The sequence below is a fragment of the Oryzias latipes genome, chromosome 12 (genome assembly GCF_053564925.1).
Source record: "Oryzias latipes strain Hd-rR chromosome 12, Olatipes_Hd-rR_3.1".
Classification (NCBI taxonomy): domain Eukaryota; kingdom Metazoa; phylum Chordata; class Actinopteri; order Beloniformes; family Adrianichthyidae; genus Oryzias; species Oryzias latipes.
In genome coordinates, this window is record NC_136248.1 from 4258390 (window position 1) to 4317942 (window position 59553).

The following is a 59553-nucleotide window of genomic DNA, read 5'->3' on the forward strand; positions in this document are numbered from 1 at the left end:
ATACATATTGCGGGTGCGGGCGGGAGTGTAACGCATACGTTGCGGGAGCGGGCGGGATTGGTCAGAAATTTGGCGGGTGCGGGCGGGAGCGGGATGAAGAAAATAGTCCCGCGCAGGGCTCTACTTGGAACCACCTGCCTCCCGTCTCTGCATTTTGGGTCCTTCATCTACCCCCCTTACCTGACAGGGAGGAAACCAGAGTTCCTGGAGAAAGCCCGTCCATCCATCTGTGGAACACAGACGACTCACATCGGAACCCCTCTGACTCCACTGAAAACCTCTCAGTCACTAAGACATGAACTCTAAAGCTTCAGAGTTGAAGAACGTAGACACCGTGAACACGTCCAGAAGTCTTTTAATGACACATCAAAGAGGGTTTTCAGGTGTAAAGACGTTTAAAAATGCAAACTAGAAGTCTGAAATTGTTGTGTCTTGTATCCAGTTCAACTTTAGGAGTTTGTTTTTGCACCTTTTGTTCTATGTCATACTAAACAGAGGCTGTGACTATAATCACAGGGAAATCCTAACCTGCATCATCAAACCACATCTGCAGTCGAATCTCATTTTCTCTTTAAAGGCTGACGATGAGGAGAAGCTCAGCCGCCTGAGAGCTTCTGTGCTGCAGATACCTGGCACGCCGTGCTGAAGAAGAGGACGTTGACCTTATTAGATGTTTGTCAGCATAGTTTAAAGTTGGCCTCTCTTCTAGTTGGCGGTGACAATGACCGCGTTGGGACCTCTTGTATTTTTGTTTAGTGTGATGAACTGAAAAGATCAGCAGCAGTCAGAGGAGCTCATTCATCCTTAACAGAATTAATAACACAAAGTATTCCAAGTGAAGTGATGAAACCTCAGCACATTGACAAGAGGAGTCAGTTCTACACACACGCTTTCATTGCGTGTTTCCTCAGAGTAAAACTGGATGTCCAGCCATATGTGGTCCACCACAGGGAAGGTTTGATGTTGCGGTCGGACAGTTGGCTCTTTTTTGCCTTCATGAGAAGGTCTAAGCGCCTTCAAGAGCGACTCAGCGGTAGAGATGTTCTTTTTGTACTGAGGACGTCTGCTTGAGGAGTCAAAACGGTAGAGAGCTTCTGCCTTTGAAGGCCTTCAGCCTTCAGCTGGAACGGGTCGTGGCTGGGCCAGACTGCAGCGCCAACAGCTGGAACGGTTGTGGCTGGGCCAGACTGCAGCGCCAACAGCGGGACGTGAGGAGAAGATGCTGTTCTACTGTGGAGGTGACCCTCTGTAAATGTGGGGGCTGACGGTGAAGAGCCGGCTCCGATAAAGGTGTGCCTGCCGCTGACACAGCCCCATGCGACTCAGCAGCATCAGGGTGTCCCTGTGGAACGCCTTGGTGAGGATGGCATAAAAAAACGGGTGCACGCAGGAGTTGAGGGGGTAGAAAAGCACTAAGAGCACCTGAGGGGGCAAACAGGAGGCGGTCTTAGCCTTAAAAGCTGACAGATTTGGTTGAAGGTATAGAGTCTGACAAACCTTAGAGTCTGTGAAGGTCATCAGCGGACGGTTAAAGGTGGCGGATAAGCCGTAGAAGCAGACGGGAGCCAGACACAGGAAGTTGGTGAAGATCAGAGCAGCCATGCGTTTGGCCATGCTGTTGTCTGACCTGCTGGAGGCGTGCTGCGAGTTGTGCACCATGCAGTAGATGTGAAGGTAACACAAGCACACCACCATGAAGGCAACCAGGTTGGCAGTCAGGACGGAGACCAGGTACGCGCGTGCAGCCGTGCTTTCCGTGTCCATGGGGAGGCAGATGCTCACTCTCTGGTAGGTGTTCACACCGACCAATGGCAGCACGGCGGCCGTGATGCAGAGCAGCCAGCCAATGAGCATCAGCGCTGCAGCGTGCCAGAGCCTCATCTTCCTGTGAGGCCTCATGGCGTTAAAGATGGCGTGCCAGCGTTGTACGCTGATTGTCGTCAGCGTGTACACGGATAACTCGCTGGCAAACACAGACAACACCCCAGCCAGGCTGCAGCCACTTCCTGTCTGCCAGGCAACAGCGTAGCGATGATAACGGGAGCGGGTGTAGAAGTCCACGGATGCGATGAGCAGCAGGTACGTCCCCATGCAGCCGTCAGCGAAGGCCAGGTGACCCATGAGGAACCGGGTGACAGACAGCTTCTGCTGGCAGCTCAGCAGGATCAGCAGCACCAACAAGTTGGCGGAAATGGCCACAAGACTGACCACCCAGACCAGAACTCTGAGGAAGGCTCGGCTCATCACGTCCTCACAGGGGTTCAGGGCATCCGGCGTTGGTGTGCACGACGGTCTGCTGTCTGTGTCCGTGCACACGGAGAGGTTAAAGTCCTCAATGAGACGCTCTGCAGATGAAAAGGCTCCTCTGCTCGGGCAGATCCGACTGTTGTTGTGTGGACCAAGCTCTGTACCGCCAGCAGCTGTCAGACCAGAAGCATCCCTGAGAGACCTCTGTGAGGGGCCTGCAGAGGAGTCCTGCTGCCTCCCTAAAGCCGCCCTGATCAGGCTGCAGACCACCTCCTGAGAGCGCCTTCAACACAGAGCACAAGGGACGAGGAAAGGCCATCAACAAGTCAACAATCCAGACTTCTGCCTCTTTTTATGAAGGTCAGAAAGCTCCGTCCACTCAAACCCAACAAGATCTCAACTCTCTCAGCTCACAGCAAAAGTCATCTTACTGTTTTACAGGAAAATCACAACCAGTTAAAAAAAACCATCGACTGGTTTGATCAGGTTATATTTTAAAAAGATATGTGAGCTGCTGGCATTTTTCACATAAATTTCTTTTTTGTTATTGTGCTGTTTTCACTTTATTTATGGTCAACTTTGATCATTTCTTTCTTTAATTTTTTTTGGTGCCAATTATGACCCTTTAAGTATCATTTTCATTCAGAAATATAACATTCAATCCGGCATTTTCTTCTGGAAAAGCAGCTTCTTAGGAGAATAAGCGTGTGTTCGTCAGTGCAGACTCTGACCCAATAAAACCCTGAAAAGATAAAGGAAGACAAATACACACAAAAACCCTCCAACAAATAAATTCAAAATAATAATAAGAAGAAACCAAATACAAAGCAAACGCCATTCTTGCTCTGATGAAACCTCACAAAGTACCACCAAAAAAAAAAAAAAAAAAAAAAGCTTTGGCAGAGAAACTGAAACATCTAAGTGGCTTCTTCTAGACACAGGAAAGGACATAATTAAGGACATTCTTTCAGGTTGTGGCCTTCAAGGAGCAAAGCTCCATCTGCAACGCTCCATCCTGGACAAAAAGCTCTGCGGGGCTCAGGAGCTGAAGCAGGCAGGTATTCAGAAAAGAACAGGCCCGGATTGTTGCTATTTCTGAAACGCTGGACAAAAATGTTCTCCAGAAATGGCAGAATGTTGATGCCTCTCAACCCAACTGAGGGTTCATTATGTTGCTGACGGTTACGGCGAGCTGCAGACAGAGGGCCAATGCAAGATGGGGAGGCAGTCAGCTCGGGCCTCCCAAATCTTACGATATTTTTCTTATTTTCATCGAGACAATAATAAAAAGATCCTCTAGTTTGATTCTTGCGTTTATTTTTCCACTCTCAAACGCATGTGGGACACAGACGTAGCTGCATAAAGTGGCTTTTGCAGGAGGAGTAAAGCTCACTACACCGGAAGAGACTCTAGATGATGTCATGAACCAGACATGGAGACGTGATTACCGATGCTTTCGTAGAACTTTTCAAAAATAGTAAAGATCTCTAAACACCAAGTGTCTTTCGTGCAGGAATTTGAGCGTACTGTACCTGCTGTAAATCCAAGTATTGCTCACATCCGTCTGAACGACCTTTCGCGTGAGGTGGTTTGTGTTTATTCACTTAATTATCATTTAATGGCCACTGTGTAATTGTGCTCTTTGGACATCTGTAGAATTTCGATTAAGTTTTGAGCACATGTGGATTGGAAAGGCAGCTAGTGAGTTCTCTGGACTCAAATGGCCTCCACAGTCACCAGATCTCATCCCAATAGAGAACCTTTGGGGTGGAGTGGAACGGGACATCGGCATCATGGATGTGCAGCCGACAAATTTGCAGCAACTGCGTGATGGTATCACGTCAATATGGACCAAACTCCCTGAGGAATGTTTCTAGTACCATGTTCAGTAGCGGTTTTAGGCACGGGCCATACGGGCGATCGCCCGGGGCGGAAACATGACGGAGGGGCGGCGCCAGCGGCTCAGCTCTTGTAAAATACTTTATGGACCACTATTGGTTTACTTATATCACAGAGTTTGTAACAGCCTGAAACCTGGCGGCGCCCCCGCCCCGCAGCTGCGCTCCCTCCTGTCTTTGAGAAGTAGACGCAAATGTGTGTGAGAAGGAGAAGGGAGGGGGCGCGGGGTGAAGAAGGAGAAGGGAGGGGGCGCGGGGTGAAGGGTGCAGGCTGAGAGGTGAGCACGGAGCACAAAACGCATGCGCAAACCTGGCTGGATCTTCTTCCAGGGGGGCAACGGTCGCGGGCCGCGGCTCAGTGCTTGATGAAAAAATAAAAATAAAAATTGCGCCGCCATGTAGAGAATTGGCGCCCCTGGGTGCAGCTGCACGCGCTCCTGCTGGAAATGTTTGACGAACGGGGGGCAGCGGGTATAAAAAAGGTATAAAAAAAATCATGCCTTTTTGGTTATTTTTGTGTGAAATGCCCAAATAAAAAATGGGAAAATAAAAAAAATTCTTCACTTAGATGACAGTTGGTTTAGTCGACAGACTTGATACCTATGTCAGGACATTTATGCGAAATGCAGAAACATCTGAAATATGGAGAAAAAAGGTCAAAGCTGGTGCCCAATTTAGAAAGAAAAGAGAAGAAGAGGGGAAAAGAGACAAAGAAAAGGGTATTATCGCATAGCTAGATGCACGTTTTCTAAATTCGAATGCTACCTGCCCTACAACAACAACAACGTTGCAGATGAAAAATCTCTTGTTTGGTCTATCATGACCAAAACTGAAGGAGGCCCAAATATTGCAAATAACGTCCTTTTTAAGATATTTATTCTTAAATGTTTGCTCTGCCTTAACTTGTAACATTAGTTATGATTCGTGTGTCTGTCTGCTCTGCTGTAACACAAAGTTTGTGTTGTGTTTTATTGTTGTATATTAGTTCATAATGTTAAATAAGCTGTGATGGTAGCATGCTGCTGCTGCAGCTGCTGCTGTTAGCTTTTCAAAACTCCAGTTGATCAAGTCATACCTGAGATCACCAATGTCTCAGGAGCAACTCACTAACCTGCTGTTGTTAGTATCAATCATTCAGTAGGGGAGCAGATTTCATATGATGACGTTATTGGCAAGCTTGCATCAGGAAGGCCACAAAGGTTAGGTTTTAGTTAGTGTTTTCTGTTCTTAGTGCTGCAGTTACATTTATTCTAGTGTATTATTAGTGTGATTTGTAGTTTATAATATTTATTTCAGATTATTTGTGTTTGATTAAATATTTCCTAACTGTATTTTCAGTTACAATAAATGGACAAAGTGACTCTATTGGGGGGGGGGGGGGGGGCGCCAGAGGAGGGTCTCGCCCGGGGAGTAATTCAGGGTAGAACCGCCACTGACCATGTTAAATCTATGTCACCAAGGATTAAGGCAGTTCTGAAGGCAACATGGTGAGTGTTCATGGATCTACTTGTCTGCAAGTGGATGCATCAGAATGGAGCGGAGCAGGGAGCTTGTGGCCCACCCAGCAAATTTTCTACATCACAAATGCGATCTTTTTCAAACTGCATACTTTCATCTGTTCCTGATTTGAATAAAGAAATACTAAAAATGCAAAAGTGAGCTCAAGTTTCTTAAGATATGGTCTCCATCTTCAGTAAAGTACCAGAAGAACACGTTGAAAGCACCCGAGTGGGTCCCCAATGATTGTTAAAGTGAGTAATGAGGACTGTATTGGCTGTTTTCAGCTCCTGCTTGTGTTCTGTTTGGGGTTCGGTTTGCGGGGCGCTCACCCGCTCCACCTCTGGAGCTTCTGCAGGCCGCAGCAGTGGCTTGGGAAGGTCAGCTCAGCTCTCTGCAGATGAGGAAAGGCGCTGAAGGGGGGCATCACCTCCAAAGCCCAGACGCTTTCAGCTCGGAGCTTCTCGAGTGCGTTCATGCCGAGGGGGGGCAGGGAGGTGACTCTGGTCTCTGAGACGTCTCTGCAGGAACAGCACAAACAGCCGTTTGGTCGGGAAGAGGAAAAATGCTTTTTCAGGGTGAGGAATGTGTTTGAACAGGGAAACTCTTATCTCCTCCAATTGTCTGCATAAACAATGTCACAAAAAACTCAGATAAGCAGGTAAATAAAACAAGTGAACAAAAGCTGAACAAAAGAAAAGAGCACAGATACGAAAAGAAAAGAAACACAGAGATCCCCCTGTCGTCTTTCCTTCTTTTTAAAGGATGAGGAGCAGGAGTCAAGCCGGTCCTCCTGAATCTGAACGTTTGCTTTTTGGACTCTGTTGTTCTGGACTTCTGCCTCACTCTGACCATCAGTGAATCCAGCTGGAAGAGGCAGCAGGTGGAGGGGATGAACGGGTTATGTTCTGCAACAACATCAAGCTACTCCCTCCTCTGATGGTCAGGTTCACCTCCAGCAATAAAGTAGAGTGAAAAAACTGGAACGTCCTCAAAAGGTCTGAAGAACGTAAGCCGGAGGCCAGCTTAATGCCCCTCTGCATGATGCAGTGACAATACTGGAGTCACTGGAGTACGGTGGCCCAGAAGGGCAAATCACTCAACGCAAAAAAGTTTAAAAAAAGCTAAACAAATATTGAAAAACCAGCTGTACATTTGAGAAAAATAAAAAAAATCTAGAAACCAAACTGCAAAAACCAAAACGACATTTCGGAAAACAAGAGTAAAGAAATGAAACACAAAGAGAAATCGGAAAGGGTAGGTTTTGTGGGATGATGGATGATGATATCCAGAATCGCCTTATGTCAAAATAAGGACCAAACGTCATCATCCAATCAGCGATGGTCAACAGTTCGTACATTATCTGATTTAAGCAAAAAGGACAAAACGTTTCGGAAAGCAAAAGGAAATCAAAATGGAATGTTAAAAAACAAAAAACAAAAGATGAAACCAAATTTTGTTTTCTTAAATGTACTGCTGTATGTTTAATGCTTCTTCTGCTTTTGTAATCATCAAAGCCAAACATCTGTTCTCGTCAGTCACTTACAGGTGAGTCGGACCTCCAATCACACCAGAAAATGCAAATTCATCCAGATGGTCCAAATCCCGGTTCCTGCTCAGGTCTCTGAAACAGAGAGAAAGAGAACCTGAACCAGTTTTTCGTCTGATTTCTGATCATTGATGTGTGGGAAGTTAAGCAAATCTGAGCGACGGAGCGACCATGCAGACTTGTTTAAAGGAAAACAGTAAAAATCAACAACAGGGTTTGGGGTGTTTTTTGGTTCATTTTGTGGTTTTTCTTTTTGGTTTTCATCCTTAAACTTGGACTTGACGGTTTTCATCCTTGTTGCAGCACAGTAACTTTAAGCATCGTACACTTCCTCCAGTCTGCTCCCATTGAAGGCCAAACTCTCAATCTTCTTCATGCCGTTACCGCTGAGGATGCTGGGAAAAAAAACACACATTAGGCATTTAAAGACTCAAACTATTGCATTCCCACATGCTGAAACGGCCATCGTTTCATAGAGAGATTTAAGTGTTTGGGACGGATAAAGTGACTTAATTTAAAAATTACACAAACTTTGAATAATTGAAACGACTCAAACAAATTTAAGGTGGAAAACAATGTGACTTGCGTAAATATGAGTTTCATTTTGTTTAAAACTGAATAAATACCTGCAGTAATACATTATGTAGTTTATTTAATGTCCCACTAATGAACTCAAATAAAGCATGAATATGTTTAAACATAAAGAATTATTGCAACTAATAATTATATTTGAAAACACATTAAAATGGTTTCAGGTTTTCCCTGTTTTCACTATTGACCTTATATGAGAACTGGAGCGAGCGACCATCCCATAATATCCCATAAAAGAGGTTTTCTTCTGGATGAAGTCAATTCAGTTGCCGTTTTATTTCGTGATATGGACGTTACCATGTGACATGCCTGGTGACGTCAGTGAGCAGTGACTGGTCTGGGTTGGTTGAGTCAACGTTTCTATGGCAACCACTCTTGTTGTTAGACCACACCCCTACCGTTTGAAAGCGGGCTACGTGAAATCTGTCAATCAAGCGTTTCAAATGCTCACTGCAAGACCACATGCATTTATTGAGGCATCTGATTGGTCAGTTTAACAGTTGAATAATTTACAATGTCAAAACATAAGGATTAGCAAGAACGTGTTAAAGAAGGTAAAAGAGCAAGAATGGTTATTCTGACTAAAAGAATGACTGAGTCATTCAATTACCTGTAATTAAATATGTCAAACAATTAATTATATGTTTATTGAAAATTGTGTCAAATTCAAATCTCATGTAACTATTTCATTACATTTAAATATAATTTAGTCGGTTTCCACTTTGATTTAATTAATGCCCTTATCGTGTTTATTTATAGACAGTTGGCTTCTTTCTATAGAGACAATCAGACTGAGAGCTTTTGGCCTCTACGTCTGATAGAAAATCCTTCTTCCCTGAGGTTTGTGCCTCAGTGGGAGTGAGACTCACGCAGTCAGAGCGCGCTCACTGATGCCACTGAAGGAGTTAGCAGGAATGACTTGAATGAAGGCGTTCTCCACGATTTCCCTGTTAAATGGAGGACAGAAGTTTGGATCCACTTTTCTGCAACTTCACAGCAGTCCTGTCTGCTCAGACCACACGCACAGCAAGAAATCCTCTTGACCCGATCGGATCTGCTGCAGACCTGGAAACCATCTGAGACCCGTGTTGCTGATCCCGCTGAAATGAAACGATGACCTTTTTTTTAGCCAATAAAGTTAACAGTATTACTTCAAGAACTAGCAGGTAAAGAGAGTCATATTTACAGGTATTTTAGGTTTGGAAGGTCCTTAAACGCCTCTTGGTGGATGTGAGACAGAGCTTTGATGCTGGTCAGCTGTCTGACTCAAACACAAAAATCCTTCATTCATCTTGAATTAAAAGTCATTCTCATGTTTTGAAGTTTAACGTCCCACTGCGATCATCTTTTCCTCTTTTTTCAAAGTGTTCCCAGTGGGCTTTTATTCATGATTAAGCAGGTTGTAATCAAAATCAGAAAAACTGTCGTTTTATAGGACAAAGTTTCTGCAGAGCGGCAAATTCACCTCTGAGTTGTGGGTCTGACTTGGGACAGTTCCACCCCCCTTCCCGTCACCCATAACTGAGCTATGTGTTTACACTCTCAGCGGCTGGCTTACAGCCCCTCACACAACCCCAACCCAACATTACCACAACGGGTGCAAGAAGAACAGACAACAAAAGGGGATGCATGAGAGTGGAACGGGGCAGGGAGCATGTGGCCCCACAACAAATACAATCTTTATTGTTATTATTATTATTATTATTAATCTGCTCCTGAATCAGCACAATCTGAATGAAGAAATACACAGAAAGGCAATTCTAAGCTTAATTTTCTTGTCCTTCATCATGAAAAAAATGCTACAAAACATATTAAAAACACTATATTCATCAGAGTGGATCTTTAAACATATTAGAATCCAAGTGGAGATGAACAGGATGAAAATAAAGAACAACAAAAAAAAAACATTAACACAGGAGACACGATACATTTACACAACTGAACTGCCTCCCCGGTTGTGACACAGTTATTCTAGAAAACAGTTTTAGTGGCTTTAAAGCTTTTTTTCAGCAAAATACTGAACCAACACAAGTATCATTGGATACTTTCAAGGTGTTGTGTGTGTCACAGCAGTTTTGTGCTTTTTGTACGTACATGTGCAGGATCCTGGACAGGTTGAAGAAGGAATGTCTCCGCAGAGATGTCAGAGTGGTGTCATCAGATATGTGTCTGGAAAACACACAACCTTTTCCTGACACAATGTTTCGGCATCATTTTACAATCAAACACAACATTTCTTTCACGGTCTATAAACAGAAGGTTGTCTTTCAGCTGATCTGTGAGGAATAAGTATAATATAAATCTGTGACATGCAGATGAAAAGGAAACACTGGGGATTTCAATATGAAGGAAAAACACGACAAGAAAACAGAAAAAATCCAGAAACCCACAAGGCTTAAAGCATGAGGAGACAAAAAACAGTATTCCAAGAAACTCTGCTTCAGAAAAGTCGCTGACCCACCAGAAATAATCTGCACAGTCAAACTATCTCTATTGACTAACAAGCCGCCTAACGTTTACCTGCTGAACTAACCAGGATCCAGTTAAATCGAATTTCAAACAACAATGATCTTCATCTAGTGAGGGTCCTTGGGCAAGACCCTTCACACTACAGCCTAACTATGTGTGGGTTTCCCTGTGCCGGTCCCCAGCCCTGAAAAAATACAGGGTTGTGTCAGGAAGGGCATCCAGCGTAAAAATCTCTGCCAAATCACCTGTGTGGGTCGTTGAAAGCTGTGGCGCCCCCTTAAGGGAGAAGCCGAAAGGTGAACAAAAACTATTGCCTTTTGGTTGATTTCAATGTAGATGAACTCCTGTTGATGTCTGACTCCCTCCCCTTTAGACAAATATACACTTATCCGAAGATAAATAACCTCATTTTGTCATAGTAAAATCTGTCCAACACAAAAGGCCTTCAGCTCTCATCTGTTCGCTCAGTTGTTGGACAGAACAAGTAAAACAAATAAACACATTGCTGCGAATATGGCTCAGTAGTGGATTGCAGACACAGAAACTATGCATCCACATCCACGTCAACGGACAATTCCTCTTAATGAACTGACTGTCTACCACAGTTCCTGCAGGCCTAAGTTATGGATTTTACGAGTGTTTCTTCAGCCTCAACAGATTCATTGAAGAAAAAAAAAACAGGAAAAAGTAACTTTAAGTGTTTTGTGTGAGAAATAGAGGTGTGGAGCACGTGCAATCAATCAAATGTGAGACTCACGGCCAATGCGTGAGAGTTGGCAGCCCTGCAAGATGATGGCCAAAACGCTTCTCTTTACGCTGCCTGTCCTGATGAATTATGACTCTTTTCGCTTGCCATAAGAGACACGCATGACAGCTGCCACAGACTGGATCAAACAACTCAGAAAATCCTTTAGTTACTCACCACAGTTACAAGGGATGCCACAATTCTCGGTTAAAAAACCAAACTGTATGTTAACACCAAATAAACAAAGAACAGATCAAGGGGAAAGTGAATCGTTGCACCTCCAATAGTTTTATTCTGCTGCAGTCAAACAGCAAAATTAACACGTAGTCCCTCATTTAGTTACTTATCTCCTCCATCACAATTGCTGTAACACAATTTATTTTCAATAATCAGTCACAGTTAATCCCAGTCTCTCATTTATTTACACAACTACTTAGTTAATGTTAATTAGTACTGTTACTCAGCTTAAGAAACTTTTAAAGTTAGTTACTCAGTTACTGCTGCTTCGTTGTTCTTTTTTTAGGGACTGTTGGTCACTCAGTTACTGTTACTTAGTTATAGATACTTAGGTTACAGTACCTCAGTCATTGTTGTTATGGTTACTCAGTTACTTTATCTAGTTATTGTTACTCAGTTTAAGGACCTGTTTTAGGTTACTCAGTTACTGTGATAAGTAACTTAGTCATAAGTACTTAGTTTAGGTTCCAGTTACTCAGTGTGAGGCAAAAGCCATAAAAGGTTCGGGGGAAATTCTCACACTCACATGCGGGAAACGTTGGGCAGACTGGCGAAGGCGTCCTGAGGAATGAAGAGCAGCTTTGAGGCCACCATCCACCTGAAGCACAAACAACCCTTCAGCCACGGTCAGCGCCTCTCAGCGGCTCCTCAACAGTGAAGCTCTTACACCTCCTGAGTGCAGGAACAGAACTGTGGCAGGACGTCCACTCCAGCACAGGTCACACTGTTGGTGTTCCAGTCGCACCGGCATAGAGCAGGACAGACCTGCAGAAGAAGAGACTGCTGCACAGAGAGGAGCGTGCAGATGAAGGGTAGAACCAGGTGGAGCTTCATTGTAGCAGCAGCTCCTCGGTCTGTGAACGCAGATACAAGTGCAGGGACAAACTGGGCTGACCCCCTACTTGACAAACAGAACAGGAACTTCAATCCAACTCCTTCAAAGTAAAACTCCATCCTTGCTCCTGAGTTATGCAGATTTAAAAAGTCAACTATAAGCATTTCCCAGAATTCAGTTCACGAGACAAAAGTTTTAATTTGAGTTTGGTTACTGAAAAAAAAACCTTCAGTTGAACATTTGACAAAATACTGTGATATAAAAAGAGCTAAACAACTTTTTTAACCAAAAAAAATGTTTTACTTTGAAAAGAATGTCTCAAAGAAAGATCCAAAGGGATGAAAACTGATTTTTGGACAGAACGAGAAGAATTTGACGGATAATATTTAATATGGGGATGTTAAGCTCAGGCTGGTTTGTTTGACACCGTGCCGATCTTTCGAAGCAGAAAATGTTAAGAAGCTTTGCTTCAGTCACTGCCTCAACATGCTGAATGTCATGTGACCACTTCACAGGAAGTGTCTGTACATCACGCAGCCTGTGGGTGGAGCTCTGGATGTATTTGTCTAGGCCTCTTAATGGGGTTAATTCAACACCTAAAACAGCTTTGGTGTTTTTGACAGAATGGGATGGATGTCAACAGCCTGCACCTTCACTTAAAAAAGCATTGAAGAGGATGAAGTGTGGAAGGGCAGTTGGTCCTGACAGCTTCCCTGTGGGGGTATGGAAGAGTTTAGGAGAGGTGGCAGTAGAGTTTCTGACTGGACCGTTTACCAGGAGGACGTCTGAGGAATGGTGGAGAAGTGGTCTGGTTTCATTTTTAAAAAGAAAGGAGACAAGGAAAGAAACCAGAGAGGATTAAAGCAGATTCAATAATGTTGTGGGAAAGAGTAGTGGAAGCTAGACTGAGATTAGAAGATTTGTGAACTACAGTTTGGTTTCATGCAGAGAAACAGAACCATAGAAGCAACATTTGCTGTGAGGATGTATCTTGAGAAGAACAGAGGTCAAAGTATCTGCATTGAGTCTTTGTAGGTCTAGAGCAGTGTTTTTCAACCAGTGTGCCGCGGCACACTAGTGTGCCGTGGGAGATGGTCAAGTGTGCCGTGGAGAAATTGCCCTCATTAATCATTCACTGATCTAAAAACATTTCCCATCTCCAGGATATCAGCTCTTTGTTCATCCAAACAGGCCCTGATAAAACACTGAGTAGTTAGGAATATAAAAGATCTTAAAATTACTTTTTCTTTGTGTTTATTTATTAAAGAAATTTTGATAAGAATGACACTACCGCGATTTCCCTGCAGCTATGACAGTTTGCGGAAAAGTCCCGTCCCTTTAACTGTCTCCACCAATCATTCTTGAAGGCTTAATCACATGTCATCAGTCTGACCAATCAGAAGTGCTTAAAGTCTTCACTTCCTTGTTCTTAATTCTGCTGATAAAGTCGCTCAGTTCTAACAAAAATGCCAGCTAAAGCTCTTCTTTAGCGGTGTAGCTTTCCACAGAGTCCGGTGTCAGACCGTGAAACAAGTGGACAATACAATGAAGCTCAGAGACGCGAGTCTTTCTGCAAGTTTTCGGCAGTTTTGACACTACATCTCCCATGATGCATTGGCTTAAAGGTGTCCCAGCGCACAATGAGTTGTCCTTGCGAAACGCCTTGAAACCACAACAAACAAACAGTTTCTAAATTTTCTAATTTAACTTGCATTTCATCTCTTAGAAAAAACAGCCGCAACTTCCTGCTTTTCCGGCCACAATTATCACAAAAATGCACGTGAGATTGCGGGGGGGGGGGGGGGGGCTGTCAATCAATACAGACCATGAATCTCTTTTTTTTTTTTTTTTTTTTGGATGCTGGTGTGCCGCGGGATTTTTGTCAAGGTTAAAGTGTGCCGTGGCTCAAAAAAGGTTGAAAAACACTGGTCTAGAGAACGTCCATGACAGGAGAGAGGGGAGCTGTGGTTTAGATGAGAAGGTCTGGAGTGACGGAGAAGAACGTTGGAGATGTTCAGGACATGGATGAGTGCTGGAAGACCGTGGTGAGAAGTTCTGTAGGTAAGACAGAGGAATGTGGAGGTGGGACCGCACCAAGGATCAGCTTTGACCTCCTCCTTGTTTCCATGGTGATGGACAGATTGACAGATGAGGTTAAATAGGAACCACCTTGGATCAAAATGTTTGCAGATGACAATGTGATGTGTAATGAGAACAGGGGAGCAGGTGGAAGATGATCCAGAGAGGTGGATGTTTGCTCTGGAAAGGAGAGGAATAAAGATCATCAGTGTGTTTAAGAGAGAAACTGAAGTGAAATGGGGAGGTTACAGGGAGCAGAGGTGGAGGACTTTAAGTTCTTAGGGTCAACAGTTAAGAGCAACAGATAGTATAAGGAGTTAAAGAAGTGTGTACAAGCAGGTTGGAACGGTGGGAGGAAAGTTTCAAGTGTGATATGAGACTAAAGTGTGTTGACCGCGACTCCTGCTGCTTCATCAGCGCGGTGATCAAAAATCCCACATCGTCACAGCTCTAGTTTATATCTTGCGAGACACATTTGCATATAGCCAAAGAAATAGTACCCATATATACCGTGGAGAAGACGGGGTTTCTTAATTTAATTAAAACCTTAGACCCCAGATATGAGCTGTATTCTTATCCTTTAGAAAATGGTGCTACTCTTAAGGTGAATGTTTGTGTCCTTTTAGTCTAGACTACAACGTGTGACTTAAAATACAGCTGGGACTTTGATTCCAAGAGTGTGTTCATTTATTTATCATTCATCCCAGAAATAGGGGTTACATTTGTCTTGCGTTTGATTAAATCAAAGCTTTAAGTTGTCTGCCGTTTGTACTTATTGCTTTCCTTAAGTAAGGGGGGAAAAAATCGTAAATTGAATAAAAAAGAAATTGCAGATTTTATTTTTAGGCCATATGGCCCAGCCCTACTGTGAAATACTGTCATCCCCTGCCTCTGGTTCCTGCAGCTCTGGAGCAGCTCTGCACAGCCCGCTTCGGACACGTTGGAGGAACCTGTTGCGTACGTAGAGCAGGTGTCGCAGTGGCAGATTGAACGAATTGATAGAACGTGACGATGGATTCCTGAGTGTGCATTTACTTTACTTTACTACTCAGAATATTACAATTCATCCGAGACTTTTGCTGTGAAGTACACACAAATTCAGATGGATTGTGGTCTAGTTGTGATGTTGCATTTTGCTGTCAGTCTAAATTGACTCTGGTGACTAAAGTTACACAAAAGCCGGCGTTTCCTCAAAATTTAGTTCTGGAGTTTTGAACGGTATTTTATCTAAGTCGGCTCCTACTATGTACTACAACTAATTCCTAATAAACCCTGCAACTGTTAATTATAACTTGTGACTAAAGACAAACAAGTGGAAGCTGTAAAGAGGATCTTCCCCACCCCCTAAAAACATTGTTTCCTGTTAGGACCACTTATGGTTGACGTGATGCTTTTGCAAAATGAGGTGTCAGATGTCAACCAATTGTGTGACATGAAAGTAGTGGTTTTAGTCTGAGCTACAGTCTCAATTAAAAACAATTTTGCACATGAAAGATTAAAGATCCTGTTCCTCCACATGAAGAGAAGCCTCCTGAAGTATCTTTGGAAGTATTTCAAGCATGTCTCAGCTGCTAAACAATGGAAGATTGGTGGATGGTTAATAAAAGGGCAGCTAATCTGCTGATTGTAACAAAGTGACAAGTCAAAGTACAGGCAGCCTAAGAGACGATGTTTTATTTTAAAATAAAATTAGAGTTTCTCTTTGCACCATCATATTGGCAGTTGATGCAGGATCTGCGCTGCATGTCAAACATCTCAAGTCCATGAGGTTTGTAATGTACATATTTGTATTTCAGAGTTGTGGTAGAGACAATATACTATTGATGAATTTGAAATAGCAAACCATTTAAATAGCAATAAATAAATAAGTCTATTTCTCTACACGTGTATCTTTGTGTGCCTTAGCTGGAACTTTTTGGTTTGGTGACTAAAATGCAGAAAGCTTCTGTGGTTCTTTGCATTTTGTGACAATGAGGAAAGGTTTACGTTGCAGCAGGTAACCTAAATTAATTTCTTTTAAAAGGAAATAGCTAGCGAACCACTCCAAGGCGTTGTTTATGAGCGGTTGTGTGTGTGAGACACATGTGCACCTGTGGTTTTGGCGACCTACCTGATCCAAGCATATAAGACCCCTGAACTACAGACCAGCTCTCACTCGCTACCTAAAGATCTTTAACTTTGAAGAAACCGCTTCAAGACTGTGGTAAGCTGAACTTTCTCTTATTCCCCATTCCATTATTATTTTAATCTAATAGAACAATTAAAAAGTTTGCTGCATGTCTTCAAGCATTATGCTGATTTTCTTTCTGTGTTTAAAATCCAAAGGTTTTTTTCAGAGCTGCAAAGATGAATCTGTTGGCTTTTGCTCAGCTGTCTTTACTATTTAGTTGGACTTTTGTTCATTCAAAGATGGTGAGTTTTGTTTTGTAATCTTTTGACATTTACATTCTTAATTTACTATTTCATTTAACCCTTGCCTCTTGTGATGGACATGTTTTGCTTTTATGATCGGGGTTGGTTGTTACTCTTCAAGTGTGTTAGTATATGCTGCTTTGACAGGGCGGGGGGCCATGGGAAGAGTCTCACATGTAACTTACATTACATGTGTTGATACTTAGAACCCTTGGTGTGTGTGTGTGTGTGTGTGGGGGGGGGTGCTTGAACATCACTGGCAGCAATCAGGCGTTGTCCTCTCGCTGCCCTACCCACCAATTTTAACTGCACCCTTCATTACACACACCACTTACGTCTCCACAATAAACCTGGTCAGGCTGTGTTTAATACGCTCTCCAGGAACCCCTAACTCTTTTGGGTGGAGGTGGGCAGCTCCTATCTGTGTGTTTAGCGTTGAACAGCACAAGTAAAAAGTAACAACACAAAACATGTTGATGCTCAAACACACATCCACACAGCTGTTTAAGCATACAAAATCAACCGGTATACAAATTCACAGTGCCTATAGTGTTTGTCCTCATTTTTATTAGGTAGTATTAGCTACCATTTGGATTACGAATTTTTACTAAAGTTTGTTGTTCCCCCCGTCTAGATCCGCCTCATGACTGGGGCAAAAGAGACCTTCCCCTTAGACATGGCTGATGATTCTGTGGATGACATGTACTTTGGCTGCAGCAAAATGATGGAAACAAAGATCAACAACACATTCTTTAAGAAAGAACTCAAAAGAGAATTCTCTGATATTTGGAGAAAAGCACAAACTTGTGCAAATAGACCCACAAACAACAAGTTGTTGACCACGAATCACAGACAGGCAATTTGTGTTTACACGTCCGACTACAAGAAGTTTTACCAAACCTTTAATAAAGCTGTCAGGACCCAGAGAAATGCCTATGGCACCTCTTTCCCCTATCATTCCTTACTTTTCTGGCTCACAGATGCCTTAAAAATCCTCAACAAAGAAAAGGAGTGTTTGACAACTTACCGAAGAACCGATCTAGCATTTACTGGCGATGTAGGTCAACTGATTCGATTAGGGAGTTTTGCATCTACCTCTAAACTACCGAACAAGACCCGTTTTGGTCAAAAGACTTGCTTTCAGATCAGGACATGTCTGGGTGCGTATTTGGAAAAATTGCCGTCACTTAAAGACCAGGAACAAGAGGTGCTCGTACCTCCATATGAGTTGTTTAAAATAACTGAAAAAGACACCACTGGAAAAAAAATCTATGATTGTGAAACTGTTTATAATTTGCAGTATGCAGGAGTCCACAGCAATCTTAATTGCTACGCTGCCAAGAGCAACATCCTTGATAAATGATACATGACCAAAATTACTTTTGAGATACTATTGATTGCTCAATTTAAAAAAATGTTTCTGCAATGTTGTAAAAAGCCTTTGAGGGTAATTTGTAATTGCTTTGCATATTCAGTTTAAATTTTATTTAATGAGTCAGAGTTGTACAAGATTGCACAGCTTTTGCACCGTGTCTCTTCTATTCAAGACTGGGTTACCAATAACTGCCTTCAATTAAACCAACAGAAAACTAAAACTCTAATTATTGCCCCTGAACAGGAAATGCCCTCCTTTAAACAACACCTTGGTTTTTCTCAACCTCAACTCAGAAACCTTGATGTTCTTTTTGACCAGTCTGTCCCTGGACACCCATTCAAGACACTTGGTTAACAAATAGTTTTCCTTTCATTTACGATCCATCTCCAAACTGATGTCTATTCTTTTAAAATCTGACCTGTAGGTGGTCATCCATGCTTTCTTTTGATCTGCCTTAACAGTTCTGCTGTTTCTCGTCTCCAGCTTGTCCAGAACGCTGCAGCGAAGCCTTTAGAAGGAACCAACAGAAGGGCACACATAACGTCTGTTTTATGCTCGTCACATTAGCTACCGCTCCAAATAAGAATTGATTTAAAACATCGTAGCTTTAACTATTATTGCCTTTAAAGGTCAAGCTCCTAACTATATTTCTGATCTGTTGAGTCCCTACACCTCCAATCGATCTGTGCAGTCCTCGGATCAAAACCTCCTAAAAGTCCTTAGAATCAAATTTAAAACTCATGGAGACCCGTCCTTACAAGCTGTAGCCCCTAGACTCTGGAACGCCCTCCCGTTAACCCTTCGCACGGCTGAATCTGTTAGTTCGTTTAAAAAACGTCTTAAGACGTTTTTATTCTGACAGGCTTTTAGCTCAAATTTGCTCGTGACTGCCCTTTACTCGCCCTTTTACCTGTAATGTTTTATTTTATGATTTTATTAACTTTTGTGTTGATTTTTTTTTCATGTCTTGTAAAGCCCTTCTGGGTTTTTTTTACCTGTGAAAAATGCTGTACAAAAACATTTCTTCTACTTCTTCTTCTTCTTTGTTTGTATTATTAACAGCAAACTCTTTGCCTGAGTATCAATAAACATTTTTGGTCAGTGTTTGTTTTACTGTTTTTCTTAACATTGAATCTGAGGAATTATCATTGACCGAAGAGGAGAAGTGAAGCAAGTGATAAAAACATGATAAAAAGTTCCTCCCTCTGTCATTTTACCTTCAACAGCTTGTCGAATTGGACCGGTGTGTTTGTATTTGTCAGGTAAGTGGTGCTGCAGCGCAGAAATGTTCTGTGTGTGTTCTGTTCGAGGTTCTTTTTGAGTGATTAGTGACAGGATAAAAATGGCCAAACTCATTCCGTTTGAAAGAAACTTCAATCAACAGATGTCGGTTGATGATTCTGGAAAAACTCTTTAGTAAGCGACTAGGAACATATATAGATAAATATCTTATAATTGATGAAGGTCAGTACTGTATGGCTAAAAGAACCGCCTCATTGACCATAGTTGATGCAATAATGGAAATTGCCCGTGCACTGGATGATAAACATCATGAATTCGGTACCATAAATCATTCAATCCTGCTCAAAAACTGGAGCGATACGGAATCAGAGGGGTGGCTTTAGACTGCAAGTTATCAAACTGCCAGAGTTCAACATGTCAACAATTGGTCAGGTCACATCCAGAACTATAGGCTTGTGGTGTTTGCTGGTGGTCAATGTTGGAACCAAACTTGTTCCTGTTGTACATGAATGACATATTTACCGTTTCTCAATCATTAAAAGTTGTGTCATTTGCAGTTGATGCTAAAATTTAGTTGTAGTGATGACTATCACAACCTGATTTAGAATGTTGATGAAGAGCTAAATATCATTTAAAAAATGGATGGATACTATTAGGTTATCAATAAACCTAAAAAAAGGCTAAAGCAATAATATTTGGTAATCATATAACACATCCAGAACTGTCAATAAACATAGATGGTATGTAAATTAAAAACGTAGAAGAAAACAAATTCACAATAGACAGTAAAGTGTAATGGAAACCCCACATCAAACACAGAAAAATCAAAAAATGGCCAAAAGTCTCTCAATAATTGTTAGCCAGCAGGAGAGAGTGTAAACATAGGAACGATAAGCTGACAGTTTAGGTTTTCAGCTTATCCGCTTGTGGTTTTTTCTGCATTTGAATTCTACAAAATGTTTTTTTTTTTTTACTGAGCAGATTTCCAAAGAAGGAAGGTTTCTCTGGAAGACATTTGTGTTCAGACACAGTCGTATGAGTCTTTTCTGCCAGGAGTTATATGAGCTGAAATGTGGCAAGACAAAGATGAGCAAGTGAGAACCAAACATCCGGATTTCAAATCTGTCTTCACATGCGGTTCAGGCCTTTGTGGAATTGAGTGAAACCTTTATTTTTTTAAGGCTATCCCATCATTCTTGCAAGGACTGATCTTTATTGCATAACTGTGGTGAATGACTTACGCCTCAGCAGCCTCTCAGGGACTTCATCAGAAAAATCCATGTGGGTGAATCAGAAGGTGGGGTTGCTGGGCTGGAAACAGCTGGGATTCGGTCCAAAAATGTAAACGTGTTTGTGAATTCAAAAAATTAAAATGAAAAATGTTCTTTGTAAACGTCAGCCATTTTTTCTGTCTTGCAAAAAACATGAATTTTATTTTGTAACACCTGCAACCAAATTTGTTTTTCAACAAATTTCAAATTCAGAGTCGCTGAACGCTCTAAAAGCCATGGACCCCAAGAATTCTGCTGGTCCAGATGACCTAGACCCCTGCCTCGTGAGACTTGCTGCTGAGCCATTGCCCATATTTTTAATGTAAGTATTCAGTCGAACATCATTCCCATAGGTTGAAAGGAAGCTCAAGTTCTCCCTCTTTTGAAAAATGGTGATTAATCAGAGCTAAATAACTACAGACACGTTTCCAAATTACCTGTTTGTGCAAAAACATCACATGGAAACTCAAGTAAAACTCTTTTTTAACATCAAACTCGGTTCTATGTGAAACTCAGTCATGAAGATTAGTACTTTAACAGCTGCTATATCTGTAAAATAATGACATAATCAATGTCCTGAAAAAAACCCTGCACTGTGCAGCCCTGTATGTGGACTCAAATGAGGCCTTTGATTCTGTTGACCATCAGCTTTTACAACATATTGGTCTATTTAGGTGGTTCCGCCTTTGAGTGGTTTAGAAGTGATCTTACGCATGGAACCCAGCGTGTGATTGTTGAAGATGGTGGTCCATAGGGGTCCATTTTGACTCCTGTCCTCTTCACCATCTTTATTAATAACCTGGATATCATATGCCAAGTATTAAATTCCATCTTTATGCAGATGCTACTGTCATTTATATAGTTGCTTCAGTCAGGCCATGATTAAGCTTCAGGAAGCCTTCCATCACCTTCAGCTTTCTCTTTGGCAGTTCCACTTGACCATAAATAAAAAAAGAACAAATTCATGATAATCTCCGGGTCTCGTTAACATGACGCACTGAAGGCTGACATTCACACATTGGAAGGGGTAGAAATTGAAAAAGTATCTACCTATTAATATCTGGATGTGTGGACCTTTAATCTTTCACATTGACCACTTGCTAAAAATGTTGAAGGGGGTTTCTGTTACAGAAGCAAGACTTGTTCAGTGCACCATCCTCCCAGGTTTGGTCTATGAGGACATTCTTTACACGAATGCTACCTCTCTAACTCTTCGTAGTCTGGATGCAGTTTATTGCCGTGCCCTGCATTTTATCTCATCTAGCCAATCACTGCGAGATGTTCTCCCTGCTATCTTAGTCTCCTTTCATAGTCAGGCGACAGAGACACTGGCTAATCTTCATCTAAAAGGCCATACGTGGTAAACTGCCTCATTTACGGCATTCTATCTCCTCCTATCAGCTGATATAACTATCATTCTTCACTACGATTGCTCCTCTCTGTTCCCAGATTCCACACTGAATTAGGATAAACAATCTTTTCTATTATTGCTGCTTCTAGAACAAATATTCAAAACTCTGCGTCTGTATGACCTAATTTCATGAATTGTCTAGAACCTAAGCTTTCTGAGCACTTAAAAGAATTAAGCACTTATGTCACTTCTGACCTGACTGTTTTAGCTTTTTATCATTGTTATACTGTTCATTTTTATTGTTTTTATGTCTATGCTATTGTTTAAACTGCATGTTTTTCTTGCGATGATGGCTTTAGTCCCAGGTCTCCCTTAATAAAGAGATTTGATCTCATTGGGATTTCCTGGTAAACAAAGGTTAGATTAAAAAAACAAAAAGAAATTGAGGCACTGGATCCATCCTGCCTTGTACGAATAGTTCAGGCTGGTGGTGGTAGTGTCATGGTGTGGGGGGTAGATTCTTGGGACACTATGGGCTCCAACACCACGGCCTACCTGAGTATTGTTGCTGACCACGTCCATCCCTTTCTGACCACAGTGGACCATCTTCTGATGCTACTTCCAGCAGGATAAGGCACCATGTCATAAAGCTGGAATCATCTCAGACTGGTTTCATTAACATGACAGTGAGTTTTCTGGACTCAAACGGCCTCCACAGTCTCCAGATCTCAATAGGGAACCTTTGGGGTGTGGTGGAACGGGACATCGGCATCATGGATGTTCAGCAGCCGACAAATCTGCAGCAGCTGACAGTTGACTGTCAGCTCGATCAGTTGCTGTGACTCGACTTCAAGATACAAGGAAGGAAAAATAACTAATGAAAAATGAAACCAAATGAACATTTTCAGCTGCTCAACCAGTCACGTTGATTGAAACCTCGTCCCACAGCATTAATGACAGGACGCAACCAAAAGAAAAAACAACCAGAAATCTAACTCACAGAGCCTCATGAGCTCGTTCTTTCTCTTCCTTACAGCAAAGTTGACTTTACTTCCACCCACAGGGTTATGCGACCCTTAAGCAACACAGAAGCTTTTGCCGCTTTTCCCGTCACTCTATCAACAATGACAACTCTGATTTTTGACTCAATCATCTCAATTTAGCTGGAACCGCACCTGCTGAAACCCAGTGAGGGGGAGTTTGTGAGCAATGTGGCTGCAGGCATGAATCCATCATGACTGGTTCTGCCTCAGGAAGAAGTGTTGCAGGAGCGGTTAGCAGGAGCTGGAGGGTTTTCTTAGGTGAAGAATGCTTCTTACATAAACAAGTGTGATGCTTAGAGCAGTGTTTTTCAACCAGTGTGCCGCGGCACACTAGTGTGCCGTGGCTCAAAAAAGGTTGAAAAACACTGGCTTAGAGCATGTTGCACAGTCGCAGTCAAATGATCAAAGGAATGATCTCAAAAGATAAGAAGCCAACAAAGTTGCGACTGGACAACACCCCACCCTCTGATGTTTTGGGTGGGGCATCCGTGGGTTAGTTAATAAGAAGACTTGCAGAGATGTGTCAGTCTGCGCAGAAGCGTCAGATGCTGAGAGCAGCAGAGTTCAAAGCAGACAGAGAGTTTGGACCGAACGCAGAGGGCATGATGATGTCCTGGACGAAGGCCGCAGTGGTTCTGGGGGTGGCAGCGGCTGCGCTCCTCACTCCAGACGGCGCAGAGCCGCAGGAGCCCGCGGGCGGCGGACTGCGCCTGCGCCTGTCACGGAGCGCCACGAGCCGGGCTCTCCTCTGCATCACCGGAGGACTCTCCCTCCTCGCCCTGCACTGGCTGTACCGGCTGCTCTTCTGCCCGCTGGTGCTGCTCCGCACGTCCGATGACGTGGGATACCTGCCCGCGACGGGCCGCTCCAAGGCGCAGGCGGCCAACGAGGCCCGCCGCAGGAGGAAGGTCGGACAGCTGCCCCCGGTGTACCCCAACGGCTGGTACCGAGTGCTGGACTCCTTCATGCTGCGGAAGGCCGAGGTCAAAAGTGTCTCCATTCTTGGTAGGAGGAGGATTTGATTATCGTGAGGCTGCAGTGATGGAGAGTTTTCATTGAAACCTCTTCAGCTGGTTTTTCAGGTCAGCCAACCTGAACTTCCCACTGAAGAAGGCTTTGCTCCTTACCTGCATTCTTACCGCACAGTTCAATCTCACATCTGACAACTTTTGTAATATTGGAGTTGGAAAAAACAAACTAAATGTCCATCATTTTCGCTCTTTACTGACTGATGAGCGTGCTCAGTCCGCTCAGCGACCAGGTTTGGCGAGTTGCTAATGAAAGTAAAAACAAAAAAAAACTTCCAGCTTTTGAGTCTTTTTAATAAAGAAATATACAGGTCCTGCTGTATCCACGGTTACCATGGAAACAATGAGTGGCAACTGACTGATGGCTCCAGTTCTGAGGGTCTGATTTCTATTAGATTTGAGTGGATACTCTCTTTTCAGTGGCTGCTGCGTCTGCGCTCTGGAAGCTTGTTATTGTTGTGAAATTCCACATTTGTCACCTCAGATCGACAGAAGACTTTTCTGACTGACTATGCTGAGGTCAGCTGCCTCCTTAACGTTCACAGGGAACTGTCACCACTGAGGAGGAGCAAGGATCCCCCCACCAATAATACATCAGTGGGGGACAGAAGACTGTTGCAAGGCAGAAAACAGCCTTGCAACAGTCTTGTTGACAAAATTTTGGAGCTCAAAATAGTTGTAGATTGGCGCTGACTCAGCAACAAATCTTTGCCCTGCAGCATCCAGAACCAGATGAACCTGCTCGCGCTCTCTGGGGTCATTCAGGTCGTGGGGCGCGCAATCTGAAGCAGAGGCGTGGTTAAGAAAATCACAGACATGCTCAGCATTATCTGCAGGAGTCAAAATGTTCCCAGTTATCAAACAAGATACATGAAGGAGATCTGATTGCACAGACTTCCAGGTCTCTGCGTTTCCACAGATTATGAAATTCAGTAAATTGGAGTTGCGATAACTAATTAGCCAAATGGAAGCAGAACAATTTAAAAAAAAACTCGTATTGAAAAGCTTTTACGCTTGGTAAAGGTGGTTCTTGAAGCATATGGAAGTTGACATATTTCCCAAAACTGCTATGGAAACACTTATTAATTAATTGAATGAGTCACATGATCACAGTAGCCAGTTTGTAGATAGGAATAGTAATGCGCTTTTTGGTAGGAACTGGCTGCCTTGGGCACTGCGCAGCGGGCATCACCAGAGGTCCCACAGCATCACACAGCTCATCAACCACCATTTTCCAAAATGGCTTCATCCATAGCCACTCCCACATGTAAAGAGCTCGCCGTTCCACGGCCTGAAGAAGACGCCGACGTCTCCTTTGATAGACGATGATGAGCGCTAGTGGCAGAAATTTGAATGTATCTGCCGTCAATCAAAGCGTGATGAGCACCCTGCGTGAGCTGTGTTACTGTTTATTCGAATAACTATGATTTAATGGAAACAGCGTAATTGCAAAAGATGCTGTTGTTACTCAGTGTGTTTATAGATGACTTAGAAAGTAACAGCAACAGTTTTTCTGCAGAGCGGCAGGATCAAAAATTCACCACTGATTTGTGTGTGGGACTGTTGGGTCAAAGTAAGCCCGCCCCCATTTCCACACAGAAAGAACCAGGGGCCCTTTTGCTGTGGGGCCATAGCGATAAAATGATTTAAATAAAGAAATGCATTTTTAACCCTTGTGCTATCCTAGGCACTTTAACATTGGGAGTTGGGTCATCTAGACCCACTAGACAGTGCTCTGAACCTTTTTTCTTCATTGATTTGTGATCTTCACTGGTGTCCATGGATTACATGAAATCTTTCCACCTTTATCCACCTTTGTCATGGTAGGGAGAACCTGTCAGTGTAAGGGTGGGGTCATTTTGACCCTACAAGATAGCACAAGGGTGAATCTTAACTTTCTTAATAAATGTCCTCCATCACTTTCAAAATGCAGCAAGAACATGTTAAAAAAAACCATTTTCATTGGCTTGGTCTTTACATGGAGTTTTTTTTACATTGAGCTGATAACAGTGAACCGTTAAAAAAGGGTAATTTTTGTGCGTTTCACACAAAGGTTTGCTGACCCGGACCAAATGTCATGCTGGGGTTTAACTAATTTGTTTTATCTCTTCAGAGTTGATTTCAGAAGCTGTTAACTTTCATGTTTCTGCATCGTGGTCTGTTAGGGACTTCAGCTAAATCAGTGACAGCATTTCCTCTGAGAATTCCTCAACATCCTGTCCTCAAGTCTTTCAGCTGAGATAACTGCTCGCTGTTTTGACATGATCGTCACAGATTATTTCTTGTTTTTAATATTTTCTGTGATTAAGCAGCCCTTCATGATAAAGCAGTTCTGTTCTCTTTAAGAAGGACATCTTTCTGCTTTTTCTTCCCTCTTGCCTCATGCTTCGCTGGTGTTATGATCAACACTGTGAACCGATTTTCTTTGTTTCCAGCATCTATAATCAGCTGGATGTGCCAGAGCAGTGTTGTGTTGTTGGGCCGGGTCACGTTCTTCCCCGTCACAATGCAGGGCAGCTCTGATACATTTGGAGGGGCTGAGGTTGTGCTGACTCTGAGCTGCCTGGCTGTAGTCAAATAGTGGGCGGAGACGTTCAGGTGTCGTTTCTCAATCCAGTTTGCATGTCTGTACGGCCTGGAAGACCTGCAGTTACACAAGAGCTTGATTACACCTCCAGTCATTAAAACCTGCTTTTATTTATGGCAAAATATAAAAAAAACGAGTCATGATAAATTAAAGTGAGGAGAACTACGATTTTTTTGGAACATTGCTGCCCTCTATTGTTCAAAAGTATATTGAATGTTTTGCTTGTGGGAACTGTGTTAACCCTTCAACTGCCTGATCAGCAGGCAGATCACATTTTAAAATCATTGATGATTATTAATCACTCAAGGCAATAAGTCGTTAAAAAATATTCTCGTTGATTTTATTTTGGTGGGTTGCTAAAGAGCCAAATAACTAAATTGATGAAAAACATAAAACCGCGGAAAAAAGTTTTCAAATATATGAAATTTGCTGTTAGGAAATCATATTTTTCGGTTTCTCAAATGATTCTTTGAAATAAAAATGACCAAAATAGGATAGAAAAACGTTATTGTCCATTAAAACTGCAGTCAATTATTGAGAAATGCAGGTTAGAAATAAGATGACAGTTTTAGGGTAAAAACTAAAAATGTATTAAAAAATGAGAAAAGACTCAATCTGCAGCTGTTTTCCTTGTGTTATTGTGCTGCAGGTCAACAGCTGGCCGTGTTTCGTGGCGAGGACGGGAAGGCCTATGTGCTGGACGCCTATTGTCCCCACCTGGGCGCCAACCTGGCAGTGGGGGGGCAGGTGTCAGGGAACTGCTTAGAGTGCCCGTTCCATGGATGGCAGTTTAATGGGGGCGATGGAAAGTGTGTGAAGATTCCTTATTCAAAAAAAGGTAAGGAGAAGAGATGATGATGATGATGATGACGACGACTGCATCCTGTGCTTCATCAACCCGCTTAAAGAACATTTTCTAGCGCTTTCACTGTGAAGTTGGACTTTTGGTTCCTGGAATATTCAGTCCTGGATTTCTGTCCTTCAGTCCCAGAGTCTGCCAAAGTGCGCTCCTGGATCTCCTGCGAGCTGAACGACCAGATCCTGGTGTGGTTCCACTGTGACGGGGAAGAACCCACGTGGAGTGTTCCTGAGCAGGAAGAGATCTCCAACGGCTCGTGGGTGTACCGCGGGAGAACTGAACACTTCTTAAGCGCTCACATCCAGGTCAGCCAGATTTGCTTCTGTTTGACTCACCTTAAGGTTTACGCATTTCTGTCTTAACACGATTCACATCAACCCAACAAACGTTCTCATTATAGAGAGATAATCTGAGTAAATTCAAGAACTTTAAAACTTCAGTTCATATTTTATTCTTATGCTAAAGAACCTGCCTTACCTTCAGTCACTGATCAGGAAAAGGTAGCTAACCTGCAATAAATCCAAAATAGATCATCAGTTAAACATGTTTTTCTAAAAACTGAGGTTAATTTTTGACTTTTCTCACATAATCTGTCAGATCTGATGCATTGAAAAATCACTTTTCTGACAATCAGACAACCTGAAGAAGCCAAAAGATCCCAGACAGGAACTCTTAATGCCGCCTTTAAAGACCCACTCTGATGAAAATTGTGTTTTTGATGAATAGAGGGCCAATATCAGGCTCTTCTTCAGCCTTTCAGAGTAAACTATATCCATATATATGATAATATATTACCTTTGGCGCACTATAGAATGATTTTTTTAAATGAAAAATGAGAGTTTTTGCAGCTCCTTTTCCTACCCAGAAGTAAGACGACTCGATTTCTGAGGCTTCGCCTTTTTGCTCCTTGTGGGTGCCGCCCATTTCATGACTTCAGCCTAGAGCCGGACTCGGCAGCGTGTCTGCGTTTCATCTAAGAAAACAAACAACATCCGAACTTTTGCAAAGATGGATGTACTGATTGGGCATTTAACCCTTGTTCTATCCTAGGCACTTTACCATTGGGAGTTGGGTCATCTAGACCCACTAGACAGAGCTCTGAACCTTTTTTCTTCAATGATTTGTGATCTTCACTGGTGTCCATGGATTACATGAAATCTTTCCACCTTTATCCACCTTTGTCATGGTAGGGGGGAACACGTCAATGTAAGGGTGGGGTCATTTTGACCGTCAGAAGATGTTTCATGTCTCGCCATAACCTTGGACAATGCTCAGAATATGGACCCTTTTATTTCACAGCATTACCTTTTAATAATAAAATTGCTTAATCAATTATTGGAGATGGTTAAAATGATTGATCTTTAATTATATCACTTCACTTGCTCCAAAAATGGATTCATGAATTTTCCTAATGAGACATAATTTGCACCTTTTTTTTATTTTTTTTACTTGTTCTGTCCAACAACTGAGCAAACAGATTAGAGCTGAAGGCCTTTTGTGTTGGACAGGTTTTACCATCACAACAAGAGGTTATAGAACTTCGAGAAACCAGAGTGTAGCTTTGTATAAACCCCTTTTTGTTGTAGTATTTTTTATTTATTTGTTACATTTAGTGTGTGTGGGGAGGGAGAGGGGAAGAATGTGAGGGGGGGGGGGGGGGGTGAAAGAGAGTAATTACACCAGATCTGCTGGAAAGACAAATATTACATCAAAGGCGAAATTCTGACACGAAGATGAGCGTAAAATATCTGTCCATCAATACACTGTGGGCAGGGCCGGCCCTGGTCTTCTGGGGGCCCTAAGCGAAATGTAATTTGTGGGCCCTCTAACTGATCAGCAGCACCAAAAAAACGCAACTGTTGTTGTAATATAAATGAGATCTGTCTATTAATACATTTGTGAATTATTGTTGCTGCCAAAGAATTGAATACAGTATATTGCCTGCATGTTGGATGCACATTAAGTGGTGCTAAACAAATTTTAAATGCAAAGAAAAAAAAAAGAATGACAAATGTATATAGATATATATTTTTTAATGTAACATTAGGCACTCAACAAATGACATTCACAAAACTCCAACTTATTAAAAACAGCAACTTAATTGCAAATCAAATGACAATAAAACAATCCAACATAAAGAACACAACAGCTCAATGAGGGGGAGTTTGGAAAGTCAGAGTCTTCATCAGTCTGAAAAGGACCAAATCCATTCTTACTGGATCAGAGAGTGTGGTTGGCCGTTCAGCTGGACCAACTGGGTTTGAGGTACCGGTAGGTGGAATTTTGGATCCAGTAGGCTCCTCTTTCATACACGCCTCTCTTGGAGCCTCTGGAACATGAGATACATAACTTCAATAAAAGCAAACAGTGAAAAGTCAAACAGTCAAATGTTTCTCTTTCAACAGAAGATGTGGTGACAGGAGTTTCTCCTGCAGCTAAAAAACAAGAATTATTATTATACAATAATCAATGATAAAGCTAATAAAATATCTATAGCAGAATACTAATAATATATTAGCTCGTTTAAAATCTGTGTGCAGGTTTTTCACAATGTCATGATCTTTTTATATATTTATGAGAGATTTATTGTTTGATTGTATATTTGCATAAGGTCATATTTCATTAATTTAATTATGAACAGTTTGGAGCTCCATACTCTTCAGCTGCTGTTTATGAAAAAAAGGGTTTATGCAGACACTGTTTTTCTATTACTTTACATGCTTTTAAAATTACCTGAGATGAAATCTTCAGTGAAGTCAGGAACATCTTGGGATTTGGACGCTGCACCACCTCCAGTACTTTTTGAGAGCAGAAGAAACTGTCTGATGAGACACAACTGTGCAAAACATCATCATTATGTAAAATAATGCATGTGCAAACTACAAATAAGAAATAAATGTACCTATTTATAAATAATAAAATGTGAACACTAATTTGAGAATAAGTGGAAATATAAGCCTTTTATACACTTCTTTTTGTATTATTTTGTATGTTCATAATTTTAAAATTAGTACATTTATTTTGTTTGTCATTTATAGATGAGAACATTTATTTCCTATGTATTTGGTAGTTTTTATTCTCCATATTTCATGCCAATGCAAGATTTTAAGACACACTCATTGTTGTAAAACTCAGACTACCTGACTGTCTATAACAGATAAACAGCAGTTTTTATGCTGTAATAAACCGGAAAATGCAGAACGCACTAAGTATGTGTTAGCAAAACAATGAAACAAAACGATAACGTGAGTTAAAACATTTTTCAGCCACCATATAGTTGTCATTATTTACTTTTCTTTACTCTCCGCCGTTTTAGAAGGACATGTCCGACCACATCTTGGAAACTTGGGTATCAAAATTATTTTCGAGTTTTCCATTGGAAATTACGACAAACGGGGTCGTTTATGTGCAAACTTCAGCTCAGACACATCGCTTCGTATTTTACGTAAATTGCGCAGCTGCACAGAAATGCTGGATAATGTAAAAATAAAGCCCCAACATCCTCCAAACTTACCTTGTGATTGATGTTGAAGTTCTTTATCTTTTTTTAGCTCCTGGTGGTGGATAAAGTCTCTGAGGCATGACGTTTTCTTGTTGTCGCTTTGATCAGCGTGACAAAATGTGCTGATTTTTTCTTTTCCCCAACTTTATTGAAACAAAATGCGCTCGTAAATGCACACCGTGCCAGGCTCAGATGCAATTATATTGACCAATCGTTGCTAAATGGTGTAACGTCATTATTTGGGTTGCCAGATTGGTTCATGTGTGCTGACAAGGGGGATCATTAAAGTGCAGGCAACTTTCTTTTGCACAACATTCAGAGCACACGTTGGTAAGGAAGTTCTATGAAATGGGTTGCCAGATTTGGGTCTTTTTTAATTTAATTTTTGTCGCCACTTCGGGGCCCTGCTGGTGACGGGGGCCCTACGCGGCTGCGTAATTCGCGTATAGGGAGGGCCGGCCATGACTGTGGGTTAGGAGGAGGGATGAAGCAGACAGGGAGCAGTGTGGTAGTGTGCACGTGCACGTGGGGGTGGAGATACATGCATGCTGCCGAAGTGAACCGTGTGTTCATAAGGGGAGCCAGATCCCCCTCAGCCCGACCAGCCAGACCAGGAGAGGGTAGGAGAGACCCACAGGCCAGGAGCGCCCCCGGCATTGGGACCCAAGCAGCCTGGGAGGGGGATTGTTTGCTTGGGATCGTCACCCAAAAGCACTGGATTGTGCCCCCTTGTGGTTACATATTAAACCAAGATAGAAACTGAAGCATTAATTTGCACATATTTTTTAACTTTTGATACTTGATCTGCATTTGCTATGAAGATTTTTGAAATAGTGTTATGTCTATTTTTTCTGATATAGTGTTATTGTTAAACATATTCAGGATTTTTCCAATGAATATGATCTGCATATATTTTAGATAACTGATCTGCATGTTTTGTGTTGATTTCTAAAATAGATATGTCTAGTTTTACACAATTAAGTAATTCTTCTTTGTCGTGTAATTTAGTGATACTTAAAGATTCTTAATTCTGTCTGATAAAAGTTATAAACCGGATAATAATAAGAACATGTAATAAAAATGGTTACGGTAGAACAGGGGTGGGATTATATAAGTATGCTTCCTTCCACTCCCTTTCAAGCAATCTTTGATTTAATGTCCAAGTATCCAAAGTTTGATACGTCCTTGTATGAATGTATAACTGCTGATTGTATTGTTTTGTGCATTAAACTTGCTTTGATTGCTTGAAATAAACCAAAATCAAATCAAAATAAGCTTCATGATGAACCTCGTTGTTTTTCGTACACACAGGAAGTTGCTGAAAACGCCGGAGATGTGGCTCACCTGTTCCACCTGCACGGGCCGGGCATCACCAGCGGCGTGGATCTGCGTTACATCAACAGCAAACTGTGGGAGTTTGTACGACATGACTGGAAGGTAAAACTCCTTTTCATCTGCAAAAACTAAAACGAACATGTTGGTGTTTCAGGAGGATCGTTTTCTTTGCATTTCTACTGTTTTAGGGGATGGGACAGCAAATCATTCACCTATTTCTAATCCCTTCCTCTGCATCTTCCTCTCTCACACCATCCACCTCCTCTTAAGTCTTCCTCTAGACCTCTTATCTGGTAGCTCCAACCTCAGCATTCCTGTTCCTCCTCTCAACGTCTCCGAACATTTCCATCTCCTCCATTCATCTCCAGAACATCTTCCATGATCTGTTCCTCTGATGGATTCATTCCTGATCCATTCTGTTCCCAAAGACAACCTCAGCATCTTCACCTCTGCTGTCTCCAGCTCTGCCTCCTGTCTCTGCATCAGAGGCTCTGAACCAACAACATGGCTGCTCTCACCACAGTCTGCCACATCTTTCCTTTCAGTCTTGATGACACTCTTTAGTCACCCATCACACCTGAAACCTTCCTCCACCTGTTCCAACCGGTTATCACATGCTTCTTAACCTTTTTCCCAAACTCCCTGTTGTTCCGAACTATTCGCCCTAAAAACTTAAAGTCTTCCACCTTCTCCACCTCTGCTCCATGTGACCTCACTGTTCGTCTTGAGATTCTTTCATCTACGTTCTGGTCCTTTCCAGAGCAAACCTCCAAATATTTAGATGTCCCTCTGCCTGCCCCGACCTTCACTACAGATCACAGTGTCATCTGCAAACATTGTGGTCCGTAGTGATTCCCGTCTTACCTCATCTGTCAGTCTGTCCGTCACCATGGAAACAAGAGGTGGTGATGTCCCACCTCCACCTTCAACTCCTCTGTCACACCTACAGAACATCTCACTGTGTCTTCCAGCTAGCATTCATGTCTACAGTATCCTCAAAGCCAAATGTTTCATGTGTGCTTCTCTTTCTCTTCTTGAAACCATGTAGTTTTTCTCAAATGTTCACCTCTGACCTTAGTTTAGCTTCCACTACTCTTTCTCCTAACTTCCTTGATGACTCATCGGCTTTGTTCTCCTACACCACCATCATCTGCTGTCTGGCTCCACTTTCCCTGGACACAATTTTTCTGTTATTGATCTCTTTCAGATACAACATCCACCTGCATTCCCGGCCTGAACATCAAAGTTAACCATCATTTTATCACATCTGTTTCCTTCATCCACATGTCAGCTCAATCCCCCCCCCCGTCCCCTTCAGAGGAACCCTGGATCATTTCTCCTCCTCCTCCAGCTCACATCCTAACAGACAACATTCAACATTTCACCTTCAACTTCCAGCTTCAGACCCATCTCCCTCTCTTCACCTCCAGAACATTTTTATCAAACTCCTTCAGGATCTCTCCTCCGTTCCTCTTTCCATCCACATCCTGATCAAATCCAGAAGCTTTGATCTCTTTCCATCTGGTCTCTTCAACTCACAGGAGATCCAGATCCATCTAGATAAACTCTCTAGTTTTCCTGTCAGAGTTCCTACATTCAAAGTTGCTCCTCTTCTGTCTACAGACACTCCGTCCTCCTGTCCTTCTTCCACCAACAGCTGTTCAGTTTTTACCAGAACCCTGAAGGTCAACAGAACCACTGATGGTTGTTGACCCGACAGATGTAGTCTGAAAGTTCTGTTTATCATTTGCATTTGGCTTTGGTTTTTCATTGGAGGCCTTTCCTGACTTTTCCTTCTGCTTGGGATCGTCACCCAAAAGCTCTGGATTGTGCCCCCTTGTGGTTATAAATTAAACCAAGATAGAAACTGAAGCATTAAACATGAACACAAAGAAAATCTGAGTGTTTGTCTTAGTTTATTTCTTACCTTAAGTCTTAGTTTTCAGACTAAAATTCAAACTAAGACATAAAACAGAACATGAACTGAGACGTAAAAGTATTTCAATTGAAGCTCTTTTAAACTGTAAGAATTTAACAAGGTGGCTAAAAATGTACATTTTTTGGCATTCAACTCTTCTTTTTTTCATGTTGAATCATTTCTTCATCTTCAGTCATGACTTTTCTGTATTAGCTTTCAGGAAAAAAAACTGCCATCAGCAGTTAGCTTTGCTTCATTTTTCTTTATAGGTTTTTCTTCTTTTTTTCCTCTGAAATTACTCTGTTTTTACTCCATTCTGGTTAAAAAACACTAATCACTGTCCTCATTTTGTTCCTCCACTTTCTGGGTGGTGTAAGGTGGAAGCTTCTCTTCCTGAATCAAACTAAAAATCGATTTCAAAGAAGGATTCAAACCTAATTTCTTCTTTTCTAAAATGCTGGTGAAGAATAAAGACAAATTGTCAGATTTTTAAGTGTATAATAATCAGTAATGTGATTTTGTCATCTCTGAGCCTGATGTGTGTGTAAACCTCAGTGTGTCCCTGTCTGCTGAAGGTGGAGTGGGAGGCAAACAAACCCGAGAAGCACTGCTCAGAGATGAACCTGAAGCACAGCATGACTCTGTTCGGGTCTCACTTCTGTCTGCTGGATCTGCATGTGCTGGCTCGCCAGGTACAGAACGGCGCGGCGCTGACAGTTTGGTGGTTGATTAGGAATTAAAGGGACCAAAAGTCAACACACAAGGGAAACTGGAACAGTCTAGCATCCTCAGGATTCTAAAAGGGAGAAATGATGCAGCAAAAAATCAGTCATGAAATCTAAAGTAACTTTGGAGTTTGAAATTTTGTCCTTGAAAAGCTTTAATGGAAACCAACGATGTCCCCACTGAAGGGCAGAGTGACACATGAAGCCTGTTTTACCAGAAATAAAGAGAGTTCAGGAGCCACTAATTAAAAACATGAAAATATGACAAATATCGTTTTAGACCATTTTTTTGTTGGTTTTTGGCTAAAAAATAGAAAACATAAAAAAAACATTATCTATAACATTTTAGAATAGATAAGTGGTTTCACCAAATCATCTTTGATTAATTTACATTATAACAACTCTGAACCTTAAAATAAAATAATCTTTTAAAATTTAATGATCCTTAAAGACATTTGCTAATCTGAACTCTATGTAAAGAATCCAGACTTTTTCCGTCTTATTGGACAGTTTGTCCAAACAAACATCTTCGATCTCTTCTAGTCTCCTTCAGCGGCTAAAAATGAAAATCGAGGCACTTTTCCTTTGAAAGTTTTTTAATTCTACATTTACCAGACCTTTACTCTTCCCCTAAATATGTCAAATGAGTACAATAGGCACATTATCATCTATTTGGCACTGCAGGTATTATTTTACATAAATTCTTAATTGTTCTTTTTCAAATACCTCTGCTGAACGTAAAGGCATTCCAGAGAAGAATGAAATAAAATCCTTAAGAAAAAAATGTCCTTTAACTAAGTTGATGAATCACATATAATGTAGGATAATCATTATTTTATTCTTTTGAATTTCAGTTCAGAGACGCTGGAGTGTGGTCGGTGACGTCATGCGTGACGTGTTGACCTGCCTTTTGTCTCTCAAACACTCCAACTATGAAACTTGGATTGATGAAGAGTCTGTTCTATTCATGTCAGGGTCATCACAGCTTTGTAAAGTCTTCAATCTGTTTCTTTTCAAAACTGCTGAAGAAGAAGAACTCTCTAAAGTTGACTTAGTTCATAATGATGACACATCAAGGATGCGGTCCTCTGCTGCTTAACTTGGTACTTGTTTGGTGATGTGCAGTACCTGGCTGAACCTCCTGTGGTTTCACACCTCCAGGTGGGCCCAAGTTTAGTGTTTCTGGATTTCAAACACCCGTTCCTGGGCCGGGGGATGATGCTGCAGTCTGTGACTCCCGTGGAGCCGCTTCTGCAGTGCATCACTCACACCCTCTACTACCAGGCCAACATCCCAGCTGTGGTGCCCAAATTCATCCTCAGGGGAGAGTGCATGCAGGTGCAGTAGTATATATTCTTTCCTTGTATCCTCAGAAAACAGTGCTGCCCAACCCTGGAGCTCCAGATCCAACGTCCTCTGTGTGTTTTCCTGCTCTGCCTGCTGCTGAAACAGGTGGCTTTCACTGTAGCAGAACCTGGTTTCTCTTGGTCCAGAGGCTACAGGGTGCTAGATCTGGTGGATCCACATAGGCTTTCATCAAAGTAATACTGGGATATCCAGGATAAGTCAAACATTTGACATAGTCGGATAATCTCATCCTGGTTTGTTCCCTTGCCTTTGTCAGAATGGATAAAGTAGGCGTCAGGAACCAATGGCTCGCGAGCCAAATCTGGCCCTTTTGATGACCACATCTGTCTCGCAGACAAATCTTTAATTATAAAGAAAAATGTTTTCATTAGACCGGTCCTTCTCAGGCGCGATGCGATGCTGGGGGGGTCAGTAGTAGCGTTGCTTGGAGAAAAAAAAATCGGCGCCACTATCAGTTTCCTGTTATCTGTTATATCACAGAGTTTGTACCAGCCTGAAAGCTGTGAATTCTCGTCCCTGCAGCTGAGCGCCCCCATCTTTGGGAAGGAGCGTGTGTGAAGGAAAAGGGGAGGGGAAGTGGGCACAGGCAGCGAGGTGAAAACGGCACACTGATTGTCAGAACTTAGAACACGCTGCTCGTCATATACCAAACACTGCAGCGTGTGAGAATTGCTGTGGGTGGATACTGGCTGTCTGCGGGTAAAAGTCGTGGACCGCTATGTAAGCCTGTAGAGACTAAATGTATTCCAGTGGGCATGACCTATGGCCGTCATACCCAGAGGCTGTAGTGAACTTGTAGAAAGGGTGAGACACAGGCCCTTTTTTAAACTCCCTGAAGACTTTGCAAGGAGCTCGTTATTGCTGTTCACGTGTTTAGTGTGCGTCTCTTCCATACAACCTGACTGACAAATGAGGAAATTAGACAATGAGTGCGTAGTTTGTGTGGTCACCCTACTGTCACTTATGTATCACCTCCACACCTCATGCGTGCACGCAGTCAGTAAAGAGTCAGTATGGCACCGTGCAACAGTATCACCCGTACATCACCACCACATGAATGCAGCATTTCTCTAAGTTTTACATGAGGTACATCAAGCCGTTGGTGCAATTGGCTCTAAAATTAGAACAAACGTTTTAACCTAAAAAAAAAATTCTGTTTTAAAATATAATTTTCAGTCTAAATGTTTTTCTTTCTCACTCCATGCATCTGCTCCTGGTCCGGCACTTCTATCCCATTTTAGAACCCTATGTGGCCCGCCAGTCAAAATAATTGACCACCCCTGGTCTATTTGAACCATTAAAAAAATGAAGTAAAAAAAACATTTACAGAACCCAGATATATGAGAGATGTTGTTGTGATGTGGTTGTAACTGAGTTTATTTAAACTTTCTCGTCCTTCTCTCTCACTGTGTTGCTGCTCTGCAAAGCTGTTGCTCCTCAGCAGAAGTGAGACTCTGCTGTCACACAGAAAGTGCTAATAGTTCTCCGAAAAGCTGATAATGAGGTTGAAGAAACGCAAACAGTCCCTTGTTCAAAAACAGAAACTAAATAAAGGAATGATTCGATTTCATTTTGAAATGATTGAAAATTTTAATCAAACAGAAACGACCTTATTTGTTGTCCACTATATCCTTGATGAAAATCGCACCACCAACTGACAAAAGAGGTAACTGGGTTTTCTGTATTAAGAAAATACTGTCTTTTTTTAATCAAAGTGTTTTAAATAGAAATCCAATAAACACAAATAAAAAGATATTTTTTGATCTTTCATATTCCTAACTGCTCAGTGTAAAACCTGGTTCTGTTGGATAAACGCAGAGATAATATCCAGGCAATGGTTATGCCAGAAGTCTGAGCGCTGCCTCCCCCTCTGGTCACCAGCGAGAAAAAGTTCTAAACACACTACATCTCCCAGAAACCCCAGTGCACAGTTCCTGGAGACCACACACCTGACTTTCATTTCCAATATTAACGATACGAAGCCCATCAAGACGACTGTTGTTGTGAATTTGGGCTATACAAACAAAATTGAACTGAATTGAATTAAATCACTCATAGTTCTTTGAGCACTGTACTGAGGCTCACTCAGTGTAAAGTATTGTTTGTGCCACTCTGCCTGCATTACCAAGTGTTTTATCCAGACCTTCTTTTTTCTTTACTGATGCTCCCATGCTTGTTATTGACCCCTGCCTGCCTGACTTTGATTTAAATTTGTAGACTTTTAGCTGAACTAATAAAACCTGCTGCAATCGGAAAAGCCGTCTGTCCGCTCCTGTGACAGGTAAATGGTTTTTAGACTAATGATGTGTGATTGAATAATATTCCATGCCACATCTGACCATCTTTGGCGGCACACTGGTTGAAAAACAGAGCTTCAGGATGCTGTCTGCACTCTGAAATTAGCCCCTGACACCCCCCACCCCCCACACACATGTAAATGTCAGATGTCAGCAGCAGTTTCTGGTTGGTGACATTTAATCAGCAGCAATAGATGGCGGTTCCCTGCAGATAAAATAGGAATATTTCATGGTGTAGGACGCTCCTTGTCGTGTATCTGTCAGGGCTGCTTTCCTACAGAGGATCCTCTTCTCCAATGTTTAAGTCACATTTTTTAATTCTGAACTGCTGTGTTTTTCTCTCCCTGGGCAGTTTGAGCGAGACGTGATGATCTGGAACAATAAGAAGTACATCTCCAACCCTCTCCTGGTGAAAGAGGACTCCACCATCCGGAAGCACAGGCTCTGGTACAAGCAGTTCTACAGTGAGAACAGCCCGACGCTGCAGTACCAGAATGACGCCCTGGACTTCTGACGGGCCAGACCGCCCCCAGGTCAGGATGGACCGTCTCCTCAGATGAAGGAGTTCCCTTCAGCACAAACCTCATGAAACATCGAGAACGCCATGAACCTCGCGCTGCTCTGCGTTCTTTTGAGCGCCGCAGCGGAACCCAGAAAACCGACGGTGTCAAACTGCCTGAAAGCTGCATTACTGAATGCAGTAATGATGACAACAAACCTCGCAGATACAGAGCATATTGCAGCCAGTGATCAATGTCCAGAGGTTTAGCAGAATTTTTAAAAAGACTTTGGAACTTTTTCTGGAAAAAAAACAAACATTTTTGATTCAAAAAAACAACAACGCTGCAGTAAGTTCTGCTTCCTGGACAGAAACCTGACATTTTCTGCACTTCTTTGAGCTAAGATGTCAAAAGTCACTTAAAAAGTGTAGCACGTTCAGATTCTGTGGCTGTAAAACAAGCCCACATCACCACCTTACCACCTCCGTGCCTTACAGTGTTGACACACGAGAATTCATCTTTGCTTTTCAGGCTGTCAGGAGGTGTAGCTGGTAAGATGCTGGCTTCTCCATCGCACACATCTCCTCCTCCTCATGAAGGGTTGGAGGACACCTATTTGTTGTTTATGCTAATTTATTTTAAAACTTTGACAGACCTTCAGTCTCAGATCATCCCCGGGTTTTTCTGTAGTTTGTTTTTTCTCACTTTTATGGTTTTGAACCAGTTTAATGCTCTCTTGCAAATGAGTAGAAAAAGCTTTTAACCCATCAAAAAGTTGGTTCTTTTTAAGAAAACGTAACAACTTTGACAAAACATTTACTGAAAAAATATTTTAACTTTTATGTGGCTTATTTACACATTAACCCATTGATTTAGAATTGATGATTCACATTAGCAACATCATCCTTCATAGTGTTTTATCATTCCCTCTGAAATTGACTTCTTTGAAACCTTTTTGCAAAATTTCCCTATTTGTTTTTGACTTTTTTGTGATACTTTAATTGAAAAAAAACAACAAACTTTGATCTAATCTTGCATTTATTGTTGCACTTATGTAATTGAGTATTTTTTCCAAAGAATTTTGAATCGTGCCTGAAATGCTTTGCTTCTCCCATTTAACTTGGCAGCTTTAGTTAAAATCAAATCATCATTTTTCCTTGCTTTCGCTGAGTTCTTGAACTAGAAAATCTAAACGTTTCTTTCAGATTTTTAGTTTCCTAAATTTCGATCCATAGCCTCGTCAACGATCTTCTTCAGCTGGCAGTCTTCACACGTGCATTTGTGTAGGACACACTTTCTATCAAGGCGTGGACTGTTTCAGGAAAAGCTGCCTGCCATAAAGAAATGCCGACATCTTTCTGAACTGTGCCAACAGGTCGACTTCAGGAAACTTTTTTACCATATCTGAGCCAAAGATGTTTGAACACGAGCCTTGTAGTTTTTCTTTTTTTTTCTTGCAGGCCAACACACTTTACTATTTTTTATTTTTAGTGATAAGACATTTAGCTAGGCCTTCAGGGTCAGAGGTGTTTTTGTCTTTCAGTCTGACCTCTGGGGTTCAGGTAAGAGCAGGTGGGATCACTTCTTGATTGAAATCTCCTATTTATTTATTTAGGGGAAAGCTTATATTTATTTACTGGTATCAGTTTTTTTTTCATTATAAGACTTATGATGTTCTATATTTCTGCTAGTATGTCTGATCTGCTGCTAACATATTGGCTAAAAAGTAGCTTTTTAAAATTTATTTATTTCAAATAGCCCGTGAATAACACATTGTTTCCTGTGAAACACAGATTTTCAGGCTTTATAATGACTGTGAATGAAAAAGGACTTTCAGGATTTTGCATGAAGCCCTGCTTACTGTGTGCACTTATTTGAATTTCTTTATCAACGTGGAACATCCTAAAAATGCAATTAAAAGCACACTGGTCTCCTAAAATGTTCTATTTGCCTTTTTAAATGCAGATTGTTTGAGGCTTGTCTGAGGAATGGAGGAGAAATGTTGAGGTGTGCAGAGAAACTACAGAAGAATAAAACTGATGAGTCACGATGAAGTTATGGAAAAGAGCAGTGGAAGCTAGACTGAGGTCAGAGGTCAACATTTGTGAACATTAGTTTGGTTTCACGCAGAGAAAGAGAAGCACAGAGGCAGACAGGACATCTGTATTTAAATAAAAGCTCAGGTGGAACAGTGAAGGGAGCAGAAGAGGAGGATGCAAAGGAGAGCTGGATCCATGTTAATAATGATAATGGATAGTATTTATCTGCGCTTTTCAAGACACCCAAAGCGCTTACATTGTGTCCATTATTCATTCACTCCTCATTCATACTTGGTGATGGTAAGCTACGGTTGTAGCCACAGCTGCCCTGGGGCAGACTGACAGAGGCGTGGCTGCCATTTCGCACCTATGGCCCCTCTGACCATCACTGGGACATTCATACACATTCACACACCAGTGGAGCCACACTGGAGGCAAGGAGGGTGAAGTGTCTTACCCAAGGACACAACGACATTTTGGCTGGTGGGAGCGGGGATCGAACCGCCAACCCTTCGATCATTGGACGACCCGCTCAACCACCTGAGCCACTGCCGCCCCATTCACTGATCAGTGAGTGGAACATGGATGTTGTTTCAAAGGGAAAAAAGCTTCTGGCGTTGCAGACATTTGTTACATCTACTAGACGGTAACAGGATGGTTACCACGGAGGTTTCTAATCCTGTGGGTGTCTGTTGGGGAGTTGATCTAACTTGAAGACCCCCATTCCTTTCGTGCCCTGACCCAAAACTTCACTGATGTCACAAGGTGAGAACCTGCTTGTTTTCATGGATTGGGAGGGGCTGGTGCTCAGAGAGCAGGTTTTTAGAGGAATACTTAGAAATGCCTGAACGGATCAAAGTACAGACTTGGGATTGTCTTTTGTGAGGACTAAGCATCATAATATGCTTAAAAGCTCAAAAAGCTGATTTTGCATGGTCCTTAGGTCCTTTATCATCTTAAATCCATTTTGGGTTATATTACAACAGTCGTTAACGCTGCTTTACTGGAGCCCTGTGATTGTATGTGTAGACGGTTAGCTCAAATATTAGCTCAGGTTAAAGCATAGCTAATGTTAACAGTTCCTGGGAGATGTAAGCGCACCCTGAAATAGAAAATGCTGTCATCTCTTTCATCTCTTTCTTCTTTCTGAAGTCATGCCCAAACTCTTTTGTCTCTGAAGAGCAAAGTTGTTTGGCACAACCTACCCCTCTTCAAGCAGACTCACTGTTGTCCTATGTCCGTCTAAGCATAATTTTGTCATGTGCAGATTTCATGTTTGTGTTGCTGCTGTGAGTTGCAGTCATAAAGCAGAGGGCTCAGCAGCCATCCCTGCAAAGAGCGACTCCAGAGATTTACTGGGAGACTCCTTTACCTGTTGCAACTGTTTTAGTTCTCTGTTTAATAAATAACATTTTAAATTGTTTTTGTAATGTTTGCAGTGTTTTGTTAAGCTTTTTGAATAACCATTGGGACAATTCAGCTTCTAACACAGTAAATTGTGATGCAAACTCCACATCAAACACAGAAAAATAAAAATCGGCCAAAAGTCTCTCATTAATTGTGAGGTGCTGTAAGCTAGCAGGAGAGAGTGTAAACATAGGGATGATAAGCTGACAGCATAGGTTGTCAGATAATTAGCTTGTGGTTTTGCTGCATTTGGTTTGTAACATTTTTTTTTACAGACACTCGAGCAGATTGTTCTTCCAAAAACCTAACTGTATAGTTCCAAAGAAGGAATGTTTTTCTGGAAGACTTGAGTCTTTTCTGCCTGGAGGTATATGAGCTGGGCCAAGACGAGCTTGTGGGAACCAAACTGGATTTAAAACAGTCACTCTTGCTGCTAAGCATGCATTCAAATCTGTCTGAACATGAGGTTCAGACCTTTGTGGAATTTATTGACTGTCAGGGTTATGACTTTTCCCCAACAAAGAACACAGGAGATGAGAATGGTCTTTGTTAGACTTCTGCAGAAGGAGAAGACCGTCTGTCACAGCGCAAAGAGTTCTGCCTTCATATCCAGTCTGGTTTTATTGGTGGCCAGAGTTTATAACATGGGTCGTTCAATCGAGCAGAACATGAACACCATATCTTGTATAGTCGGAACTTTTAACGTCATTGTTTTCTTACTGAAATATAGAACTGAGACAATCATATTATGGTGATTATAGCATGTAAGCAAATGATGATTATGTAAACACTAAAAGTGAAATCTTTATTTTTTAAGGTTATCACATCATTCTTGCAAGGACTGATCTTTATTGCACAACTGTGGTCATCATCATAAAAATCCATGCGGGTGAATCAGAAGGTGGGGTTGTTGGGCTGGAAACAGCTGGGATTGAGTCTAAAAATGTAAACTTGTTTGTGGATCAATAAAAATTAACTCTGTTTTCCTTGGTCAATTTCAAATTGGCAAACAGCCATTTTTTTCTGGTTTGCAATAAAAGATGCACTCGTTTTCAGAAAAGGTGTCAAGGGTTTCCTGATAATGAGTAACTTTCTGAAACAGAGATTTGAGATTTGAAAATATTTTCCTCCACACTACAAACATATTATTTTGTTCACTTACCACTTAAAAAGTCTGACAATGATTTTAGTGAAGAAACTTATGTGAAAAACATTGCCATATTTGGGCTTCTTGTCTAGTTTTTAAGATGGTTTTGGGTCTAAAGGGTTTTGTAGAAACCATTTTGGTTTCTTAAAAAAGTTCCAGGTGAGACTCATTTTCTAACCTCCTTCAGTTTAACGTGGTTCCACTCTGCCTTTGAATGACTAGTTGAGGCTGGTGGTGGTGGTGTCATGGTGTGGGAGATATTTCTTGGCACACTTTGGGCACCATGAGCATGGCTTCAACGCCACAGCCAACCTGAGTATGGGGAAGCAGATGAAGGACAAGGATCTAAGAGAGCAGGTGGGGTTATGGTGACAAACATAAACTGAGATGTGTTGAATGTCTGTGAAAGTCCACAAGAGTATTTGGATTATGAGATAAACGAGAAGCCAGTTTAGAATAAGCACTAGGCATGGCAGAGGACGTGTGATGGTTAAAGCATGTTGCGCAGCCAAATGATCAGAGGAATTATCTCAAAAGATAAGAAGCCAACAAAGCTGGGGTTCGAACACGCCCCACCCTCTGATGTTTTGGGTGGGGCATCCGTGGGTTAGTTAATAAGAAGACTTGCAGAGATGTGTCAGTCTGCGCAGAAGCGTCAGATGCTGAGAGCAGCAGAGTTCAAAGCAGACCGAGAGTTTGGACCGAACGCAGAGGGCATGATGATGTCCTGGACGAAGGCCGCAGTGGTTCTGGGGGTGGCAGCGGCTGCGCTCCTCACTCCAGACGGCGCAGAGCCGCAGGAGCCCGCGGGCGGCGGACTGCGCCTGCGCCTGTCACGGAGCGCCACGAGCCGGGCTCTCCTCTGCATCACCGGAGGACTCTCCCTCCTCGCCCTGCACTGGCTGTACCGGCTGCTCTTCTGCCCGCTGGTGCTGCTCCGCACGTCCGATGACGTGGGATACCTGCCCGCGACGGGCCGCTCCAAGGCGCAGGCGGCCAACGAGGCCCGCCGCAGGAGGAAGGTCGGACAGCTGCCCCCGGTGTACCCCAACGGCTGGTACCGAGTGCTGGACTCCTTCATGCTGCGGAAGGCCGAGGTCAAAAGTGTCTCCATTCTTGGTAGGTAAGGCTTTGCTCCTTACCTGCATTCTTACCGCACAGTTAAATCTCACATCTGAGAACTTTTGTAATATTAGAGTTGGGAAAAAAACCTAAACTAAATGTCTATCAGAATGTCGCTCTTTACTGAATGACGAGTGATCGCTAAAACTTCTAAATAAACTTTCTGTTTGAAGGAAATATGTGAAAAAAACCGGATGAAGCTTCACAGTTTCTTAAAACTAAACTACAAATCAATTTCAGTTTAAGGTCCACATCATGTAATTTTTTGTAGATTTTAAAAAAAGACAACAATTTCCCAAAATCAGGCCACTTTTACGAAGACGCTCCTCTTCATCAGCACGAGATGATGTAGAGATGGATGAGGTCCTTCCTCTTCCAGACTCCTCAGTGTTGGCTCCTGTTTGTGCAGATGATGGAGCCCCAGCTTCATTTCTATTTGAGCGTGCTCTACGGTGGCCCAGAAGGGTCACAACACAACACATTAACTTTACACACAACACATTAACTTAACACACAACACATTAACTCACAACACAACACATTAACTTTACACACAACACAATAACTTTACACACATTCACAGTGTTGCCAGAAATTGGGCAGTTTTGGTTCTAAATTTGCGGATAAAAATGGCTTTGGGGGAGTGTGCATAATTCGGGTGATTTTGTGGTCGGTTCGGCGGTTTTCATTTTCTTGTGAAAATATGGTAGTGGTCTAAGTTAGGCTGGGTGGCTGTTGGAGTTCCACTAAACTTCTATGAACTGGAGTTCCATGAACGCACCATGCCGCGTGTGGGTGGAGCTACCGCTAACATATTTAGCCTGATAGCCACATGGAGCGGTGTCTTTGTTTGTCTCACTTACAGTGCATGGATGCACAATCCACATGGAGATTGTTGAGACATCAGGTTTATTTATTTTGAATAGTTCCACATGATAACAATGTTTCCATGTTTGAGTTCATGAGATCATCCCAGAGAGTCTCTGCTTCAGCTCCTGCAGTGAAACTAGGGCTTGATGATGGCCGCAGCGCAAGAGTGAGTGTGTGTGTGAGGGCAAGTTAAGGGCGTGTTGCTCAGTTCGCCGGAAAAGTAATAATTAAAAAAGTTTCCTTCAAATGAATAGAGACTGGTTCTTTTATCAACCCGCTCTGAGTGAATGGCGTGAGAACGAGAGTCCGTAGTGTTTCAACGGGGGACTTCAAGATGTGGACGACCAGAGCTCCTCTGTGGTTTGGTCCACACAAACCGTCAAACTACAAAAACAGAGTTGTCCATGTTTGCATCTTCTGCAGCAGACAGATAGTTTGTCTCTATTTGATCCTCTGATGTCAGCAAAGCCGTGCAGATATCGCTGAAATATGTCATCTCTCTGACTGGCACACCGCTGAGTGGGTATCGAGGAATATGAGTTGATTTCCAGGGATCAGCCAATGAGTGTTTAGATCCCACCCACTTTCATTGATTGACAGACAGACTCATTCTGCTGAAAAAGGTCATCATGGAATAAATAAGTCATTCTGAAAAACAGCAATGTGAAATAAAAGAAAAAGATAAGTTGGAAAATATTGAGTTTGAATCAGAGTTTCTGAAAAAATTCAACATGATTAAAAGGAATATTTTAAAATGCTGTTTTAAAATAGTAAACAGGTTTTTAAAGCAAAATGAAATATATTGAATAATATAATGGCTAATTTAAAATCAGTGTGCAGGTTTTTTCACAATTTCATGATCTTTTTATATATTTATGAGAGATTTATTGGTTGATTGTGTATTTGGTAAAGCAGTTCTGTTCTCTTTAAGAAGGACATCTTTCTGCTTTTTCTTCCCTCTTGCCTCATGCTTCGCTGGTGTTATGATCAACACTGTGAACCGATTTTCTTTGTTTCCAGCATCTGTAATCAGCTGGATGTGCCAGAGCAGTGTTGTGTTGTTGGGCCGGGTCACGTTCTGCCCCGTCACAATGCAGGGCAGCTCTGATACATTTGGAGGGGCTGAGGTTGTGCTGACTCTGAGCTGCTTGGCTGTAGTCAAATAGTGGGCGGAGACGTTCAGGTGTGGTTTCTCAATCCAGTTTGCATGTCTGTACGGCCTGGAAGACCTGCAGTTACACAAGAGCTTGATTACACCTCCAGTCATTAAAACCTGCTTTTCTTTTATGGCAAAATATAAAAAAAACGAGTCATGATAAATTAAAGTGAGGAGAAATACGATTTTTTTGGAACATTGCTGCCCTCTATTGTTCAAAAGTATATTGAATGTTTTGCTTGTGTGAACTGTGTTAACCCTTCAACTGCCTGATCAGCAGGCAGATCACATTTTAAAATCATTGATGGTTATTAATCACTCAAGGCAATAAGTCGTTAAAAAATATTCTCGTTGATTTTATTTTGGTGGGTTGCTAAAGAGCCAAATAACTAAATTGATGAAAAACATAAAACCGCGGAAAAAAGTTTTCAAATATATGAAATTTGCTGTTAAGAAATCATATTTTTTGGTTTCTCAAATGGTTCTTTGAAATAAAAATGACCAAAATAGGATAGAAAAACATTATTGTCCATTAAAACTGCAGTCAATTATTGAGAAATGCAGGTTAGAAATAAGATGACAGTTTTAGGGTAAAAACTAAAAATGTATTAAAAAATGAGAAAAGACTCAATCTGCAGCTGTTTTCCTTGTGTTATTGTGCTGCAGGTCAACAGCTGGCCGTGTTTCGTGGCGAGGACGGGAAGGCCTATGTGCTGGACGCCTATTGTCCCCACCTGGGCGCCAACCTGGCAGTGGGGGGGCAGGTGTCAGGGAACTGCTTAGAGTGCCCGTTCCATGGATGGCAGTTTAATGGGGGCGATGGAAAGTGTGTGAAGATTCCTTATTCAAAAAAAGGTAAGGAGAAGAGATGATGATGATGATGATGACGACGACTGCATCCTGTGCTTCATCAAACTGCTTAAAGAACATTTTCTAGCGCTTTCACTGTGAAGTTGGACTTTTGGTTCCTGGAATATTCAGTCCTGGATTTCTGTCCTTCAGTCCCAGAGTCTGCCAAAGTGCGCTCCTGGATCTCCTGCGAGCTGAACAACCAGATCCTGGTGTGGTTCCACTGTGACGGGGAAGAACCCACGTGGATTGTTCCTGAGCAGGAAGAGATCTCCAACGGCTCATTGGTGTACCGCGGGAGAGTCGAACACTTCATAAGCGCTCACATCCAGGTCAGCCCCTCTAAGTTTTTGGTGATTAAAGCATCTGTATCTACCCAGAAGTAAGACGACTCGATTTCTGAGGCTCCGCCTTTTCGCTCCTTGTGGGTGCCGCCCATTTCATGACGTCAGCTTAGAGCTGGACTCGGCAGCGTGTCTGCGTTTCATCTAAGAAAACAAACAACATCCCAACTTTTGCAAAGATGGATGTACTGATTGGGGATTTAAAAGGAAAGCGTTTTGCTGATCACTGCTAGCTCCACGGAGAGAGTGGGTGTGTGTTTTAGCCTGGGGGCGGCCTGAAGGGTCAGTTGGACCCTTCGGGACTGAAATCCTAGATCTCCATCATCCATAGATGGAGAAAACCACGAACAGTGGAAAACTTTTCACTTTATAACAAATGACCCCAAGAACGCTTTGAGGACTCACCCTAGAGGTCAACAAAGAAGCAGATTTAGGAAAGAAGGGCAGTCCTCCTATGACTCCGTAAAGGTCAGAGTTCAGGATCCAGCTGTAAGAAAGAAACTTCTGGACAAACATGGATAGGTGGGAGAGTTTGGATAAAGACATTGCTGAGCAACAAGATACAAAAAGGAACATCTGGATGAAACAGAAGACAAACTCTCTGGACTTTCTAAACAACAGAGAAACAGCCAAGCACGGAGTTGGTAGTGTGATGGTGTGAGGCTAAGTGCACTGCAACTGTTTAAAGTCCCATTCCAATCATATTTTGATCCATTTTTCAAAGCGTTCCCAGTGTTCTTTTAACAATGAATATGCTGTTTTTAGCCAAAATAAAAGAAAACCTGTCATTTTTGAGGAAAAAGTTTCTGCAGTCACCCATCTGTTTACATTCTTTTGCTAGCTTATAGCCTCTAACTCCTCTAACGTAACATTAGCAGTGTAACAAAAATGGTAAACACTATTGGAGCTGTCCAGTTGTAAAGTTCTGATCCAGGTTCCAGCTCAGACGAGGAAAACAAAGATGTTCATGGATCTATTTGTCTGACAGTGGATCCATCAGAATGGAGCAGAGCAGGAAGGTTGTGGCCCACTTTAGTAACTTGTACGTCACACTTGCAAGCCTTTTCCAACTGCATTTTTGTATCACCTCCTGTTTCACAACGCTTTGAATAAAGAAATACTCAGAAATACAATTTTAAGCTTAATTTTCTTAATCTATGTTCTCCATCATCAGAAAATGCCACAAGAACATGTTAAAAACACCAAAACTTTGATTGGATCGGGTTTGTAACCCTTGTGCTATCCTAGGCACTTTACCATTGGGAGTTGGGTCATCTGGACCCGACTAGACAGTGCGCTGAACCTTTTTTCTTCAATGAACTGTGATCTTCACTGGTGTCCATGGATGACATGAAATCTTTCCACCTTTATCCACCTTTGTCATGGTGGATAACCCCACAAGATGGCACAAGGGTGAAACAGCCTGAAAATGTTAAAATGACTTCAGGCCTTCAGAAGAAGTTTCATGATGAACCTCGTTGTTTTTCGTACACACAGGAAGTTGCTGAAAACGCCGGAGATGTGGCTCACCTATCCCACGTGCACGGGCCGGGCGCCGTTGGTGCCTGGGACCTGCGTTACATCAACAGCAAAGTGTGCGAGTTTTTACGACATGACTGGAAGGTGAAATTCCTTTTCATCTACAAAAATTAAAATAAACATATTGGTGTTTAAGGAGGATTGTTTTCTTTGCATTTCTACTGTTTTGGGGGATGGGACAGCAAATTATTCACCTATTTCTAATCCCTTCCTCTGCATCTTCCTCTCTCACACCATCCACCTCCTCTGAAGTCTTCCTCTAGACCTCTTATCCTCTAAACTGTAGTGATTCCTCCTCCATTCCAACTTCCTTGATGACTCATCGGCTTTGTTCTCCTACACCACCATCATCTGCTGTCTGGCTCCACTTTCCCTGGACACAATTTTTCTGTTATTGATCTCTTTCAGATACAACATCCACCTGCATTCCCGGCCTGAACATCAAAGTTAACCATCATTTTATCCCATCTGTTTCCTTCATCCACATGTCAGCTCAATCCCCCCCCGTCCCCTTCAGAGGAACCCTGGATCATTTCTCCTCCTCCTCCAGCTCACATCCTAACAGACAACATTCAACATTTCACCTTCAACTTCCAGCTTCAGACCCATCTCCCTCTCTTCACCTCCAGAACATTCTTATCAAACTCCTTCAGGATCTCTCCTCCGTTCCTCTTTCCATCCACATCCTGATCAAATCCAGAAGCTTTGATCTCTTTCCATCTGGTCTCTTCAACTCACAGGAGATCCAGATCCATCTAGATAAACTCTCTAGTTTTCCTGTCAGAGTTCCTACATTCAAAGTTTCTCCTCTTCTTTCTACAGACACTCCGTCCTCCTCTCCTTCTTCCACCAACAGCTGTTCAGTTTTTACCAGAACCCTGAAGGTCAACAGAACCACTGATGGTTGTTGACCCGACAGATGTAGTCTGAAAGTTCTGTTTATCATTTGCATTTGGCTTTGGTTTTTCATTGGAGGCCTTTCCTGACTTTTCCTTCTGCTTGGGATCGTCACCCAAAAGCTCTGGATTGTGCCCCCTTGTGGTTATAAATTAAACCAAGATAGAAACTGAAGCATTAAACATGAACACAAAGAAAATCTGAGTGTTTGTCTTAGTTTATTTCTTATCTTGAGTCTTAGTTTTCAGACTAAAATTCAAACTAAGAAGTAAAACAGAACATGAACTGAGACGTAAAAAATATTTCAATTGAAGCTCTTTTAAACTGTAAGAATCTAACATGGTGGCTAAAAATGTACATTTTTTTGCATTCAACTCTTCTTTTTTTCATGTTGAATCATTTCTTCATCTTCAGTCATGACTTTTCTGTAGTAGCTTTCATGTGTAAAAAAAAATAACTGGCATCAGCAGTTAGCTTTGCTTCATTTTTCTTTATAGGTTTTTCTTCTTTTTTTCCTCTGAAATTACTCTGTTTTTACTCCATTCTGGTTAAAAAACACTAATCACTGTCCTCATTTTGTTCCTCCACTTTCTGGGTGGTGTAAGGTGACAGCTTCTCTTCCTGAATCAAACTAAAAATCGATTTCAAAAAAGGATTCAAACCTAATTTCTTCTTTTCTAAAATGCTGGTGAAGAATAAAGACAAATTGTCAGATTTTTAAGTGTATAATAATCAGTAATGTGATTTAGTCATCTCTGATTGTTGTCATCTCTGAGCCTGATGTGTGTGTAAACCTCAGTGTGTCCCTGTCTGCTGAAGGTGGAGTGGGAGGCAAACAAACCCGAGAAGCACTGCTCAGAGATGAACCTGAAGCACAGCATGACTCTGTTCGGGTGTCACTGCAGTCTGATGGATATGGATGTGGTGGCTCGCCAGGTACAGTCTTCCTCTAGACCTCTTATCTGGTAGCTCCAACCTCAGCATCCCTGTTCCTCCTCTCAACATCTCCGAACATCTCCATCTCCTCCATTCATCTCCAGAACATCTTCCATGATCTGTTCCTCTGATGGATTCATTCCTGATCTATTCTGTTACCAAAGACAACCTTAGCATCTTCACCTCTGCTGTCTCCAGCTCTGCCTCCTGTCTCTGCATCAGAGGCTCTAAACCAACAACATGGCTGCTCTCACCACAGTCTGCCACATCTTTCCTTTCAGTCTTGATGACACTCTTTAGTCACCCATCACACCTGAAACCTTCCTCCACCTGTTCCAACCGGATATCACATGCTTCTTAACCTTTTTCCCAAACTCCCTGTTGTTCCGAACTATTCGCCCTAAAAACTTAAAGTCTTCCACCTTCTCCACCTCTGCTCCATGTGACCTCACTGTTCGTCTTGAGATTCTTTCATCTACGTTCTGGTCCTTTCCAGAGCAAACCTCCAACTATTTAGATGTCCCTCCGCCTGCCCCGACCTTCACTACAGATCACAGTGTCATCTGCAAACATTGTGGTCCGTAGTGATTCCCGTCTTACCTCATCTGTCAGTCTGTCCGTCACCATGGAAACAAGAGGTGGTGATGTCCCACCTCCACCTTCAACTCCTCTGTGGTGGCTCGCCAGGTACAGAGCGGCGCGGCGCTGACAGTTTGGTGGTTGATTAGGAATTAAAGGGACGAAAAGTCAACACACAAGGGAAACTGGAACAGTCTAGCATCCTCAGGATTCTAAAAGGGAGAAATGATGCAGCAAAAAATCAGTCATGAAATCTAAAGTAACTTTGGAGTTTGAAATTTTGTCCTTGAAAAGCTTTAATGGAAACCAACGATGTCCCCACTGAAGGGCAGAGTGACACATGAAGCCTGTTTTACCAGAAATAAAGAGAGTTCAGGAGCCACTAATTAAAAACATGAAAATATGACAAATATTGTTTTAAACCATTTTTTTGTTGGTTATTGGCTAAAAAATAGAAAACATAAAAAAAACATTATCCAAAACATCTTAGAATAGATAAGTGGTTTCACCAAGTCATCTTTGATTAATTTATATTATAACTCTGAACCTTAAAATAAAATATTTTTTGAATTTTCCATTTACCAGACCTTTACTCTTCCCCTAAATATGTCAAATGAGTACAATAGGCACATTATCATCTATTTGGCACTGCAGGTATTATTTTACATAAATTCTTAATTGTTCTTTTTCAAATACCTCTGCTGAACGTAAAGGCATTCCAAAGAAGAATGAAATAAAACCCTTTAGAAAAAAATGTCCTTTAACTAAGTTGATGAATCACATATAATGTGAGATAATCATTATTTTATTCTTTTGAATTTCAGTTCAGAGACGCTGGAGTGTGGTCGGTGACGTCACGCGTGACGTGTTGACCTGCCTTTTGTCTCTCAAACACTCCAACTATGAAACTTGGATTGATGAAGACTCTGTTCTATTCATGTCAGGGTCATCACAGATTTGTAAAGTCTTCAATCTGTTTCTCTCCAAAACTGCTGAAAGTTGAAGCAGTTCATAATGATGACACATCAAAGATGCTGTCCTCTGCAGCTTAACTTGGCTGAAAACATTTGAAAAAAGAAAAACTTTCCAGTCAAAATAGAAGTTGGAGATCAGATTGTCCTGCAGAACAATGTCAGGCTATAGACTCATCACAGGTGTGGTGTCTGTTTTTTTCTGTTCACATGTGGAAAGCTGTTACTTCAATAACTTTTTACTGATGTTCTGCAACTTAAGGACATTTTTAATCAACCCTAATGAATGTTTGGTGATGTGCAGTACCTGGCTGAACCTGCTGTGGTTTCACACCTCCAGGTGGGCCCAAGTTTAGTGTTTCTGGATTTCAAACACCCGTTCCTGGGCCGGGGGATGATGCTGCAGTCTGTGACTCCCGTAGAGCCGCTTCTACAGTGCTCCACTCACACCATCTACTACCAGGCCAACATCCCAGCTGTGGTGCCCAAATTCATCCTCAGGGGAGAGTGCATGCAGGTGCAGTAGTATATATTCTTTCCTTGTATCCTCGGAGCACAGTGCTGCCCAACCCTGGAGCTCCAGATCCAACGTCCTCTGTGTGTTTTCCTGCTCTGCCTGCTGCTGAAACAGGTGGCTTTCACTGTAGCAGAACCTGGTTTCTCCTGGTCCAGAGGCTACAGGGTGCTAGATCTGGTGGATCCACATAGGTTTTCATCAAAGTAATACTGGGATATCCAGGATAAGTCAAACATTTGACATAGTCCGATAATCTCATCCTGGTTTGTTCCCTTGCCTTTGTCAGCGTAGATAAAAGAAGCGTGTAGACGCTCACAGAACTGATTTAAAGACCATATGTGTCGATCACAGAATCACTGATTCAAAACGAACTAACCAAAGGTTGTCATGGAGAACGTGAGCGATCCTATAGCTGACCTTAACCTCCACCTTGTTACGGGGAATCAAGGTGACCCAAATGCAGGAACAGAGAAGCAAGTGAAGTGAGGAGAATTATTTAATATAACTAAGGAGTCCTCTCCAATGAACCAAGTCAAGCAAACCAGGAACATAGTGGACAAACAGAAACTACACTGCGACACAGACTGCTGAAACAGGTGAGCTTAAATAATACAAGAAACCAATTAACTAAATGCAAGCAGCTGTGCGCACTTCAGGAATGACAGGAGAGGAAGAAGAGTCCTCCAGGAGCCACAGCCAATCTACACACACAAAAACAAAAGGAAACTGACAGACTGTAACAAAAACTGTAACTTAACCCCCCCCGTCTTGTAGCCTGACGACAAGGCTGGTCAGGATGATCCCGATGGAACTGGGAGATCACGTCCTTGTCCAAGATGTGACGTGCAGGAACCCCCACTGGCAATCAGCCGGACCATAACCTTACCAATCCACCAGGTACTGGATGCCACGGCCTACCCTCCAAGAGGCGAGAAGAGACTTGAAAGTGTATGCCGGACCCCCTTCCACGAAACGGGGAGGAACCCCGACGCTGCATGGAGAGAACTTAATCTCTCAGGCTTCAGCTTGCTCACATGAAACACTGGGATGAAACACTGGGTGAAGATCCACCTTCACGGCCAAAGGGTTGATGATCCTGCTGATGGTGAACTGACCGATGAAGCGAGGATGCAGTTTTTTGGAGCCACCCTTGAGAGGAATGTCCTTAGTGTTCAGCCAGACCCTGTCTCCCACCTTGTACTCTGGGGGAGGGGTTCGTCTACGATTAGCCACAGCCGTGAACCTCTCCTGGTTCCTCAACAGCTGGTTCCTGAATGTCCTTCGGGTGCGTAGACAACGCCGTACAAAGGCTGCTGGACCAGACGTAGATGCCCACTACTCCTGGTGAGGGAAGAGAGGTGGCTGGTATCCATAAGCAGCCTGGAACGGAGAGAACCCAGAGGAATTTATCAAGGAGTTATGAGCGTACTCCACCCAAGGTAATTGATTGAACCATGTACTGGGGTTGTTGGAACACATGGCACACAGTGTGGTCTCAAGGTCCTGGTTGCAGCGCTCTACCTGGCCGTTGGTATGAGAATGGCAGCCCGAGCTCAGACTGACCCTGACCCCAACAGCCTGCAGAACTCCTTCCAAAAACTAGACACGAATTGTGGACCTCTATCGGACACAATGTCCCTCGGTAGGCCATGCAGACGGAAAACGTGTCTAGACACAACCAAAGCTAGCTCTCTAGCTGAGGAACAGCAGAGGAACAGCGTGGACTAACTTGGAGAACCGGTCCATAATAGTCAGGATGACAGTTTTACCTCTGGAATTGGGGAGCCCGGTAATGAAGTCCATGGCTATTTGGGGCCAGGGTAGAGAAGGCACAGGTAGAGGCTGAAGGAGTCCAGCTGGAAGTCACAAACGGGACACGAAGCAACAAAGGCCCCAATGTCCGAGGACATGGAAGGCCACCAAAATCGTTGTGCCACCAAAAAGGGAGTCCTAGTAGCACCTGGGTGGCACGCCAGATGGGACGAGTGTCCCCATTTCAGTACCTGGGGGCGGAGACTTGAAGGGACAAACAAACAAACAGCAGGGCATCCCGCAGAGACAGCAGACTTGTCTCTTACAGAAGCCTTCACCTTTTATTCCAAAGGCCAGTGGGTTGTTCCCAGCACAATGGCGTGAGGTAGGATGGGGTCACTTCACGGTCAAGGACACCCTCCTTTTGGTACTGGCGAGAGAGCATCAGGCTTGTGGTTCTTGCTGCCAGGTCTGTAGGACAGAGAGAACTTGAACCTGTCAAAAAACAAGGACCAACTGGCCTGCCGAGAGTTGAGTTGCTTTGCTGTGCAGATGTACTCCAGGTTCTTATGATCAGTCCACACTACGAAGGGATGCACAGCCCCCTCTAGCCAATGAGGCCACTCTTCAAGAGCCATCTTAACCGCCAGCAGTTCTCTTATTAAAAGCAAATATTCTGAAGAATGAATGAGATTCATCAAACCCACATCTCAGTCTTAACTGAACCAATCGGAGAAAAGTTGATGACCGGCATAGGATGCATGCTAAGTACACAGAGCTTTGAGAAACTTGCTTTAGTCTTATAGTCACAACTGCCCCTGTGGGTGGATACTGGCTGTCTGCGGGTAAAAGTCATAGACCACCATGTGTGTCACGGTTTCAGCTTATTTCCCTTTGTGTTTTGGTTATTTTTTTTCTGTGATGTTTTGAGTTCACTTGCTGTTTTATTTTGTAGGGTTTGCTGTTTTGTGTTGTATTGGAGTTTTACTTTTGGTCCCCATCTGTCCTGATTGTGTTCACCTGTGTCTTGTCTTCTCTGTATGTATTTAAGTCTTGTCTTTCCCTTCCTCCTGTGCTGCTCCATAACATTCTGTGTCTTTGCCTTTGTGTTTTTTTTTTTTTGTTGTTCTGTCTTGGTTTGAGTTACTTCCTGTTTTATTTTGTAGGATTTCCTGTTTTGTGTTGGTTTCGAGTTTTACCTTTTCCCTATCTGTCCTGTGTCTCGTCAGTCCTGCATGTATAGTTTGACGTATCCTGAGTTCCTGTGTTTTGTAATTCTAGTGTTTCAAGTTTGCCTACCTGCTGCAGTGGTTTTTGGTTTAGTTTAGTTTAGCTTAGTTTTGTTTATTAAAGTTCCTGTTTTCCCTGGAACCCTCTGCCTCCTCCTCCTCTCTGCTCCTGGGTGCTTCCCTCATTCCTTCTCTCGTATCGATGTGAGCCTGTGGAGACACAATGTATTCCAGTGGGCATGACCCATGGCCGTCATACCCAGAGGCTGTAGTGAACTTGTAGAAAGGCACTTTTTTAAACTCCCTGAAGACTTTGCAAGGAGCTCGTTATTGCTGTTCACGTGTTTAGTGTGCGTCTCTTCCATACAACCTGACTGACAAATGAGGAAATTAGACAATGAGTGCGTAGTTTGTGTGGTCACTCATGTATCACCTCCACACCTCATGCGTGCACGCAGTCAGTAAAGACCCAATAGGGCAACGTACAACAGTATCACCCGTACATCATAAGTGCCTGTAACTTACATTACCATTACAAGTACTTCACAATACTCTTACCACAGGCACGACAATGGTACGTTCCATTGTCATGACATCACTAAAGGTGGTCGTACGAGGAACTCCAAGTCAAACACGTGTTGCCTTTAAGATGCAGCCGCTCCTTTCCACAACCCGAAAACCTGTACAGGTCAACCCCCTTCCATGTGTATGTGAGTGAAGCTCTGTCCACGCCGCCCTCGTTCACGCCACCCTTGTTCAATGCACGCTCAAGTGGCCACAGCCAATGAAAAGTCCATGTAAACGTTCGGTTACGTTTGCAAATGCAGTAAACGTGGGTTCATGCAAGTTTGCCGCGCTAAAAACTCTTGTTCACATATCGCTTCGCGCTTTTTTAAGACTATTAATTTTGAATAATTCTTTCAGAAACGAATGTTTTATAAAATTGTTCAAGATAATATTTTATGTGATTGGTCTATTTGAACCATTGAAAAATGAAGTAAAAAAACATTTACAGAACCCAGATATATGAGAGATGTTGTTGTAATGTGGTTGTAACTGAGTTTTTTCAAACTTTCTCGTCCTTCTCTCTCACTGTGTTGCTGCTCTGCAAAGCTGTTGCTCCTCAGCAGAAGTGAGACTCTGCTGTCACACAGAAAGTGCTAATAGTTCTCCGAAAAGCTGATAATGAGGTTGAAGAAACGCAAACAGTCGCTTGTTCAAAAACAGAAACTAAATACAAGAATACCGGTAATTCGATTTCATTTTGAAATGATTGAAACTTTTGATCAAACAGAAACAACCTTATTTATTGTCCATTATATCCTTGATGAAACCACCAACGCACCACCAACTGACAAAAGAGGTAACTGGGTTTTCTGTATTAAGAAAATACTGTCTTTTTGTAATCAAAGTGTTTTAAATAGAAATCAAATAAACACAAATAAAAAGGTATTTTATTATCTTTCATATTCCTAACTGCTCAGTGTAAAACCTCGTTCTGTTGGATTAACACAGAGCTGATATCCAGGCAATGGTAATGTCAGAAGTCTGAGCGCTGCCTCCCCCTCTGGTCACACACTACATCTCCCAGAAACCCCAGTGCACAGTTCCTGGAGACCACACACCTGACTTTCATTTCCAATATTAACGATACGAAGCCCATCAAGACGACTGTTGTTGTGAATTTGGGCTATACAAACAAAATTGAATTGAATTGAATTAAATCACTCATAGTTCTTTGAGCACTGTACTGAGCCTCACTCAGTGTAAAGTATTGTTTGTGCCACTCTGCCTGCATTACCAAGTGTTGTATCCAGACCTTCTTTTTTCTTTACTGATGCTCCCATGCTTGTTATTGACCCCTGCCTGCCTGACTTTGATTTAAATTTGTAGACTTTTAGCTGAACTAATAAAACCTGCTGCAATCGGAAAAGCCGTCTGTCCGCTCCTGTGACAGGTAAATGGTTTTTAGACTAATGATGTGTGATTGAATAATATTCCATGCCACATCTGACCATCTTTGGCGGCACACTGGTTGAAAAACAGAGCTTCAGGATGCTATCTGCACTCTGAAATTAGCCCCTGACACCCCCACCCCCCACACACATGTAAATGTCAGATGTCAGCAGCAGTTTCTGGTTGGTGACATTTAATCAGCAGCACTGGACGCCGGTTCCCTGCAGATAAAATAGGAATATTTCATGGTGTAGGACGCTCCTTGTCGTGTATCTGTCAGGGCTGCTTTCCTACAGAGGATCCTCTTCTCCAATGTTTAAGTCACATTTTTTTATTCTGAACTGCTGTGTTTTTCTCTCCCTGGGCAGTTTGAGCGAGACGTGATGATCTGGAACAATAAGAAGTACATCTCCAACCCTCTCCTGGTGAAAGAGGACTCCACCATCCGGAAGCACAGGCTCTGGTACAAGCAGTTCTACAGTGAGAACAGCCCGACGCTGCAGTACCAGAATGACGCCCTGGACTTCTGACGGGCCAGACCGCCCCCAGGTCAGGATGGACCGTCTCCTCAGATGAAGGAGTTCCCTTCAGCACAAAACCTGATGAAACATCGAGAACTCCTGTGGAGCTCAAAAGAACGCAGAGCAGCGTGAGGTTCATGGAGCCGCAGCGGAACCCAGAAAACTGACGGTGCCAAACTCCCTGAAAGCTGCATTACTGAATGCAGTAATGATGACAACAAACCTCGCAGATACAGAGCATATTGCAGCCAGTGATCAATGTCCAGAGGTTTAGCAGAATATTTTTTTTTTCTCTGGAAAAATAAAGACTCAGAGCTTACTGCAGCGTTGTTGTTTGTCTCTCGGACAGAAACCTAACATTTCTGCACTTCTTTTAGCTAAGATGTCAAAAGTCACATAAAAAGTGCAGCATGTTTAGATTCTGTGGCTGTAAAACAAGCCCACATCACCAACCTACTACCTCCGTGCCTGACAATGTCGAAACATGAGAATTCGTATTTGCTATTCAGGCTGTCGGGAGGGGTCGCTGGTAAAATGCTGGCTTCTCCATCGCACGCATCTCCTCATGAAGGGTTGGAGGACACCCATTTGAAAATTTTTTGCATCTCCCATTTAACTTTGCAGCTTTAGTTAAAATCAAATAGTTCCTTATTTTTCTTTGCTTTCACTGAGTTCTTGAACTCAAAAAACGAAATGTTTTTATCAAATTTTTAGTCTTGTTAGTTATCGATCCTCTTCCTGCTTCTGCGTCATCAACGATCA

General features: G+C 42.4%; 3 protein-coding genes and 2 long non-coding RNA genes across 9 annotated transcripts; 3 read left to right on the forward strand and 2 right to left on the reverse strand.

Moving 5' to 3' along the window:
• Window positions 1-339: 339 nt before the first annotated feature.
• LOC101170361 (thyrotropin receptor) lies at window positions 340-12126 on the reverse strand. Of its 3 annotated transcripts, XM_011482078.4 has the most exons (11): window positions 11901-12126; window positions 11760-11831; window positions 9877-9951; window positions 8969-9043; window positions 8808-8882; window positions 8652-8729; window positions 7518-7586; window positions 7189-7266; window positions 5975-6163; window positions 1498-2530; window positions 340-1422 (listed from the first exon to the last, which is right to left on the reverse strand). In XM_011482078.4, the coding sequence occupies exons 1-11, from the start codon at window positions 12065-12067 to the stop codon at window positions 1228-1230; spliced, it is 2106 nt and encodes a 701-aa protein (XP_011480380.1). In that variant the 5' UTR covers window positions 12068-12126; the 3' UTR covers window positions 340-1227. The 3 variants fall into 3 exon arrangements, with proteins under 3 accessions (XP_011480380.1, XP_020563539.1, XP_078811633.1); XM_020707880.3 differs by having other exon boundaries at window positions 1081-2530; XM_078955507.1 differs by lacking the exon at window positions 8969-9043 and having other exon boundaries at window positions 1081-2530.
• A 4172-nt stretch (window positions 12127-16298) lies between these two features.
• On the forward strand, window positions 16299-19038 carry LOC144996562 (uncharacterized). Its single transcript, XR_013659482.1, has 3 exons — window positions 16299-16350; window positions 16473-16559; window positions 17194-19038. It is a non-coding gene; the product is annotated as an uncharacterized LOC144996562 (long non-coding RNA).
• Window positions 19039-23344: 4306 nt separating this feature from the next.
• Window positions 23345-42421, forward strand: LOC105358384 (cholesterol 7-desaturase nvd). The gene is made up of 7 exons (XM_023960959.2): window positions 23345-23846; window positions 27106-27294; window positions 27442-27620; window positions 32129-32254; window positions 34646-34762; window positions 35957-36133; window positions 38813-42421. Exons 1-7 carry the CDS (start codon window positions 23360-23362, stop codon window positions 38972-38974), a joined length of 1437 nt encoding a protein of 478 aa, XP_023816727.1. The 5' UTR covers window positions 23345-23359; the 3' UTR covers window positions 38975-42421.
• On the reverse strand, window positions 29321-30806 carry LOC144996272 (uncharacterized). Its single transcript, XR_013659269.1, has 2 exons — window positions 30049-30806; window positions 29321-29644 (listed from the first exon to the last, which is right to left on the reverse strand). It is a non-coding gene; the product is annotated as an uncharacterized LOC144996272 (long non-coding RNA).
• A 1749-nt stretch (window positions 42422-44170) lies between the features above and the next one.
• Window positions 44171-59110, forward strand: LOC101170113 (cholesterol 7-desaturase nvd-like). 3 transcript variants are annotated; one of them, XM_023960955.2, is made up of 7 exons: window positions 44171-44672; window positions 47368-47556; window positions 47704-47882; window positions 49392-49517; window positions 51150-51266; window positions 53157-53333; window positions 58639-59110. In XM_023960955.2, exons 1-7 carry the CDS (start codon window positions 44186-44188, stop codon window positions 58798-58800), a joined length of 1437 nt encoding a protein of 478 aa, XP_023816723.1. In that variant the 5' UTR covers window positions 44171-44185; the 3' UTR covers window positions 58801-59110. The 3 variants fall into 3 exon arrangements, with proteins under 3 accessions (XP_023816723.1, XP_023816726.1, XP_023816724.1); XM_023960958.2 differs by lacking the exon at window positions 53157-53333; XM_023960956.2 differs by lacking the exon at window positions 49392-49517.
• Window positions 59111-59553: the final 443 nt, after the last annotated feature.

What these genes read in the sequence shown, in the direction of transcription:
- LOC105358384 (XM_023960959.2), top strand. Translation starts at nt 23,360, where the DNA reads ATGTGTCAGTCTGCGCAGAAGCGTCAGATGCTGAGAGCAGCAGAGTTC. An exon ending in TCTTAAGCGCTCACATCCAG is followed by an intron (nt 27,621 to 32,128) that starts GTCAGCCAGATT and finishes TCGTACACACAG; the next exon opens with GAAGTTGCTGAAAACGCCGG. An exon ending in TTGTACGACATGACTGGAAG is followed by an intron (nt 32,255 to 34,645) that starts GTAAAACTCCTT and finishes TGTCTGCTGAAG; the next exon opens with GTGGAGTGGGAGGCAAACAA.
- LOC101170113 (XM_023960955.2), top strand. Translation starts at nt 44,186, where the DNA reads ATGTGTCAGTCTGCGCAGAAGCGTCAGATGCTGAGAGCAGCAGAGTTC. An exon ending in CAAAAGTGTCTCCATTCTTG is followed by an intron (nt 44,673 to 47,367) that starts GTAGGTAAGGCT and finishes ATTGTGCTGCAG; the next exon opens with GTCAACAGCTGGCCGTGTTT. An exon ending in TCATAAGCGCTCACATCCAG is followed by an intron (nt 47,883 to 49,391) that starts GTCAGCCCCTCT and finishes TCGTACACACAG; the next exon opens with GAAGTTGCTGAAAACGCCGG.
- LOC101170361 (XM_020707880.3), bottom strand. Translation starts at nt 12,067, where the DNA reads ATGAAGCTCCACCTGGTTCTACCCTTCATCTGCACGCTCCTCTCTGTG. An exon ending in CTTCCAAACCTAAAATACCT is followed by an intron (nt 8,883 to 8,968) that starts GTAAATATGACT and finishes GTTTCATTTCAG; the next exon opens with CGGGATCAGCAACACGGGTC. An exon ending in GGGAGCAGACTGGAGGAAGT is followed by an intron (nt 7,267 to 7,517) that starts GTACGATGCTTA and finishes TCTCTGTTTCAG; the next exon opens with AGACCTGAGCAGGAACCGGG.